Source organism: Eublepharis macularius, chromosome 7 (assembly GCF_028583425.1).
Source record: "Eublepharis macularius isolate TG4126 chromosome 7, MPM_Emac_v1.0, whole genome shotgun sequence".
In the NCBI taxonomy this organism is placed as follows: domain Eukaryota; kingdom Metazoa; phylum Chordata; class Lepidosauria; order Squamata; family Eublepharidae; genus Eublepharis; species Eublepharis macularius.
The window spans coordinates 34,559,782-34,631,870 of NC_072796.1; the positions used below are offsets into that span (position 1 = coordinate 34,559,782).

At 42.7% G+C, this 72,089-nt stretch overlaps 2 protein-coding genes across 2 annotated transcripts; both read left to right on the top strand.

The window, feature by feature from the left end:
- Positions 1–3,562: 3,562 nt before the first annotated feature.
- On the top strand, positions 3,563–27,669 carry SERPINB5 (serpin family B member 5). Its single transcript, XM_054985053.1, has 7 exons — positions 3,563–3,653; positions 11,644–11,821; positions 14,544–14,681; positions 19,236–19,353; positions 22,910–23,052; positions 23,682–23,849; positions 25,453–27,669. The coding sequence occupies exons 2-7, from the start codon at positions 11,654–11,656 to the stop codon at positions 25,843–25,845; spliced, it is 1,128 nt and encodes a 375-aa protein (XP_054841028.1). The 5' UTR covers positions 3,563–3,653; positions 11,644–11,653; the 3' UTR covers positions 25,846–27,669.
- A 3,907-nt stretch (positions 27,670–31,576) lies between these two features.
- LOC129333347 (leukocyte elastase inhibitor-like) lies at positions 31,577–55,205 on the top strand. The gene is made up of 8 exons (XM_054984929.1): positions 31,577–31,636; positions 36,568–36,749; positions 41,982–42,071; positions 42,592–42,711; positions 44,500–44,617; positions 46,723–46,865; positions 51,449–51,604; positions 54,741–55,205. The coding sequence occupies exons 2-8, from the start codon at positions 36,570–36,572 to the stop codon at positions 55,143–55,145; spliced, it is 1,212 nt and encodes a 403-aa protein (XP_054840904.1). The 5' UTR covers positions 31,577–31,636; positions 36,568–36,569; the 3' UTR covers positions 55,146–55,205.
- The last annotated feature ends 16,884 nt before the right edge of the window (positions 55,206–72,089 follow it).

The window sequence follows — 72,089 nt, forward strand, 5'->3', positions numbered from 1 at the left end:
TGGTCTACAGTCTCTGTGTCTTACCAAACTATCTGTCTGAACTATTACGTATGACACTGCCATATAATCTGAGTAGAAAGCCCTCCTGAATAATTCAATTTTGCATAGTTTGCAGAAAGCCAGGAGTCTGAGAGCATTCCTGACCTCCTCAGGCAGGCCATTCCACAAGGTGGGGACTACCACAGAGAAAGCGCATGTACAGGCAGGTGTTGATCTAGCCCAACTGCATTGAGGAATGCCAGATGAAACAAAAACGTCTTTTCATGCTGGCAGAAGACAGTGACCAAAGATTGCAAGTTGAACTGCTCCTGGTGGCAGCCCCTGACACCCCCCCCCCCCACTGACACTCAGTAGGGTGCAGGGAGAAAAATGCTAGGGAAATCACTCTCATTTCAATGGAATGACATCCCTTCAAGCAAGACCTCAGAATTGACATCATCTCATTGGGAGAATGCTCTTGGAGTCCACTGAAGAGTATAACTTTGCTTAGGATTATGCTTTACTACTACTACTACTACTACTACTACTACTACTACTACTACTACTACTACTACTACTACTGCTACTACAATGATGGAGTAGTGTTTTCTGCTCAGGTTCCAATATGTCTTGGACCAGGGCTTTTTTTCTCGGAAAAGAGGTGGCGGAACTCAGTGGGTTGCCAGCACAGGGGGCAAATCCTGGCGGGAGGTGGTGCATCTGGTACCACATGTGCACGCGCAAAGTGCACACCACGCTTCAGGGACCGCGCAATGACATCACTTTGTGTCAGCTGGAACAAGTGGGGAGTTTTTTAAAGTTTAAATCGTCCTCAGCGAAAATGCTCCGCACATGGGGTGGAGGGCGATCTAAACTCCCCTCTGTCTGGAAATCAGGGGACGGGGCCACCAGCCATGTGACCATTTTCAAGAGGTGCCGGAACTCCGTTCCACCGCGTTCCTGCTGAAAAAAAGCCTTGTCTTGGACTATAACGGTTCTTAAGGCACATTCACACGTGTGTTCTCCACTTGATTGCTTGAGTCACGATGACTCAAATTGTATGAATTGTAAAAATGGATTGTTTCAGTTGACACTGGCTAACAGGAAAGCTGCTTCTGTAGTGAGTAACCCATAATATCTCATTCACAGTGAGCACTTGATCTATAGCCAACAGGTGGAGAATATTTGTGAGTGAGCCAGTCTGCAGCCATTGCCATTTGTGGAACATTGGCACTCATTTTTCTTTTCTTTTTTTGTGGGGGTTGGTGGTGGTCCTGGTACAACAGTTGTCCAAAGATTTGCTGCATGTAACACACAAGGCAGTTAGACAATCCTGTACATGTAGACAGCTTACATATTTCAGCAAAAAGAGTCTCCAAAGCCACAAGCATGGTAAAGAAGAACACTATATTTATTTTAGTAGAAAATAGCAAGAATCAGTAGGGTACCCTACCACAAATTTTGTTAGTTTTATAGGTGCTGCTGAACTCGTGCTCTTTTCTACTGCTATCGACAGACTAACATGGCTACCCATCTTGATCTATGTTTATTTTATTCTTGAGGCAGTTCCAAAAACATCAGCAGAATCCAGTAAACCTGCCAGCATTCATAAAAATCCAAAACGGTAGCATTAAACATTAAAATTAAACTAAAAACCAGCAGGAATAATCATATAGTTTTAAAAGCAAAAGCCAGTAGTACTAAAAGAAACTTCTGCTGTTCCCATTTAAGTGGAGCAGATTTAAAATACTGTGATGATTTTGCTTAAGCAAGTATTGGGAGATACAAATGATCGGAATACAACGTGTTAGGGCAAACCTTTCTCAGGTTCTTCTGAGGGAGTGGCGGGATATTACTTGGCCTCAAAGCTGAGAAAGCAAAGAGATTATAGAGCTTCATTTTATGTGCAATGTCAGATCCTCCCTCTACCTGTTCTTTATATGCATTTTTAGTCTAGCATTGGGATAATCACTGTTAGAAAAATCATAATTTCATTTGCTTTGATACAATTTTCTGCAATCCTGTGGATTTTGTAACTGTTTTCTCACAAGCTGTAAAATGGATCAGCCCAAAGCAAGCCCCTCCCCTGCCTGTGACATGTTCCTGGACACTGAAAATCCATTTAGGTTAAGAACTTCAGTTGATTCACAGCACATTTCAATAAACTCTTAATCCAAGATAATAAAATCTCTAAACATTCATCAATTTATGATTGCTTACATGATCATGGAATTATTTCCAAGTATGGTTGCCAGTCTCCAGGTGAAGGCTGGAGATCCCCCAGAATTATAAATGATTTCCAGAGATTTATTTCCCTAGAAAGAATAGCTTCTTTTGAGGGTGGACGCTATGGTATTATTCCTCACTAAGGTCCCGTCTAGACATGGGCACGAACTGCATTACGAACCAAAAAACCCCATGAACCGCCTGATCATCTGTTTGTGAACCGGCGGTTTGTGAGCATCCATGGCCAATGAACCAGCGTTCGTTGGAAGCCCGATTCGTTGAGTTCGCCTATGGTTCGTGAAGCCAGACAGTCAGGTACCATCAATCAATTCCCTTGGAAATGGAGCTGGGGGAATGCCTGAACTCTCTCTGCACTCCTTCTGTCACCCTGGAAACCCGAATGGAAGCCCAGCTTACCTTGATTGGCAGGTCTTCCTTCCAACCATGGAGCTGCAAATTGGTTACAATTGGTTACATGGGAGAAGACACCCGGGGGGAGGGAGGGGGAAGGGGGGTGTTCTGTAGCCATGAGCACTCCAATCTCATCCCTGCAAACCCTGATAGGCAGTTCTGACAGCCAACCCCTTGTACACTGGGCCAACGTCAACTGGTGGCTCTAATTGTATCGAATGGGAGTTTCCTGGGGGCCTCAGATTGGAGAGGGTATAACTCCAAGATCCCTATTGCAGTCTTGACCAAGCTTGGGTGCTGGCTGGAGGAGAGCCTGCTAAACACTCCCTGGGAATATGGGCTCTCTAAGTCCAACGGGGGCCGTTTTGATGCCTACGAACCATGAACCTCGAACCGGTTCATCAGTGGGAAAAGTTCGTTGCGGTTTGCTGGTTCGGGTTTGTCGTCGGCACTGAACCACGAACTGCTGGTTCATTAAATTTTTTTGGTTTGTGCCCATGTCTAGTCCCATCTGTCCTCAAAACCTGCCTCTCCAAGCTCCACCCCCAATCTCCCAATCCATAGTTGACAATTCTATTTCCAAGGCTGAACCAGATTGAAAGGGTAACAATTTACTGTGGTATTCCTTTTCTTTCCTTCTGGACAGTTTCGCTTCTATTCAGGGCAACACCAACTTCTCTGTCAATAATACTAATTTGGGGTCTGCACACATGTGGGCTGGCGTCCCCATGGCTCCTACCTGACTTGGCTAAATTCACCTGAGAAGGAATTATGAGATGGCTGATTCCTGCTACAGCATGTTACAGCTCTGTGGAGCTTTATAGACAGCAAGTTCAGCTCAAATCACTTTTTCTATCACGTATAAATTGCCAGGAGGGATGACTAAGTGTGTGTGAGAGAGAAACCAGAAAAGAGGGAGTGGCATTCGGATTCAGGTGAGCTCGTGCATTCTTTCTTTGTCAAGTGACACCAGTTCCCTTAGCTGTGTCTGTTTCATCTTTTTCTCCGTTCAGTTACTGGAGTTACCTCACAGAAAGGTAAGTGCTTAATATATATATATATGTATGTATATTAAAATATATCTAGCAGTTTTATAGCCTTCCATGTATACTAGGTTCCAAGGAAGAAGAAAGAAGCAAAGGGTTGTAGGAGAAACTAAGCACGTGTAAAATATGGGAAGCATTTCTTCTTTCGGTCCCACACAGAGCTAATGGCTTTTCTTAAATTTCCGCAGTCCTTGGCCCCTTTCTGAGGACATTTTGCTAACTATAAATATCTTACAGCTTAATAAGTCTACTAAAACCTAGGAACTAGTGCTTTATGGTTGATTTTTCTGGAGATTTCTAAATAAATAATTTTAAAAGCTCACCTTCACAAATCACAAATTGACTTAGCAAACTGACAGATTTGCGTGAACCTTCTCTACATGAGTATATTTTATGATATAGACCATGAGGTTATTCAGAAAGACTCTTTTCGTGGTGAAATTTTCCATATGGGTGTGTAACCTCAACTTGGCATTCTTTATACTGTTAATGAAATGATGACTAATACTTGCTCTGCAGAACTAGGAGGGTGGTAAATCTAACATTCACTTTCAGCATGGCTAGGATGATGACTGTTCAATGTTCTTTTTAAAATGTCACTAAAGAATTGAAATTCAATGGGACTGGTGCTGGTCAGAACTCGTCAAATAGCTATCTAATGTTGCTATTCAATCCAAAGGTTACTGATAAATGGAGGGAAGGATCCCAAGGTCCTTATCACGAGGGCTTTTTTTCAGCTGGAATGCGGTGGAACGGAGTTCCGGAACCTCTTGAAAATGGTCACATGGCTGGTGGCCCTGCCCTCTGATCTGGAGCAGTGTGGAGGGCGATCTAAACTCCCCTCTGTCTGGAGATCTGAGGCGGGGCCACCAGCAAGGTGACCATTTTTGCCAAAGGCGATTTAAACTTTTTAAAACTTCCCCCTTCTTCCAGCTGACCCAAAGTGACATCATTGGTCCTGGAAGTGTGCGAGCACTTTGCATGCACGCATATGTGGTACCAGGGGCACCACCTCCTGCCAAGAGTTGCCCCCTGTGCTGGCAACCCACTGATTTCCACCACCTCTTTTCCTAGAAAAAAAGCCCTGCTTATCACAACGGTACCACCTACAAATTTCTTCCCTGCCCTACTAACATTTTCCTAAAGAGATTCTTCTGACACAGAGATAGGAAAATGGAGCCTGGGATAATAAGGTCCCTTGTGAATAAATATCATTGAACTTGAAAGGCAGGCGGAGAACAATAATTATTTTCCGCTTCAACTTTTAATCCACTTTTCAAACTCATATTGTTTTTAATTTAGGTTTAAATGAATTCATAATATATAAAGCCAAAGCGAAAAGCTTAGAAAACAAAGGATATTTCTTCACCCTACCTGACTTCGATGGTTTGCCTTTTTTATTACATGTTAATTTGCCAGCAAGGAGTGATCTGGAAATTATCCAGATCAGCTTCATCTTATTGGGCATATAGAACCATGTGTTTGTAGAACACTCTGTAAATTAGGCCTTGGTACTCCTATTCTGTGGAGTTCTGGATCAGGTTCAAGGTTTTGGTATTAACCTATAAAGCCCTAAATGGACTGGGACCAGCATACCTGAGGGACTGTCTTTTCCCATATACTCCCTGGAGGGTGCTGAGATCAGCCAGTAAGCACCTACTGGTAGTCCCTGGCCCCAGGGAGGCTCGATTGGCCTCAACCAGGGCCAGGGCTTTTTTGGTCCTGACCCCGACCTCATGGAACTCTCTGTCTGAGGACACCTGGGCCTGTCACGATCTTGTCTCCTTCAGGCGGGCCTGTAAGACGGAGATGTTCCGCCAGGTGTATGGTTGAGGCCATCAGGGTTTCCACCAAATGAGCCTCTCTCCCGGTCTCCTTTATGTCTGTAGGGGGTATTGACCATCTACCTCCCATATATGAGTGACCACGCAGATGTTATATGGTTTTTATACGGTGAGCAGGTGTTTTATTAGAAAGCTGTGTTAATTTATTGTGATTTTATCTTGTATATTTTATCTTATGTTGTAACCCGCCCTGAGCCTGCAAGTGGGGAGGGCAGGATATAACAACAACAACAACAACAACAACAACAACATTCCAGTGTCAGCAATCACAGCACTGCTGTTCTTCCCTCTACTGCTGGAGTAGTCCCAGACTATGCATCAGAAATTTAATGCTTTTAAATGTTTTTAATGTATTATTTAATGCTTTTAAATGTTTTTAATGATTGGGTGATGTTTGTATTTGTTATCCGCCCTGAGCCTACGAAAGTGGGGAGGGCGGAATATAAATATAATAAATTAAATTCATGGTGTGATTCCTCCTCATGACTGTTAACTTTTGAAAAACTTGTTTATCACTGGCTTGGGGAAGAACCACATCATGTATGATGATCTTGCACAGCTGGAATAATGTGAGTTGTACTGGTGTTCTAGAATGTTGTACTATAGAACTTCTGACAGAGTCAGGCAACCATCAACCAGGCAAGAGTGATTAAGTGGTTGGGTTGAGAATCTGTACTCTGCTGGTTCAAATCCCACCACTGCCATGAGCTCAGCAGATGGCCTTGCGCAAGCCGCTCCTCTTAGCCCCAGCTCTCCCTCTGTTTTGTGGGGATAACAACAACAACACCGATTTTGTTCACCGCTCTGAGTGGAGCACTAATCTGTCTAGAAGAGCAGTATTTAAGCACTGTTGTTGTTGTTTTTATCCTTTCTTTTTGAGACACTCGGTGCTAAAGAACCTCTTTTTCAGTCAATTCATAGCTTGTGGACTAACCTGTAAATAGCTCTCTGCTCCATATTTATATTTTTATTGTCAAAGACTTTAAAAACTCAAACTGTTACCTGAAAATTATTGGGAGTGGTGGAACTCTTCTTCATCTGTTCACCCAATGTAGCTCCTGGAGGCTTTGTTTTATGAAGCCATTGAACATTGTTCACACCACAAACTATCAACATTTGGCAGAACAGAAGTTTAAGAGTGAAACATGATTCTGTCAATCAAAGAGCAATGAACTGAAAATGGGTTTCAGTTTTTGAACAGTACAGAACATTGGATATTCCATAGTGGGGAAGGCATACTCATGTCTAAGGGGTATGGACCACCCACTGGTTTCATTGAAATTTCACAATAAACCATGGTTTGTTTAAATCATGGCTTGTACAACCATCTCTGATTATCTGGCAGATGTAAGTGCTAAATATTGTTCTGTAAACCATACTTTGTCTGCTTCTTGCCTCTCTCCATTCACCCTGCATGGAGGCAGGGGTGGTGCTACTAGTAACAAAATGTAGCTTGAGCTTTTTGACTACTCAACGAACTACCATGGGTTGGATCCAACCAGTGTTTCTGCTATTGAAAAAACAAGGAGGGAATCTCCCTTGGTCTCAAATAAGCTATGCTGAAGATCATGAGACCTGCATAGACAAAAGCCATGTGCAACAGGTGCTGTTGCTGTAATAAAGAGGGGAATTCTGTTTGACTTAGTGGAATAATTTGCTGGATCCAACCTGTTCAGTACTGTAGTGATCAAACTGGATATAAACACTAGTTCCAAACCCTGGGCTGGTAATGAACAAATCTCCATTTGTTGTACCATTGGTGCTATGTCAAAACTAACTAGAAGTCGATCAGACGAAAACTTAACATCATGCCTGGAAGCAGTCTTGGAGCTTTAAGCTTTATATGGACATATACTCTTTTCTTCTATTTCAAATCTCTTATTTTTAAATCCTCTGAAGGACTTTGTAGTGGGTCTGTAAAGAAATTCTACCACAGACTACCTATACCAACTTTCAGGGGAGGTTGTAGGCATAGGTGTAGAATCAAAGATGTACAGCAATGCCTTTGCACAGCTAAGTTTATAATGTGTACTGCTAATCATGGCCTGGCCCACCCACCATCCTGTGCCACGTTTTGTTGTTGTTGTTGAGATCAGGGCTGGCCCTGCAGAGGCTGATGGATTTCCCAAATCGAACTGGCAGCCAAGGGCTGAGCATTATTCTAGTGCCTCTCTCTATACTTGTTCTCAGAGCCAAGCTACAAGTGACGCCTGACACAGGTTGGACACTTGTCAGCTTCCCTCATATTTTGATGGGAAATGTAGGCATCCTGGTCTTGCAGCTGTAATGGAGAGCCAAGCTATAAAACCAGGATGCCTACATTTCCCATCAAAACTTGAGGGAAGCTGACAAGTGTCCAACCTGTGTCAGGCGTCACTTGTAGCTTGGCTCTCAGGCTCTGCATCCAAATGCTGCCCTGAGCTTCAAAGCCATCTCCACTGGCAGCCAGTAAGTGTGGACACTGAGTCTTCCTCTTAAGAATTTACATGTTCTACCCCCCCCCCCCCCAATTTGTTTGTTTTTCACCCACAGTGCAACAGAAAGTTTTCTGGTATACTACCAATTTAAGCAATAACTCTACAGTCAAGATTTTAGTTTTTTCTGTGTACAAGTGAGATATTGAGAGGTGATCCCTATATAGAAATTGTGGTACATTAGATGTACACAGATTTCTCTTTTTACCTAAGACTCATCAGGTATTAAATGGCTGAGAAACCACAAGTAGCGAACTCTATATTACAATGTGGAAGGACTGATATTAAAAATTGTGAGCTCCAGGCAGAAAGCACTGCATTCCATAATCCATGTTTTGTTCCATCCAAACTTTTAGATAAATTTGCATGCTGTCCTATTGGATTGAAATTTTAACTGAAGTGGGAATATTAAAACATCAGGCAAACGTATAGTTCTGGAAGATTTTTGATCTAGCCATACTAGATAGGGTGGGAGGTGGTGAAGAGGATGGGGGAGCACAGAAATATGGAAATGGCATTGCACAAAGCTGCAATGTCATTTCTGTATGAAAACTGGAACTGGTACTCTAGAAATCCAGTTGTAGATCACTGAGATTCCTAGGGTGTCACTGTGATGTGCTGAGGACACTTCCAGTTTTTGACCAGAAATGATGTAACAATGCATATGGTGTCAGCTCCCCCTCCCTTTTCTTCCTGCTGCTGAATTTACTGAAAGCAGGTAATGGGTTGCAGTGGGCAATTGCCTGCTGCCAACTGATAATTGGTAACACTAAAAAAAAAAAAAACGTAATGAAGATTTCTTCAGAGAGACCCAAATAAGATAATTTAATGAGGATAATATCTCAATCTATACATTTGTAAGGATATGTGTGTGTGGAGGGGAAACTAGTGAACTGTACTTCAAAGATGCCGCTTTGCCTTAAGTGATGGTTTAGATGCTGACTGAAGAAGCAGAAAGAATGTGCCAAAGAAAAAACAAGATGCCAAGAGCGTGTAGTGCAGTTTGCTTAACTTGCATCTCAGTTTTCTCTTTACTCCACCCTGCTGAAGGTTTCCCAATGACTAATGGCTTAGCAATTGCAATTTTGTAATATTGCTTCATTGGATATCAATATTACAATTAGGGTTCCTTCTACTGCTGGGTGTTCCATTCCCACGGCAGAAGCTCTGTCTCTCCTTGCATGGCAGTTGTTGTGACTTTCTTTGCTGGGGAAGGAAGGGGGGGGTGAAAACCTGGACAAAATGGCTACGTGTACAATTGAAACCAAGCGGACTTTTTAAAAACCCTAGTTTAAAATTCTAGGGAACATTATACGGTTGACTGGGATAAAAAATAGGAAACCAGTTTGAGGACACTGGAATGGCTTTGTAGAGTAAGTTGAGGACTGGGATGAAGGTCCAGGAGACAGGCAAATTATGAAACAGGGAGTTCTGAGATAATGGACTCAAAGGGAAAGTAGAGATGGACGATGGACCGAAGAATAGGAACTTGAAGGATCAGTGAGTGAAGAAGGAGGCTTCAATAAATAGGTATAGGACACAAAAACTGAGGAAAAGAGGGGCTTATGGGAGCTTATGAAAAATAGCAGCATTTAGGGTTTGAATAGAAGAACTATGGAGGCTGACCTCCATATTGTTGTTGTGAGAGTAATGTCGAGGAGAAACATTGCCAACCTTAAGTGGAACCTGAGTTTCCTAGAATTACAATTGATCTCCAGACTATTGAATCAGTTCCCTTGGAGGAAATGGCAGACTCTATGGTATCACAACAGTGCTGAGCTCCCGCCCCTCCCCAAACACTACCCTCCCCATCTCCAGCAATTTTCCAAGCTGCAGTTGGCAACCCAGGGGGAGGGCCATGCATGCTACTCTGATCTCTTTAGAGGAAGGGGGACATAAATTTTAGCTGACAGATTTAACATTTGTATTTCAAATTGCTTCATACATTATCGAGTTGTAAGCACTTCCAATCCAGCTAGGTAGGAGGTTATTATTATCTCATAAGAACATATGGGAGCTGTGATGGAATGGCTTGCCCGAGGCTACTTGCCTGTTCATCCAAGATGCAAGAATCAAACTGGGGTCTTCTTGCTTTGAATCCCTGTTTTTTTACAGTGCCATTCTAAGCAGAGTTTTTTCCTTCTAAATCAATTCAAATCAGTGGGCTTAGGACAGGGTTGTGAGGTCTCCTGCTATGATTTTGTTACTGTTGCACAGCTGGGCTGCAGGAGAAAAAAGAGGAGAAATGAGGAATGATTGGCAGCGCCCTGGTGTGATGACATCACTTCCAGCATAATCACAAGTGATGTCCCTGCATCACCGGCAACGCTTTAGCATTGATTCAAAACTCTGTTTAAACCATAGAGTTTTGGCTGGATGCTAGACCATCTCTGGCAATGCAGTGACATCACTTCTGGACACGCTGAAAAAGGTGTAATTACATTGCCAATGACATCATTAAATTGCTGGCGAGCTTCCCCTACATAAGTGAGTCTCCTTCTGTTTGCCAGTTTCATGCTGGCAACCTTAGCATGTGTTTGTGTTATGTGCCATCAAGTCGCCTCTGACCTATGGCAACCTTAATGAAGGAAAGACCTCCAAAATGGCCTATCATTAACAGACTTGCTCAGATCTTGCAAACTGGAGGACATGGCTTCTTTTATTGAGTCAAGCCATCTCATTTTAGGTCTTCCTCTTTTCCTACTGCTTTCCACCTTTCCTAGCATTTTTTACTTTTCCAGAGAATCTTGTTTTCTCATGATGTGACCAAAGTACAATAGCCTTAGTTTTGTCATTGTAGCTTCTAGGGAGAATTCCGGCTTGATTTGATCTAGTACCCACTTATTTGTCTTTTTGGCTGTCCATGGTATCTGTAAAAAATCTCCTCCAGCACCACATTTCAAATGAATCAATTTCTTCCTGTCAGCATTCTTCACCCTAGCATAGGAAGGTGTAACTCTGCTTATGGTTGTCTTGTTAGTCCCTTAGGGTTGCCAGCATAACACTGGTAACTGATGGGAGGGAGAGAAGGTGAGATCTTGGCATAATTATGTTGCCTGTGATGCACTGTCATCACTCCCTGTACACCCAGAAGTGACATCAGTGAGTATTAAGGGTTGTTCTAGCATTTGAGCAAAACTCTATAGTTTAACTTTGAGGCTACATAGTTGGGCAGTAGCACAGGGGCATTGGAAAATGTGGCATATGCCAACCTAGTGCAAGGACTGGGGATGGCCACTCTTCTGGCCTCCTCATGCGTGGTTCTCTTCATGAAGGGGCAGGAAGTGGAAGGGGGCATATGTGAATTGTCATGCTTACTTCATTAGCTCAGAGGATACAGAGCAACGAGGAGATATTACTCTCTTGCTTCTGAGTTCAGCCTCACGAGAGGCAGGGAGAAGGGTGGTGTGCAAGGGGGCCCTCAACTTCACTGGAATTGAGCACCATGGGAAGAAACATCCAGAAAGCCCTCCCACCCTAGCAGTCATAGGCCCGCTTGGCAAGGTTCTCTTCTAGGGAGGGAGGGCTTTCTGGATGTTTCTTCCCATGGTGCTCAATTCCAGTGAAGTTAATTTGTTCATGCACCTTCAGTTGTAATTGACTGTGGTATGTAGGACTGACTAGTTATTTGGTTGACTGATGCACTTTTCTGCTCTGTGCCAGAATTAACACAATGGAATCCATCCAGGTTGCAAATACTACTTTTGCAGTCGACATATTAAGAAAACTGAGTGAAAAGGATAAAACAGCCAATATTGTTTTTGCTCCTCTTTGTACTTCGACTTCTCTGGCTCTCGCATATAAAGCTGCTAAAGGGGACACGGCGACCCAAATGAAACAGGTAAGTGTTTGATTTTAATATGGATGATGCAACTATAAAAAACTATATGTCCAGGGCTTTTTTTCAGCAGGAACGTGGTGGAATGGAGTTCCGGCACCTCTTGAAAATGGTCACATGGCCGGTGGCCCTGCCCCCGATCTCCAGACAGATGGGAGTTTAGATTGCCCTACGTGCCACTCATCGGAGATCAGGGGGAGATCAGGGGGTGGGGCTACTGGCCATGTGACCATTTTCTCTGAGGACAACCCACTGAGTTCCGACACCTCTTTTCCCAGAAAAAAGCCCTGTATATGTCTATCATTTTTGTAGCTTTGATCCTGGCTTAAATGAATTGTCCTTGTTACATATATTAAATGATATTTTTTCATGTATATATTTAAATGTTAAGCAGGCAATGGTCAAATCTTCACCCAGTTTAGCACTAGATGTACTCAAGCATATGCCAGGAAACTACTGGATGGAATATAATTTAAAAAGTCACTTGGTATATGGTTGTGCCCAAAATTTGCCTGTGAAAATTGGGTGGCAAAGGGGAGGAATTTGGAGGCATTGAATTTTTTCTGAAAAATCCCTTATGCTGGCACAAGCCTGGCAACTGGTGGGAGACTTACTGGGGGCTCACTGGTAATCCACTGCATCACTTCCTGGAAGTGATTTCCGTATGTTGCTGGGGCCACTGTAGCATTTGGGCAAAACCTCTATGGTTTAACCCAATGAGAAACAGCCCCTTGTACAATTCTTAAGTTTCTTCTTAATAGCTTCTCATGCTGAAATACTAAAAGCCAATGTTATAATTATTAAAAAGAGTGGACTAATATACCGAATTTTTCCGGAGGTAAAATGCACCTACTATACTTAGGAAAAATTTTTATTCAGTATGATCAAATACTTTTAAATGTATTTTATGCATTTATTTAAGTATCACCACTAGAGGCAGGCATGAGCCGGGAAAATGGTGGTTCATTGTGGTTTGTCATGTTTCATGAACCATGAACTGCCATGAACTTGCCCAGTTCACTAACCAGTTCGTTTGGTTCGTTGGTTCATCACTTCTGGGGCTGCAAAGGTCTGTAGAAAGCCCACTCCCCTGTTGCCTAGGTAACAGATTGATTGGCGCTAGGCTGCCTGCAGTGACAAATCAAAAACGAACCATCCGAACGGCTCTAAAAATCATGGCGGTTCATTGTAGTTCGTCAGAAATGAACTCTGACAAACTGCTGGTTCAGGAACCAAAAAAAAACCCCCCAAAACAAAAACCCGGCCCGCTTCGTGATGAACTTTGGTTCATATTTTGGTTCATGCCCATCTCTAACACTACTTTTCCACTATAACAGACAGCTTAAAAAAAAGAATAAAACAGCACAAAGTACCCAAAAGAAAACATGTTAAAATAAATAAAAGATGGCATGGAAAATGAGAAGCAGAAACAAAGCTCAAAACCAGCCATAGATGAAAAAACGAAATTCATATTAAACTCTCAGGAAAAAAAGATAGATTAACAGAACAATACTAAACAGAGTCACTCCATTCTAAGTGCACTGAAGTCAAGGTGCTTAAAAGAGTGTTTAGGGTTGTACTGATAGCCTGTCATCTAGTAGAGCTAATACAAGGTATATATTCTTGAGGAGGACATTTCACAGACTGGGTGCTGCCTTAGAGAGATACCTGAGCCATAAGAATCATGAGGTGACATGAAGAACTTGATTGCTGGCAAAAGAAAAAGTCATTAAAAAAAATCTCACTACTAACGATTGTATATTTTGCTATGAGTATTCACAGGGTGGAAAGCTAATTTCCCCACTTCTTCTCTCCCTTTTGCTTTTCCTCTTTGTCTCCCACTGGCATTGCCTACAGCCTGTCTCCTTTCCTTCTCTCCCATACACTTACTTACCACTTTACCCTCATCTTCAGCTCTCCCTTCCCCTGGCAGCCCCTCTCTTTTCCTTCTCTCGGTCTTGCATATATATCTGCTTACCTACCTTTTTTTGTTTCTCCCCTTGGCAGCCTCTGTCCCTTCTTACTCATTTACCCGCCCACCTTTTCGGTTCTCCTCTTCCATTTTCAGCTTTCCCTTTTAACCTTATTTCCTCTCTTCTTCCCTTTCCTTTGTTGGAGTCCATTAGCACCTTAATGACCAACAAAATTTCCCAGGCTATAAGCTTTTGTGAGTCAAAGCTCACTTCATCAGATAGTGATACAGAAGCATGCTTTGACTCACAAAAGCTTATATCCTGGAAAATCGTGTTTGGCCTACGGTGCTACTGGACTTGAATTTTGTTTTACTGCTACAGACTAACAGGGCTACATGTCAGAAACTAAGTTCTCTTCCTTGGATCTTTTACTTTTTTAGTCTGTCTCTCTCCCCTTCCCCCTTCCCTGTGCTGAAAATCTCAGCAACATTATTTGGGGATTGTCTGGAATTCTATCTTAAAGAAGCAGACATTGCACCTTTGATTCCAGTTTCTTTTCAAAATACTTTCCATTTTAACTATTCATATTTTTCTACAAACCCAGGACATCCTCCGGGCTTGTAGAAAAATACTGCTTATCTGTACATGGCCTTATTATGTGGAGTTTTTGATCCACATTTTGAGTCCATTGTACAGAATTAGATGTAATGATAATATGTTCTGTTTTATTTGGTGTTATTGTGTTGGAAAAGCTGTACTTTCAGAAATCTATGCTGAAAACAGTGGTTAATCTAAAATGTATCACTCAACAGGGCCTTCATCTAGAAGATGTTAAAGACGTTCCTTTTGGTTTCCAAACACTAACAGCAGATACTTCCAAACTTAGTTCTTTTTATTCATTGAAAATGGTCAAACGGCTCTATGTAGAAAAGTCCTTAAACCCTACTACGGTAAGCCACTAAGAAGGAATTATACTTTTGCATAGGCCAGCCTGTTGACAGTGGTAATCTAAACTGCATTGTGAATGGAATTTTTTCATTTATTGTTGTTACTTATAATACTGTGTCTGCATTTGGTATTAAATTACAATATACTTCTCTTTTTACAATTCAGTGCAAAAGTGGCATCTTGTGTTGATTACAGATTTTCTATCAACATTCACTTTCCATCCTTATCTGAAAGCAAGTAGTATGTTGTTATTATTATACATTTCTCCCTGAATCTGATTTAAGCACCATGACGGTACATAATGTAGAGCAGGTATAGTGGCTAAGAGCTGTACAGTCTAGGAGGTGTACCGTTTGAGAACTATCAAAAAGAGTCCAGTAGCACCTTTAAGACTAACCAATTTTATTGTACCATAAGCTTTCAAGAATCAAGTTCTCTGTATCATGCATCTGACGAAGAGAACTTGATTCTCGAAAGCTTATGCTACAATAAAATTGGTTAGTCTTAAAGGTGCTACTGGACTCTTTTTGATTTTGCTACCACAGACTAACACGACTAATTCCTCTGCATCTACGTTTGAGAACTGTATTTGCCATTAACTCACTAGTTGACCTCAGGCAAGCTGCTCTTTATCAACCTCTGTCAGGAATTCATTAACTGACCTTAGGCAAGCTGCTCTTTCTCAACCTCCGCCTTGAACTCACTAGGTGGCCTCAAACAAGCTGCTATGTCTTGGCCTTTGTCATCAGCTCACCAGGTGGCCTCAGACAAAATACTTCTTCTCAGCCAACACACTAGGGGACTTCTCTCTCAATGTTAAGCTCTCACTTGCAGTAATATACTGGACTATCTTCCAGGGCTGTTGTAAAAATCACAGTGCAAAAATGTACATTAAGAGCTTAGAACATTGATGTAGCCAGGGCTTTTTTCCAGCTGGAACGCGGTGGAACAGAGTTCTGGAACCTCTTGAAAATGGTCACATGGCTGGTGGCCCCGCCCCCTGATCTCCAGACAGAGGGGAGTTTAGATTGCCCTATGCGCAACTCAGCGGCATGGAGGGCAATCTAAACTCCACTCTGTCTGGAGATCAGGGGGCGGGGCCACCGGCCATGTGACCATTTTCTCCGAGGGCAACCCACTGACTTCCGCCACCTCTTTTCCCAGAAAAAAAGCCCTGGATGTGGCTATTTAAATGCTCAGAATCATACGAGACTTTTTCAGATGTTACATTCAGAGATCTTGAACTGTGAGCATTGAGAGGAAACATGTGCCACTCAAAATCCCCCTGATAGACATTGTCACCATTTCATGTGACATAGATATCATGATTATTTTTATTCATTTATTTATGTCATTCATAGCCCACCTTTCTCATTGAGATGCAAGGCAGGTTACACAGTGTAAGTCAATGCAATCAACAGGATGGGACATCCAATAAGCAATGTAATAGGATTAGGATTGCAGAAATCTGAAACCAAGCAGAAATCTGAAACAAAGTGTAAGTATTAACATGACATGTTAAATGATGCAGAAATTATATAGGAGGATAATACATACAGCAACAGATAGTATGCACTGTACACTGCAGTACAGTCCACACATTCTCTTTCTCTTTGTTAAAGCATCCTTCTGAACATTCTGTTATAATATAGCCCAATTACCTGTGTAAAAAATGCCTTCTAGTTTTGCATAGTTTGCAAAATGCCAAGAGACCAGGAGCCTTCCTGACCTCATCAGGCAGGCTTTTCCATAAGATGGGGGCTACATCAGTGAATGCACATGTACAGCCAGTTGTTGATCTTGCCTATTTGCATCAGTATACATTTGTAGCATCTGCTGAAGCAGACAATACATACAGTGACTGTTGATGATTCCGCACACATTGGATAATGCATTTCTAATCCTCTTTATAGATCATTTGGGATGGATTTTTTTGTGTGTGGAACAAAAAATCCACCTTAAACGATTGATAAAGTGCATTGAAAGTGCATTATCCAACGTGTGCGGAATCAGCCTGTTTCAGTCTAAATGGCAACTGCATGTTATCAGGAAGATACATTGCCCCCAGCACACAAAGTTGGATATCCTCAAATGTCTGTCGTCAATTAGATCTGAACTCTGATTGAAGAATAATTGCCACTTTCCTCAAACTTTAGCACCCTCATCAATAGGAGGACTATATATGGTGTGAGAGTTTGTTTTGTGGGTTTACTTCAAGAATTTATTATCGACTGGTATAAAGCTCTTGAAGTTCTCATGGTTGCATCCATGAGAAAGTTCCTTTGCTGATAGAAAAGTGTTTTATGAATTACACAGCCCAACACAAAATTGAGTTAAGTACTTGATTTTAATTGAGGATTCATTTATGGAAATTGGCTGGATTTAAGGCTCAATCAGACAATTTTCAGTAGAAATTAATGCAGAGGGCTGGCATGTTAACTGCTTTCCCTACTGTTGGAAACAGAGTGGGCAAATGTTTAGATCTAAACAGTCATCATAAATTGAAATACGTCAATAACCACTTTGTGGATCACAAACATTTTACTGATAATGTATAATCAAAAGAATTCATAGTTGTATTTATAATTTAATACATGTGATAATATAGATCATGTGGTGGAGAGTACCCTCAAGTCATAGCTGATTTATGGTGACCACTGGTGGGGTTTTTATGGCAAGAGACTAACAGAGGTGGTTTGCCATCACCTGCCTCTGCAACTCTGGTCTTTGCTGGAGGTCTCCCATCCAATTACTAACCAAGACCAACCCTGCTTAGCTTCTAAGGTCTGATGAGAGCAGGCTCACCTTGGCTATTCAGGTCAGAGCAATATAGATCATATTCACCTGGAAAACACACAAAATTATATTTCAGCCTCTTCATTTCAATTCTATATGAATGTTTGTGTTTTTATAAAGGTTTTATGAACAGTGTTCAAAGTAACATCTTTACTTAAATACTACAAAACAAAGCCTGGCCCTATTGAACATTAATCAGAGTGTACTCTGATTAATTGTATATTATATTTAATTTAAATCAGTAATCAGATTGGCGTAAAACAATACATGAAAATTGATAAATGAATATTCCTGCTGAAATGGTTTAAAGATGAAGATTATTAATCTCATTCAGTGTGCAGCAGCCAACCAAATTTTCCAAGAAGGCCTACAGAGAACATACAGGATAAAGCTTCATGTTATTATTGTTCTTTCCAGTGCTAATATTCAGAAAGTTACAACTTGGGCTGCCCAAAGAAGGAAATTTTCATTCTCCTGACATGCCACAATTCAGGTCCATAGTATTGCATTTGGTTTAGCAGATCACAAGTTTGAAGGTTTAGAGGCCACAACAATTGTATATTTCCAAATTTAAAGTTTTTGACCCAGCTGGTATCATTATGCCATTTTCTCCTAACATGGAAGGATTATGAATTTGGGACTGTTCTCTGGGCTGGAAGGGTTTTTTTTTTAACTCATGACAAGAGAATATGTAAAATTAACTTCAAAGGATATTGTGCAATGACATATTTGATGGTTTGATACTATACACAGCATATTAAAGCCTCCCAAATTTGGGACCTACTAAGCAGGCTGTAATTCACCCACCATATACTGGGTCCCACTAGAGATGCTCTGTTTTTTGTAGTCCCTGGCAGGCTGCAAACACAAGAGATGTATCAAGCTCCTGGTTGTCCCATATATGGCTGGTGGGCTGTTTTTCTTGGTGGTCATAACATAAGTTGTGCAGGTAGGCCCAGGGTTTTTTTTCAGCAGGAACATGGTGGAACGGAGTTCTGGCACCTCTTGAAAATGGTCACATGGATGGTGGCCCCGCCCTCTGATCTCAGACAGAGGGGAGTTGATTGCCCTGCATGCAGCATTTGGCGAAAATGTGATAATTTTTGCCAAGGGTGATTTAAACTTTTAAAAACTCCCCCCTTGTTCCAGCTTACCCAAAGTGACATCATTGTGTGGTCTTGAGTTCCATTGCTGAGTTCCACCACCTCTTTTCCCAGAAAAAAAGGCCTGGGTAGGCCTGCCATTAGCTGGTTCACAAGTGATCAGCAAGAGGAGCTTTGCCACTTGTTTGCTAAGTTGCAATGCAGTAAAAGGAGCTAGGTTGGGAGGACTTCTATATCTGATTTAATGTTCCCATTGGAATAAACATTATTCAAGACGCACTTGAATAAAGATGAACATTGCATTGTCGGCTCCTTGTGAAATAGAATCACACAAGCATTTTGCCTCTGCTTAAAAAATGTTTTTAAAGATATCCAAGAGGGATCCATAAAAAGCCCAACATTATTTGTCTTGATGGAACCAAAGTCCCCATGATTGAAAAAAAGTTCAATTTATGGTCAAAGAAAAATTGCTATATAAATTTAGTTTTTTAAAAATGAAATCAATTCCATTAAGGGTGAAATGTATTTGGTCTCTAAGGTGCTATTGGACCTGAATCTTGCTCTTCTACTGTGGAAACACAGCTATCCACCTGAAGCTGTAAGTCTGAAATGTATAGGGCTGCAGCAAGACTGAATGTTTCTCTATCTCTTTTCCAGGAATTTATGAGTTCTATCAAAAGACCCTTCCCATCAGAACTGGAGCTAGTGGATTTTAAAGACAAATCAGAGGACACCAGGGTACAAATCAACAAATCTGTTTCCGACCTAACTGATGGCAAGTGCATCAAGTGACCTGCTTAATGTTCTTGAAAAGAGAAGTGAATTCTTCCCTAATCATATTTAAATTTTCGTGTATTTTGTATTTTGAAAAACTGTATCTTGCTCATCCAAAAAGTTAAGAGTAGCTAACATCACATCAAGATTCCCAAATAAAATAATATATGAAATTCTCCCAAACTCTTCAAATCTCCACTCAACCGTGAAACCAGCAAGGTGATCTCGAGCAGGTCACACTCTCAGACTACCCCATCTACCTCAAAAAGTAGTTGTGAGGATAAAATGAGAGGAGGGAAGAATGATGGATGCTGCCCTAAGTGCCTTAAAAGGAGGGCGGGATAAAAATGGACTAAATAAATAAATTATGTCCAGATCAACATAACCCAAAGAACATTTAAAAACAGCAATATCTTACAAGTCTTTCAAAGACCAATGGGATTATCAGGGATATGGAGAGAATTGACCAGAGGCATTGTAGCACCTCAAGTAAAATATTAAAATAGTCCTCTGTCTTGAATCCCTGAGAACATTTTTTTACCAACCTTTTTGGTCTTGTGATGATTCGTTAAGTCCAAATGATGCCGTGTACACATCCACAGAAAAAGTGTGCCGCATCAGAAAAAAAATACACCCAATCACAAATATACCAAAAATAGACAATCTCTTAAAATATCTCAAGCAATACTACTAACAAGAAAGGGAAATACATGAGATTACACTGCAGTGTATCCTTACTAGAGAGTGTAAACAACTGTGACCTTAGCAGTTGTGATCTTGCACTGAACTAGACTGAAAAACTGATTATTCTTGGCTTTGAACCTCAACAGAAACATAAAATAATAAGAAAAATTGAAATACATTCCAAGCTGCTATTTGTCTTTAAAATCTGGGAAGATCTCCTCTTAGTTACAGCTCGTCTAGTGAGAGATTCTGTGTAACTTTAAGGGAGTAGACTTGTCAGCACTTGTATGCTAGCTTTAATTCACAAATGATATGATGGTGTTCAATGCCTCCATGTGGTAGGAATATAAGAAGTACACAGGACATTATTTCTGTGAAAGTAACGAGATACTTCATTCGGGAGCCATGTGTGCTTATTTAGACAAAAAACTGATGTGGAAACTGATGTTTGTGTTTTTGACGTGATGACTGCTTGTATGAACCAGAAATGAAAGAAGTATCATTACAAACCAATGATCTCTGTAGGTTTTTATATAGGTTTACCGGTCCTAGTGACCATAAAAATTGTCTGATCTAACGAGGAATATGTTCTTTTAAAAACCCTCTTTGTTAGCAGGATAGCTTAGTTGGTGCAACTAAGTGTGTGAGATTAAAAAATTACATGGAGCATGCTTTATTTCGGTAAGGAAAAAGAGAGTCCTTTTAATATAGGAACACCTCTTAAGATAGGAAAGAGAAGAGACAGAGTCTAGTTTGTCTATCTAAGCTACAATGCCAGTGGATGCAGGAAGCATGCACTGCCTGCATGGCTGCAAAATGGAGAAGAAGGTGCTAGCAAGTGAAGGAGAAGGAGGAAGTCAGTCCGTGAGAGTAACAATCTACATGTCACAGAGATAGCTCCAGTAGGAAGGTGAGATGCACACTAGAGATGGGCACAAACAGAAAAAAAACCCCGAACATGATGTTCGTTGTTCGTTGCCATCCATGAACAGGGTCTCATGAACAACCATGAACATGACCCTGTTCATGACCCTGTTTGTGGTTGGCGGTTCATAGGGGCCAGCAGGCTCTCCTCCAGCCATCATCCAAGTTTGGTCAAGATCCCTACTGCGCCACTCCCAGAAACCTGACCTGAGCAGGCACCAGGAAAGGTACCAATAATAAATAATATCTTGGCCCCAGAGCCTGGCAGCAGCCCTGGAACTTGAAGGGGTAGATCCATATCCCACCACACACAAAGAAAATTCAAGTTCCAATGCACTCTATCAAAATGCCAACGGCAACTCTCTCCCTCTCCACTGTTTGCAAAGACTAGCCAGAACTGGGAGCCCCCCTCCCTCATGGTCTTTGCTCCCTTGTTGTAACCAATTTGGAGCTCCACACTTGGAAGGAAGACCTGCCTATCAAGCTAAATCGGGCTTAGATTGGGGTTTCCAGGGCAACGGCAGGAGTTCAGACAGAGTTCAGTCAATCCCTGCCTACGTTGCCAAGGGAATTGATTGCAGGTGCCAGGCTGTCTGGCTTGATGAACAGCAACGAATGAGGCTTGCAACGACTACCTGTTTGTTTAGAATGGGGCCTCACAAACAGCTTGTTCTCGAACAGCAGATTGGGCTGTTCGTGGCTTTTTTTTGTTCATATTGCTGTTTGTGCTCATCTCTAATGCACATGCCCTGACCTCTCTATCTCTCTGTCTCTATTGCATGTCCCCCTCTACTACCTGAGACAAAAGATGATGTAAAGTCTGTCACTTCTTACATTCTTTAAATTTTTTCTTGAGAAGTCAAACATCTTTAGAAAAACATTATTATTCATTTTTCTTTAGCACAATTTTTGGGCTGCTTTTCCATTTTTGAAAAAAATGCTCAAGGCAGTTTAAAATAATTTTAAAAAACACAAAGCAGTAAAAACACCCACATGTAAAAACCCTCAAAAAAAGCAAAGCCATGGTGGGGAGTTAACTAAAAGATATTCTGGAATTTTAAAAGGTCTCCACCCACCCCGCCCATCTCTGCATGTTGAGGCTGGGCATGGAGTTCCAAAGAGCTGAGGCAGCTGCTAAGGTGGCCTTGGTACAGATTCCCAGTTGATGACCTTCAGCCATGAGAGTTCTGGCAACAGAACCTCCTCAACGGACCTCAGAGCACGAGCATGTAAATACGAGTGGAGGCAGTCCTTCAGGTACTCTGCACTTAAGGCCTGCAGAACTTCTAAGGTCATGACCAGCACTTCTGAACAAACAGTGTAGATGACACAACACAGGTGTAATATGCACATCACCACACTGCAGTAGGTCCCAGTTCACCACTTCATTCTAAAGGACATTTCAGAGTATCTACACAGCCACCTTGTCTCCTCAGAAACTAGTCTTTGTGGCTTCATCACTGAACCTGGTTGCCTGAATCCATTTGTTATGTGGACCTATGCCATTATCTTATACCAGGCCAGATCATTGTCTGTTTAGCCCAGTACTGTTTGCTCTCAATGTCAGTAGTTCTTCAAGGTCTCAGGCAGAAGTTTACACTTAAGAGTTTATTGCTGCCACCAAGGAGTGTTTCAGCAAGGGCTGCTCACCTCTGCCCTCCACAGCCTGGGGTCCAGGCTCAGACTTGTTGTGTCTGAGATAGTCGTATCTAAAGATTTTTATTAGAGTTTTTTTACATAGGAGTTGTTGATGGGCTATAACTTACGGTAAGCCACTTTGTGTCTTGCTTCTTCGGAGAAAGGCAGGATAGAAGCCTTTAAACATACATAAATACAAATAAATAATTGCATACCTGAACTGAAATTCTCTAGAAGAGTTCAACATTTCTTTTATATATTGTAATTGGGGATGATCTTTCAATGAAATTATCTTTCCATTGGGTCTGCAGGTAAAATGGAGAACATTTTGGTTGAGGGGACTGTCAATGACCAGACTAAGATTCTCCTGATAAATACAGCCTATTTCACCACAAATTGGATGAAGAAGTTTCCTGAGGAGCAAATTAAGGAATGCCCTTTCAGAATAAATAAGGTATGAAAGAACACAAGCCCTCCCATGACAAACAATGGAATTTGCAAATGTTTGCTTATCAGAATAGAATTTTAATATATGGAGCTAAAGTTACACCATATATTGATAATCAAAATATAAGGTCTTCACCAATTGTTGCTCCCACTGTATTTCTCAAAACGCTATTTACATTTATTTACTTGTTTAGAGATTTCTCCCCAGTGGGAACCCACAACAGCTTACAACATCAATATGCACTCCTGTTTATATCCTCACAACAAACCTGTGAGGTGGGATATACTGAAGGAGAGCGAATGTCTGAAGGTCAGTGGACATTCATCTCTGGGTGTCTCAGATCCTAGTCTAACAGTGCAATCCTAAGAAGAGTTAATCCAGTCTAAGCCTATTAAAATCAATTGACTTAGACTGGAGTAAATCTCTTTAGGATTGTGCTGTAACTAATTACTGCATCATGCTGGCTCATCTATTTCTTGCAACATACATATGCAAAGACATAACAGTTTAGCTGGTAGCCAATTTTCCCAGGAAACTCTTTTGGCCTCCCTTCCCTCTTACACGTTTCTAAAGTATGAAAGTAATGTATGCTGATTGTGGAATCATTAATTAAGAAAACTCTTTGTTCTTAACAGACTGAAACCAAACCTGTGCAGATGATGAACTTGGAAGCTACATTTTGCCTTGGTTACATAAATGATTTAAAAACCAAGATTTTGGAACTGCCTTGTCATAACAAACACATGAGTATGCTAATCTTACTACCTAAAGAGATTGAGGATGAAACTACTGGCTTGGAGCAGGTAGGAAACAATATTTATTAATTAATGTATTCATTGCTTTAACATGCAATGAGAGAAAAAATGAAAATAGCTATTAAAAATTAAATAAACATACAGTACAAAGAAAGGAGAGATTAGTCCAGAATAATTATTTTCAGCTAAAAGCTGAAAATCCTCAGTAGAAATATAATAATGAGTCACTATATTTTTCCTGGTGGACAGCCCAGGAGACCCTGATCTCGTCAGATCTCAGAAACTAAGCAGGGTTGGCCTTGGTTAGTAATTGGATGGGAGACCTCCATTGAAGGCCCGGGTTGCAGAGGCAGACAATGGCAAACCACTTCTGTTAGTCTCTTGCCATGAAAACTCCACCAGAATTCGCCATAAATCAACTATGACTTGAGGGCCAGATTTCATTTCAATTCCAAAGCACAGGAGCCACAAATGGAAAGGCTCTGGAAAGGCTCTGGGAAATGGAAGACACCACCAATAATGCCTGTTGGTCAGATCTTAGTGAGCATGTGGGTTGAAATGGTCAGAGGTACATTTCAGGTTTGTGGGCCCAGAATATTAAAGTTCAGAACAGGCACCATGAATTGAATGTATAAGGAAATTGGTAACCAGTACAGCTGATGCAAGGATATGGACATTCTGCTTATTTAGAAGATGTCTTTGATACAAAGAACAGTAAATTCTGCATCTTGATGCTTGATATACTTTATAATACTGTGTTTAGAAGTAAGTACATTTATTCATATCTCTTTGGCTGTTTGGATCTGGAAGTTCTGTTCATAAAAGTCCTGGGCAGGGGTCATATCCTTTGAAGTTCTATACAAGCAAAATGCATGGGCTCATGTCACAACAAGTGGCTTTTTATCAGGTGACAGTAGCCATCATAAAATGCAATTTAGTAGTGGTTCACAACAACTTTGCATGGAGCTGTATGGTAGATGAACAGAGAGGGTGTGATAGCACTACCATCAATTAGTAGGGTTGCCAAGCCAAGCCGGGTAACTGGTGGGAGAACTGGGGACAGGGACAAGGGGGCATATATGTGATGTCAGAGATGGCACTGACATTGCTTCATCTTTTCCAGGTACAACCCAGAAGTGACAAGGGGTATCTCTAGAAATCACTAGAAATTCTATGGTACTGTAGATTTTTCTGTTGATTCCTAGAGCCTCCCTACTACCCTTTTCAAGTTTTAACATTGACGTTGCTATTTTTTATTTTATTTTTCTCCTGCCGCCACTCAGAGTGGTGGCAGGCAATGTGACTTGCCAACCGGACTCCTAACGAACCTATCAATCAGGCCTGCCCAACTTGGGATCAATGCAGTCACCAGGTATGAATTGTGGCTTGCCAGTTCCACTGTTTGCAGTCCCAGCGGGCAGCAAAAACAGAAACCTTACTGGGTCCCTGGTGGGCCACAATCAACTCTTAAAATTCTAACAATGCCCGTAGGCTCAACAAGGTTGGTACTTCTGTTGTACACATCATAGCTAAGGATACTTATAAGATTAGGGTATTAGATAAATGCACTGGACTTAATTGTCCAAAAAATGAATAGGTCTTGCCTAGTGTAGGGATATTCAAATTAACTTGTTTTGCCTTACATTTTCAGCTCGAGAAGGTGCTCACTCCTGAAAAGGTGCTACAATGGACCAACCCCAGTGTGATGGCCAATACAAAAGTGAATGTGTTTCTTCCCAAATTCAATATTGAAAGGGAGTACGATTTTAAGCCCGTTTTAAAAAGCCTTGGCATGACCCACCTGTTTGATGAGGGTGCATCTGATTTCTCTGAAATGTCAGAGACCAAAGGGGTCATTTTGTCCCAGGTCCTCCACAGAGTCTCACTGGAAGTAGGTGAAGAAGGGGCAGACTCCCGAGACGTGCCAGGATACCGGATCCTACAACACAAAGATGAATTCAAAGCCGACCATCCATTTTTCTTCTTCTTTAGACACAACAAAACCCGCAGTATTATTTTTGCTGGCAGATTCTGTTCTCCTTAAACAGAACATGAGAAAAGCCAGGTTTATAAATATCTATATATCAATTACTACCCTTTTCCTATAAACCTTTGAAACCCAAGTATCAGATTTTGAAAAATAACCAAAGAAGTTTCCTAGTTCAAGTAGGATATATGATTTCATATGAAACTCTTATTCAGACGAGATAGTCAAAGCAGATCTGTGTACTTTTTACAGGCAGCATGAAAACTGTGTTTTGTATTTTGACTTTAAAATAATGTATTTAGTAGTTTCTTCCTCATCCAAGGTAATTGTTAGAATGGGGATGCTTAAAATGATTGCACTGGATCTAAAAAATCTAAGTAGCTAAAGCCAGTTTGGAGTAGTGGTTAAGAGCAGCGGGACTCTTTACTCTTTAGAGAGAACCGGGTTTGATTCCCCACTCCTCCACTTGAAGCCAGCTGGGTGACCTTGGGCCAGTCACAGCTCTACAGAGCTCTCTCAGCCCCACCCACCTCACAAGGTGATTGTTGCGGGGATAATAATGACATACTTTGAAAACCGCTCTGAGTGGGCATTAAGTTGTTCTGAAGGGTGGTATATAAATTGAATGTTATTATTATTGTGCTTATAACAACAGTATGTTACTGGAACTGTTACGGGAAGTGTACACATCTTACATTGTTAGGATCAAATAAAGGAGGAGATCACAGTTATCTGACATCTTGTAAAGGTAATCTGTGAGCTGAATACATGGGGAGAGAGGAGAGGGTTTAATTTTTGCTTCTACATGGTTTTGCCTAGCAGAACTGCCCCCTAGCTAGGGTTTCCAGTTCCCCACTAGCAATAGGCAGGGGGCGGGGGGAGACTTACTGGCCTGTTCCATGCTCACTGGTGACATAATGACATCATTTCTGGAAATGACGCCATCATGCTGCTGGCCTGCTGGAACCAGTCTGGTTTGGGGGCAAAAACTCTTATGGTTTTTACCCCCCAAACTATGGCATGATGACATCATTCCTGGCTCATGAGAAGTGAGCGCATCTGCTGACATCATCATTACATCACTGGCAAACATGTAAACCTACTTGTGTGTTCCCGCTTTCCCCTTTAGTTTCCCTCTGCTGGCCAGGTGAGCTGTTGCAGGGGTTGGTGGGTTGGGGGTGGAGCGATGGCATGCCTGCTCCTTGCCTTTACTCCTATTAGCTTTGGAAGAAGAAAGACATCTGTCTTGCTTGCTCCCCCCCCCTCAAGACTAATAGGTATGCGTCAGTGATTTCAGTCAACAGGCTGGGTATTAAAGTCTCTCCTTTTCCCATGTGGCTTCAGTCCTAATTTTGATGCTCAAACCATGCGTAAGGACTGGAAATAAGGTGCTACCTATGGTCCTTCTGATACATGCAGTTGCCATTTTGTATGAAAGGGCAACACACGTATTTTCTGGCTTCAGTACTCACGATTAGATACCCAGATTTTTGAGGGATGTGTTCCTGTGTACTGAAGCAAGATACTTGCATTGCTGGATTCACACACAATGGCAGCTTCACATACTGGGAGGATTGCGGGTAGTGCAATTTTCCTTTACACATTATTTGAGGGCTATGATTTTAATGACTGTATACGGCTACTGAGAAGATCCAGTCGTACCTCTCATAGTATCCCATCTGTTTTGACCCCTTACATGCTGTTGTCAATAGTGGGAAAGACTTTCAAAAACGGAAAGCTAGTAATTAATGTGGAATTGATCCATATTCAAGTTAAATATGGTAGCATTTTACAGAGTTTTCTTTTTCGTTTACTGTCTCCCTGCTGCTTGTGTGCTATTTAGATTACCTAAAGGCATTCCTAATAAAGCATTGCAAAAACTGTGTGTCTTCTTTTATTTCCAGTGTTGAAACATGGTTGTGAATGAAAAACATCTGCCTGTTCAGAGTGAGAGAAGGCACTCCCTCAGCTTTGGGTTTGTGACATCACACAGCTGAATCTGATTGGCCACAGGACATAATCAGGAAGTTTATTCAGAATGAGCATGATCTTTATTAAAGGAGCAGTGAACAGGAGTGCCTAGGCACACAAAGGAGCATGTTTTGGGGAGTCCATGACCCGACTTGAGTAAAAAATGTTAACCCCTGAACATTTGGCAGAACCCTTAATAAGCCCCTTTGCCTAAAAAGGGGGCGAGTGACTGTTAGACCAGTGATCCAGAGGAGTTAGCCGTGTTAGTCTGTAGTTGCAAAATAGTAAAGAGTAGAGATGGGCACGAATCGAATTACGACCCCAAAAAACGCACAAACCAGGCTGGTTTGTGGTTCATGAACCAGTGGTTCGTGGAAGCTCGTTTCCACAAACTTCCATGAACTGGTCTACTGGTTCGTTTGGGCCATAAAGGGGCAGTTTAAATGGCCATTTCCCCAGGGAAATGGCCATATAAACTTTTCCTGCGGCTTGCAAGTGGCAGGTCCTTTTAAACTATCAGCTGGAAGGCGGCAGGGGGGATCCCCCCTTGCTGCCTGCCAGCTGATAGTTTAAAGGGACCTGCCACTTGCAAGCCGCAGGGCCCTTTAAACTGCCCCAGCCCCGGCCCCAGCCCCACACTTGCCCTGCGGGCCCATGGCATCCTCCCCCTCCTCCCATGAGGGGTGGGACGGCCGTTTTTGGCCTCTTCTGCCACTGTGTGGGCTCACAGGGTGCTGGAAGAGGTCGAAAATGGCCTTCCCGCCCCTCAAATGGCCACAGCGGCGGCCATTTGAGGGGCAGGAACTCCATAATATGGACCTGTTCTTTCAAGGGAAGTGCAACCCCATCCAGTAGGGTTGCCAGGTCCCTTTACCTTCCTGGTGGGATGGAGGGGCCTGTCATTGCTCTGGCAGTGGGAATGCTCAGTGGGAATGTTCATGCACTCCCACAGCCAGATTGATGACATCACTTCAGGAAGTGTCATTGTTGTGCCCTGCTGGGCTATGCCTCGCCTGCTGCGTACTTGCCAGAGTTGGCAGGCAACTGGGAAACCTACCATCTGGACTGGGTGACACTTTAAATCCCATGTCAGACTTTCCACAAACCAATAGAACCTTCATCTTGTCAAGATTAAGATTCAGTTTATTAGCCTGAATCCACTCCAAAACTGCTTCCAAGCACCAATTCAGGGTTTCTCCAGACCTTCCTGGAATCAACTCAAAGTGCAAGAGATGTATATGTTAAGAACTGGCTTTATATAAAGACAACATGAGGTCTCAACTAACTATTGGAGACCAATAGATGAGGTTAAAGGTATAACTAGAGAGCAACAGCTACTTACAAACAACCAGGCCTGGAGTATACTGCTAATTGCAGCCACCAAATTAGAAATGCTAGTCCAGATAGAGAACAGAAAATATCTTTTAAAGGTACATTACCCGTTACAGAACTGTTCCATACACCACAGTACAGGCTCTAATTGTAACATTCATATTATATCCAAGAACAGACTTTTAATTCCTCCTGTGAATCTTGCCCCTCTATTGAAATTTGATTGACCTCACTGAAGTCTGAAATAATATTCTGGCAGGCTGGCTGGGTCTCTCCACTGGTACTGAACTCTAAAAGTGTAACGGCAACTTTAGCCTAAGTGCTGCAGTTTGAATCAAGTGACGTCTGACATCTACGCACTCTGGTAGAACCATAGAATTGTTTCTATAATTTGAGCACTGCCTCCTACAGTTTGTTTGTTTGTTTATTTAATTACCTGTTTCCAGGATTACAGCATCCTTTCTCACCAGGAAAGAGCTCACCACCTAAACTCGTTCAGTCCTGTGTAGTATCATCCTAGGGAAGTCACAAGGCAATCCTGGGAGGAGCAGGAAATATTCTTGGTGATTCAATCAATACCAGATAAGATGAAACAAAGAGGACCAAAGGGTCTGCCTGTGAAAGGATGTGTTGTCAGGGCCAAGCTGCACATTAAGAAAGAGAATTCATGATCAGATCTCTCAACATTTTCTCCATCCTCTATTCCCATCATGAGATCTGGCAGCTTTGCTATGGAAATAAAAATTAATCGAACAGTGTGAAAAATTCCATTTACTGGTTATCTGAGCCATCAAGAGAATAGTTCATGAATGAATGTCTCTATAGGAATCATCTTCCATACCACCCATAACTAAATAGAATAAACCAAAGCACTTTTCAGAAATATTCACACACACATCTATCTATATAGATTGCATCTAATTGTAACTTATTCATGAATACTGCCACAGTTATCCCTGGAAATACTTGTTGATAATCTGAGGATGCCTTAAATGGTTTTACAAGATGACCTTCAGTACTGGAGGCAAAAAAGGAGCAAATTTCAAAATTTTAATGAAATTTTGGAAGGCAAAGCGTATTGTAAAGCTAGCATTATGCAGTCCATAGTGTGTTGGCTGGAGTCCTAGTTTCAGTTCCCTTCTCAGATGTGAAGCTCAGGGCCAGATTACATGACACATTTGGCCACAAGTAGGGTCATGTGGGTTTGTTGGGCCAAATCATGTGTTTGCAAAGCAGACTTGGTTGCCCTGGAGTCTCCTGGCAGATGAGAGGAGCTTACTTCTCCAAGTGTTACTTGCCACAACTATGATACCAAGTAGGGTTGCCAGGTTCTCTCAACCTTCCGGCAGGGGATTGGCTCCTGGCACTTACCTGTGGTGCAAGCGGGGGAAGTGATGTCATCATACGGCCCCTAGAGTGTGCCCATGCTCCGCAGGGGCTCAGATTGGGGCTGCTGCAGAGCGCAGGAGCGCTCCTGCCCTCCACAGAGGCCCAAAAAACACCCGTTTTGGCCCAAATTGGGCTCATTTCAGGCCTGTTTTGGCATGGATCGGGCCCATTTTGAGCCACTGTGGAGCCTGCACTCCACAGCGGCCCAAAGTGAGCCAGATCCACACCAAAATGGGCCCGAAACGAGTCAGATTTGGGCCAAAACAGGAATGTTTTGGGCCGCTGTGGAGGGCAGGAGCACTCCCGTGTTCCGCAGTGGCCCCGATCCGGGTGAAAACAGGCCAGATCCAGGCAGCTGCTGCGCATGGGAGCATGCAGCGCCGCAGGGGAGCATGCACGAAAGGTGCGCCCCCCCGCTGGCCAGGTAAGTGGGGGAGGGGTGTGGGTGTGGGGGCAGGGGATCCCCTGCTACCGCCAGGAGTCTGGCATCCCTAGCACCAAGGCAGGAAAGGATCCAGCTTTACCATTTTCCCAAGCTTAAATTGCTCTGGGTGGCATTATTTGCCCTGTTGCTTGCCAGGCAAAAGTCTTCCCCCAAGGAGCTCTAACCCAACATGCAGAGTTTGCCTCTCATGGTGTGTGAGAGGGGCTTAAGTGAGTTACTAGCTGCTACTTTTACCTATCCCCAGGGCTGTTGAGATGATAATATCATCTGGAGGTCCTTGGAGAAAAGATGCAACGTTAAGTCCAGCAAAGCAAACTAGCAAACCCACACCCAACATATTACATCCTAAAACACACTCGATAAAGAAAATTAAATTATTGTTCTCGAGCTCTGTATTATTTCTCATATATAGCATTTTCAGTTCTGGCTTGGTAGGGGGAAAGTTATTTTTCCAAAGATGTAGAATTTCTAATAAAAACTCTGTTAAGGTAAAACTTGTCCAAATCATCAGGGTTTAATTTTTGGGAAATCAGAACTATGTCAAAAAAAATCCAGTTGGTGTAGCAATTGAAGTACGTGAGGTCATCAATTCCGTGGAAGTGGGAGTATTAATTAGCAGGTGTGGCAGCATCATTTAAGTTCCAGCTTCCCCAGAAAGTTGCAGAGTGAGCACCGAGCCAAGCTGATCACTTCAGCTCTGAAGACAAGGAGGTAAATATGATTTGTTTAAATATAAGATCATCAACGTGATGCTTAAGTATTAAATTAATATGTCAATTTTCAAAACAAACTTTTTAAAAAACACTGTGTGGTGGCAAATGAGATGTCAAGGTACAATCCAAGTTTGATTCTATAATATTGGCATCAAAGTAGTTATATATGGGAGGTGCTTGACTGGAGCCCCACTTAAGTACCAAGAAAGAGCTGTGTTAAAATATGCATGAGATACTTTGCTAAGAGGAATTCCGGTGGCAAAAGAAATCCTGATGAACAAAACCAATGAGGAAAAAAAATCCATTGGCCACAACTTAGGTCAACTTGTGGTTCAGACGTGTATTTTTTTCTCCATATACTAATCAAGACTTAGAAAAATAGAGTAATATATGAGTAATAAATGAGTAATATAGAGTAATAAATGACATTTTAATTTCCTTGTTGGCAGCAAAATCTATAGACTAGAAACATATAAAGATGATTCCTTTAGACCAACAGGTTCTATTCCAAAGGTTCAGGACACAGCCAATGAATTTATGCTCTATCTGGCTAGATTCGACGATAAGTCCAGCAAAGCAAACTAGCAAACTAGAATAATCGTTGTCTCCATTATTAAATCTTTATTTCAATTTCAGGAAAACTGCCACTTTACAATCAGGATTTCTAGTACTGTTTTGAGAATAACAGTTATCAAAGAAAATCAACTGTGGTTAATTTTGTGCTGCAAATCCATTTTGAGGAACTCCAACAGATATGTTTTAACCTGTCTTTATCTTTTCATCACTATGCAAGTCTAGTTGTACCTGAGCCTCACCTAGCAGCCATCTCACCATCCTTCTCTTTTTATTTACTTGACATTAATCTAAAATAAAATGAGAATGGGAGAACCATGTACACTTCTCTAGGGTCCTTGGAGGAAGAGGGTGGGATAAAAATAAAAAGAGGGTGGGATAAATCCATCAATTGACAGATTTATATTGCTTCTTCTGAATACTGTAGCCCTTTTGCACTCTGTTTGCATTTTATATTCTTTATTCACCTAATTCAATTGTATATCACTTGTATAATCCAATTATACATCATTTCAATATGAAAAGGTATTATACAGGAATATTTTCAGAAATATGTTGTTTACAGGATTTGTTCGCATTAAAATGTAGGCTTGGAAGATCCCCTGAATGAAACAAAGCTGTTTCCATTTGGGTGTGTTTTTCCAAGCATATTTGCAGGCAGCCACTTGTCTTTTGGAGATAGGCAGGAGAACTTATCAGTGTCCAGGGCTGCATAATTGCTGAGGCATTAAGTGTCTCTCTGATTCAAAAGGTGATTGCAAAATGTCATTTGAGAAATATGATTTATAGCACTGAAAGTATTGCAGTGTGAACTGTCATGTGTCAGCATGGATTCACTGAGGTGAGACAGCAAGCTCTGGACGAACTGCTATCTTCATCACAAATCTGCCTCCATATTCCATCTGGTTGTTATGAAGCTGTTATAGAAGTTCTCTGAAGGCTGAACTGAACGATACTGCATCCTGGAGTCCACCTCCTGAGTAACACCCCTGGATCCATTTTGGGTTGGAAAAATGGTTTGTGGGGGTAAGCAGGAGCTCCTCCCCACAAGCTATGGTGGACTCAGCCAGAATCTGCCCCCCCCCAACAATGTTAAAAGAAGTGCCCTGGTGGGAACTCACTCCTACAAAATGGTGGTGAGTCCTTAGGGCAGACTCAGGGATACCATGTAGTTCAGCCCTCAGAGTTGATACCTGAGGGTGCTTGTATTCCTGTTCCTTTTTCCTTTTGTGTTGAGTATATTAAATTTGGAATAGTAAACTACTTCAAATGCACTCTCAGAAAGGCAGAATATGAATAAAATAAAATAGAACAAGTGGGGGAGGGGGAATCTTACCCCCTACTAGTCAATGGGCGAATCCACACGCCCTTGGAGCGTCCCGGCGTTGCACTAAACGTTCGCTAAACACCTGGAAGTATAGCATCTTTCTAGCACGATTTCTGAATCGCACTAGAAAGACGCTATACTTCCGGGTGTTTAGCAAACATTTAGCGCAATGCCCAGATGTGCCAAGGGCATGTGGATTTGCCCTCTGCTTCCTCTCAATACCTCCACCACCTTCTCTTTCTTCTTCTCCCCTTTCATTACCTCATGTACCTCTCCTCCTGCTTGCCCCTACTCTTTTCCTTGTACTTGTAGATCAGGATTCTCAGGGTAGTACCTGAAGGTCCTCCGGCTCTCAGGTTCATACAGCAGAGATGGGTGTGCTCAAAACATTTATTGACAAGAAGATACAGGGATGGGAGTAATGGGCTTAAGGATGAGCGAGTTCATTCAGTCTATAGTTCTAGCTAACAGTCGGGATTAAGGGGGGGATTTCACACCATGAGACTAAACCAACTCACATGAATATCAGGTGGAGAGCAGACTGTTCCACTGAAATGTATACAATAAATATACGCCAGGTGCTGCAGCTACTCCTCTCCACCAACTCTCTTTTGCTGCCAGTCCTTCCTTTTTTAAAAAAGGTTCCCAATTATATAGGGTTGTTAGGTAAACCCATGTTGACCATGATCTCATGATGATATCTCAGTCATTTTTAAAAAGTTGCCTGCACAAGTCCATGCATTTCTTCTCTAATTTTTTGGGGTGGCTTATATGCTCCCATTTTTTACTTTTTGGATTTTTCTGCAACCCTGGGTGTTCTCCTGGGTTGATAGAAACATCTTCCATGTCCACTCTGGCCCCATTATGTTGATTGTTTAATCCACGCTCTGGGGCCACGTTCAGAATTAATTATATAAAGTTTGCTAGATGCTATCTGTGGCCCTCGTAATGTAATAGAATGTCGTCTTTAAATTAAGGTATTAGTTTATAGGCCAGAGCAAATATTGTTATTAGGTAAGGTGGCAAAGCTTATGTTTTGCTGAGATGTATTATGTTTATGTATTATGTTTTCATGTGATAAACCATTCAGATTAGTAGTTTAAGCATTTTATGTTGTGATCAAGATGGCCAAAGCCAATTTTTCCTACCTTTTCTAATTTGAACTATAACTCATAATGATCAATTCCAGATTTTAAAGCATCGTTGGAAAGCTAATAAATCACCCTATTAATAACTAATGTTAATAATGCCTCTGTCCATTACTGTTTGGGGGATATAAGCCATAAATCAAAGAAAAAGTAATTTCCCCATATTTTAATAAGTTTTATGGCATATGACACTTAATCTAATCCATATAGTCACCTAAAGTACATTAGACAATTGTAGCTTATTCTTTAGCCTTTTCAATGAGCCACAGCATAAAGGAATTCATTTGATATGCCACAGTTAGGTACAAATCCACACTACGTGATTTTTATCCAGTCTAATTGGATAATTAGTCCACGGGCCAGCTAGATGTCAGTATCAGGTAAGGTAGCAAAACTTCTTTGTGTTTTTTCCCAAAATGTGTTGTATATGTCTATGTATTATATTTTGATGTGATAACCCATTCTGGTGGGTTGCTTAAGCTTTTTATAGGGTCATCAAGCTGGTTAAAGCCGATTTTTCATACCTTTTCTAATTTGAGCTACAACTTGTGAACCAACTGACCATTTTCACATTTTAAAAAGGCGGACTATAACTTTTGCCGCCTTGTATTGTCGAAGGCTTTCACGGCTGGGGAACGATGGTTGTTGTGGGTTTTCCAGGCTGTCTTTTAAGACCACGGCAATACAGCCCGGAAAACCCACAACAACCACTTTTGCCGCCTTACCTGACAGCAAGGTGCCTGAATATTTAACTTGGTAGCTTGTGAGCTGCTGGTACCTCCCTGGCTGCTGCAGAGCATCTCCAGGAAGACACAGGAAAATCTTTTCTTTCATAGGCTCCCCCGTTCCCCATGCTGCTTAGCAGATATTTTAATTTGTTATGCTCTTCCTTGTTCACGTTCTGAATCTACAGCAGAAAAATACTTGGTAACATGCTTGGGGGCAGGAGGGGGGAGTCGCTCGGAATATTTTTTTATTACCAGAAGTGCCTCTCACTGCTTTTTTAACACTCACTGAAAGATGGATCTAAATGGCAAGAGCTATTTTTGTAGGCAAGAATAACCCTAGGATGGCACTGTACATGTGCAAAGCTCTTAGTTTTATGTATGGCGTAAGAACTTTTAATTAGTTTGCTGGGACAATGAAAAAGGTACCTTGGCCTATTGAATTATCGGTACTTGTGATCTACCAAGATAAACTCAGTTTACAGCCATGTATGGCAGCTGACCAGGAGCTCAACAAATCTCCTTTGGGTTGCAAAAACCAGGATGTTGGCCAGATTTGGATTTTTTGAAGTGTGTGAGATTTCCATCACAATCTTCGGGAAACTTACTCCTGTTTAAGTCTACTGATTTAAATAGGCTTAAAATGAATTAACTGCATAGGATTGTACCCTTAGGTTCTATTGATCTAAGAGATCACTTCTATGTGAGAGAGCTAGGAGCAAGCCTGACTGGACAAACATTTTCTGCTCATGAGGAAACCCAACACTGCACAAATGAGGCAGATTGTCTGTATCAAAACCATATTCATGAAGGCTGTAGCCTTGCATGCTTTTTTGGGGGGGGGAAAGCTCTGTTGGATTTAATGGAATGTACTTCTGAGCAAACATGCACAAGATTGGGCTGCATGTCTCTGACTTCCCAATGTTAGCAATTATATGCCGTGTGTGTTTGTGTGTGTGTTTTCGAAGCTAAGCAGGGTCAGCCCTGAGTAGTACTCAGATAGGAGACCACCAAGGAAGTCCAAGGTTGATACACAGGCAATGGCAAATCTCTTCTAAATGTCTATTGCCTTAAAAATGCTACGAGGTCACCATAAGTTGGCTGCAACTTGACGGCAGAATATATATATAAATTTATATTCTGTTTTTGCTTCTAGTTATGGATTTTACCAAGGAGTCACTTTCTAAAGCAATTACTGCATTTGGCCTTGATCTTTACAATGAGCTGAACAGAAGTGATACTCCTGAAAACATCTTCTACTCTCCTTTGAGTATCTCATGTGCCCTGAGCATGGTGTTCTTGGGTACTAGGGGGAACACCAAAACCCAAATGGGACAGGTAAGCACCAAAGAAAATATACTATTGCACACTTTCTGAGTCCAGTCACTAACAATCTCATGTAAAGCAGTGGTGAGAATAAGGACATTTCAACCTTTTTGTGAGCAGCTGCAGAGCCATGACTGGAGTGAGGCCATTGGAGACATCCAGGGCTTTTTTTCAGCTGGAACACGGTGGAACGGAATTCCGGCACCTCTTGAAAATGGTCACATGGCTGGTGGCCCCGCCCCTGATCTCCAGACAGAGGAGAGTTTAGATCACCCTCTGCGCACGATGTGGAGGGCGATCTAAACTCCCCTCTGTCTGGAGATCAGGGGGTGGGCCACCAGCCATGTGACCATTTTTGCTGATGGCGATTTAAATTTTAAAAAACTCCTCCCCTTGTTCCAGCTGACCCAAAGCGATGTCATTGCGTGGTCCCGTAAGCATGCGTGCGCATGTGGTACCAGGGGCATCACCTCCCGCCAGGAGTTGCCCCCTGTGCTGGCAGCCCACTGAGGGCCAAGCTACACATGACGAATGACACTTGAATGGCAAGTGTATTTCTCCCTGTTCACTTGCCCTCCACTCAATCCACTTGCCGTTCAAGTGTCATTCGTCATGTGTAGCTTGGCCCTCTGTTCCACCACCTCTTTTCCCAGAAAAAAAGACCTGGAGGCACCATGCAACATAGAGTAGAGATTCTCCCCACTGATATTCCCACCCCCCAAATTAGACTATTAAAGCTTGTGATATAGTTTCCATTTAACAAAGAGAGCTGATTTTTACAATAGGAACATTTCTGGTTTTAAAAAGTGGTTGTATTCCAAATTCCACAATCACTGATATTTTTCATTCATTCCTTTGACTGTCACCAGCAGCCTCTCCTTGTAAGGAAGGTTTGCTACAGAATCCAGCTGGTGGGAAAGAGAGTTACTTTGCCCCAGCCATTTGACTCCCCGCCAGGGCTCCATGAGAGTTCTGTCTTTAAGTGGCAGAGTATAGGAACTAGCTAAAGACTCCTCAGGGGTAAGGATCAATTGATAGTTGTCACAATCTGGAGGTTGTGTATTACCCAAGAGCAATGGTTCTTTCCCTCTATGTGGTATGCAAAGCAAAAAACTCACTTTGTAAAGTAAGATAGATTTAAGTAGTTGTCTGCAGAAGTAAATTATATCTACATAAGAGTTAATGCAAGAGAATAATATGCTAGCATCCCTTCCCTTCAGCTGTTGAGAATCCCTCCAAAACAGATGGGACCTCTCTAGGGTTGCCAGCCTCCAGGTGGGGTCTGGAGATCTCCCGGAATTACAACTGATCTCCAGACAGCAGAGATCAGTTTCCCCTGGAAAAAATGGCTGCTTTGGAGGTTGGCTTATATGGCATTATACCATTCTGAGGCCCTTCTCCTCCCCAACCCCCCCTCTCCAGGGTCCCCCCCCCAATCTCCAGGAATTTCCCAACCTGGGCCTGGCAACCCTAGACCTCTCCCCTGGTCAAACTGCACAGCACTGCTTCATGATACCGGTCTGGGCTGAGGTTTGAATCTCTGAGCTGTTTCCTAAGTTTTTACACATTTAACAACAGGGATTTGTCATACTGGCCTTAGCAAGCGTGAAACATTTCAGACTCTCCCAGGGTACCTAACTGGAACTGCAAACATCCAATGTGGATAAGGATGCCGTGCTTCCTCGCACTTCCAAATGGGAAGAACCTGGTTTAACATAGAAAAACAAGGATTTATAACAAGGGCAGAGAGAGAGAAGGCAGAAAAAAGAAATTCCAGGCCTGGCAGAAAAAGCTGCATGTTGGGAGGGGAACAAAACAGAGAAAAATGTTGTACACCATCCTAACTCAACAAGATTACAATTGTCTTCTGCAAATGCCACTATAGGTGGCTGAGACAAGGTTCACACACTAGGCAGTCACAAACTGAGTAATAGGATCCAGTTGAAACAGCAAGGCTCCCAAATTAGAAAAAGGTTTAAATAACCTGAAAGGGAAGCTGTCCCACCCATACTGAGGCTTATTCCTGACACTCATACTAGCTATGAACTTGCTAGTAACTAATTATGCCAGAAAAGGAGTCAGACCATCAGCCAACACAAGCCTGGTGCTTCTACCAGTCTTGTTGTGCGGGGAGAGACCCTCAGTGCCTGGTAGTCTTAGTCCTAGTGCAGCAAAGGTGAGGGGTGGCCACCCTAGGATCTAGAGAGCTGGCCTCAACTCATAGTGAAAGGGATCTAGAAGCCAAGGATGTAGAATCCAGGGGCTCAGGGTGTGGGGGGACAGGTATGGCACCATGTTGAAGTCCCCAGAGGCCCTGGTTTACCTCAGGGATGTTTCGCAGCTCCTCCTGTTCCTCTTCAGATCAGGAGCCCATTCCTGAGTCTTGGTCCAGCTGAGGAGAGTCTTGACAATGACAGGAAATAAGCTCTGACAGGGGGAGGAGGAAGCTGCAGAAAGCGGCTAGGGAGAGAAAATTAACAGCACTTGAAGTATTCTTTTCCCTTTCTCCACCAGACCATGCTGCATTTTAAATAACACCGACTTATAAGAATTAAGAAATATGTGAGTTGAGTTATGCCACCAGCATTCTTGATACAACACATCTAGGGTAAAAATACATCCTGTCTTTGAAAATTAAAACCCAGTCATTTTAGTATTGGAGATTCTGATGATACAAATACGTCAAGATGATGAAATTCGTGGAATAAAAATAAAGGACTATTCATACAAGGTCAGAGCATTTGCGGATGACATAATGTTAATTGTAGAGGACCCATTGGAGAACATGCCAAGAGTGATAGATAAGATCAAGGAGTTTGGAGACTTGGCAGGTTTCTTCATTAACAAAAAGAAGTCAAAGATATGCAAAAATATGACTAAGCAGAAACAACAATTGTTAATGGAAACAACGGATTGTGAAGTAACAAGTAAAGTGAAATATTTGGGAGTCGAATTAACTGCAAAGAACATAGATCTATTCAAAAACAATTATGAAAAACTATGGACTCAGATAGAGAGAGACTTGATTAAATGGAATAGATTGAATTTGTCATGGTTGGGCAGGATTGCAGCAGTTAAGATGAATGTGTTACCAAGAGTAATGTTTTTGCTACAGACAATACCAATCATCAGAGACTCCAAACAATTTGAAAAATGGCAGAGGAAAATATCAGATTTTGTTTGGGCAGGCAAGAAGCCTCGAGTGAAAGTGAAAGTTTTACAAGATGCAAAGGAAAGAGGCGGAATGCAACTGCCCAATCTGAGACTTTATCATGATGCAATCTGCCTAGTTTGGTTGAAAGAATGGATGACATTAAAGAACAAGAAACTATTAGCCCTAGAGGGATATAAAAAAATATTTGGATGGCACGCATATTTATGGCATGACAAAGTAAAGGTCAACTCGATGTTCCTGCATCACTTTGTTCGGAGAAGTCTATACATAATCTGGAAGAAGTACAGAATTTATCTACAAGAAGGAACCCCTTTGTGGGTGGTTCCATATGAGGTGATAGACCCGAGAGCTGTTGATAATGAACAACAATGTTTAACGTATAAAGAAATAACTAAAACTGAAGCATCCAAACTTAGAATAAAGACACAAGAGGAACTATCACCTAACTACGATTGGTTCCAGTATAGACAGATCAGAGACTTATATAATTCGGACTCTGTAAAGGGAGGTATACGAATAGAGAATTCGGAACTAGAGCAGACCCTTCTTAAAGAAGATAAGAAAAGAATATCCAAGGTATACCAAGTACTGTTGAAGTGGTATACCGAGGATGAGATAGTTAAAACACAAATGGTGAAATGGGCTATAAACTTTAATAAAGAAATAACAATGGAGGCATGGGAATACTTGTGGAAAACTACAATGAAGACAACGACATGTATTAATATCAAAGAGAACATTTATAAAATGATCTATCGTTGGTACATGACACCAAAGAAGATTGCGCTAGGGAATTTGAATACTTCTAATAAATGCTGGAAATGTAAGAAGCATGAGGGCTCCCTCTATCATATGTGGTGGTCGTGTGAGGTAGCCAGGCAGTACTGGGGGGAAATAATAAGAGAAATGAGTGAAATTTTACAATTTCAAATTAATAAGAACCCAGAACTCCTGCTACTGAACTTGGGAATGGAGGGAATTCCAGCCCAACACAGGACGTTGATATTTTATATGACAGCAGCAGCTAGACTTTTGTATGCGCAAAAATGGAAAGTACAAGAAGTGCCAACTATTGAAGATTGGACTTACAAATTGCTGTATATGGCTGAAATGGACAAGATGACAAGAAAATTGAGAGATCTGGACTCAGGGCAGTTCAACACAGACTGGGAGAAGCTGAAACAATACCTGGAGAAGAAATGGGAGGTGGGAGGAAAACTGTGGCAGTTTGAGAACTACTGAAGTATTGAAGTAGAGGGGGGAGACTTTACCGGGGGGAGAAGAGATAAATGTGAATTAATAAGCAGTCAGATTAATAGATTGACATATATATAGATATATATAGGTTAACAAACAGAACATAGAGAAAATAATTAATTATAAGGACTAAATATAAGGAGCGATTAACTAACAATATTTTCTTTTTTTTCTGACAAGTTTTGTACCAAACTGAATGTCTGAAGATATAGATGGGTCAAATTGATTGACTACGTGAGGAGAGATATATAGAACTATTATAAAAAGATAGAATGAGTAATATATATAGAGAATAAGTCAAATTGTTTGATATAAACGAATGTATGATCTATATGGTTTATGATATATAGAAATACCTGAAATTGAAAAATTGGGATAAATTGTTTATCTAAGATGGAAACAAAGGCTTACAGTTTGGGCATATAATGTTAAAAATAGTTAAGGATGTACTGCTTAGAATAATGGAGAATATATATTTGTTTTAGATAGAGGAAGCTAATAAAAGTAAGGGAAAGGGGACAAAGGGTTGGAAAGCTGTTGGAAGTCAACAAAAAGGGGGGGGAAGGGAGGGGGTTAGAGATGAAAAAATTGGGGAAAATTGAATGTAAATGTGGAAATAATGGATTCTAACCCAATAAAAATTTTTCAAAAAAAAAAAAAAGAAAATTAAAACCCAGTACTGCTAACAAAAGCTAAAATATGGGCAGCCTTGGCAGGAATAAACCTTTTATCTTTTGTAAACAATGCCTCACATAGGGGGTTCCTCCTTTCTAGTAATGTTTTAAGCTGCTTACAATTGCTCTCCGGTACAGGTGCTCCACTTTGATAAAACTGCTTCTGAGAAAAGACTGCCTGCGGTTGTGTCTGAACACCAGAGGGAAAGTGACCTTCACTGTCTCGTGGTATGTACAAAATTAGGATTAAGTTTTTTGTGCCATTTGCTACATACGATGTGGTTGGAGTTGTTTTCATGCAGGATAGCTTTATCGGTTGGTTTTTACTTATATGTGTGTTATGGAAATAGCAGTCACATGTAGCAATCTGTGAGACCCCCTAGAACGAGGCCTCACTTGAGCATTGTTGTCCCCACAGAAAACTCCAACTGGTTGGCCACATGGCACTCCCAGTGTTTGGAAGAACTTTGACATTCTAGAGACAGTGACATGGAAACATTAATATTATAAATTAGCTGTAGAATGCCTGTCTGGAAATATGATGTTGATAAAGTGCCTCTTCATTCTTACTTTCTGGGGCTTAAAATAACACTTATTACCATAAGTAGGGCCAGATTATTGGCTACAGATGTCTGTTGTCATTGGCATGGAGCAAACTGAGCCCTGCAATGTAGTACACAGTCAAATATTTTAACATCCAGGGAGACATTAACGTATTTTACATTTCCCCCCTTTATATGATGATTAGGAAGGAGGGATCAACTTGCAGTTCAAGAACATCCTTTCTCAACTGAATAACCTCAGAGATGGTTACCTGCTGACCCTGGCAAACAATTTGTTTGCACAAAAAGGATATGATTTTTTTCAGGTAAGTGCTCTCTCATTCCACAGATAGAACCCTTATTGTGGACTCTGCAAACATAAATTTCCTATATCTAGACACTGACTTTTTATCTTGACATGCTTGAGCCAACACCTAAGAATCTGTGACCCAATTCATACGCTAGAGCCAACAGGGCTGTTCTCTTGTCCACTTCCATGGGCAAACGATGCAGCTAAAGAAAATACTATATATCTGTCTCCTGTCCTGTTTAATGCTCACAAGAAATCACCTATATGTATGGAGTGACTAAATATGCAGATGGCGCCCAGCCAGTTTGGTGTAGTGGTTAAGAGCGGCAGAACTCTAATCTGGAGAACCGGGTTTGATTTCCCACTCCTCCACTTGAAAGCCAGATGGGTGACCTTATGTCAGTAACAGCTCTTCCAGAGATTTCTCAGCCCCACCCACCTCACAGGGTGATTGTTGTGGGGATAATAATAACATACTTTGTAAACTGCTGTGAGTGGGCATTAAGTTGTCCTGAAGGGCGGTATATAAATCAAATGTTAATATGTCATTATTAGCTCTACTCCTACTTTTCAACTGAGTAAGATAAGACTACAGAGATCCCAAATCTGGAGGTAGTACTGGGGTGAATGAATGCCAACAAATATTGTTAGCTGATAATATGGACAAGTGAGATTTGCAGAATTAGTGTTAATGTGTGTTGTCTGTACATGTGTAGGCTAGTTGTGTGTTCTGTGTGAATAAGCCCAGTGGTTTCCTAACTGGAACTAGAGTCACAAGCATGGAAAAGATACAGAGAAAGCCAGAAGATATACCCCCTGGAGTTCTCCTGGAACCTACCTCCAGACTACAGTGAACAGTTCTCCTAGAGAACACATCTGCTTTTGAGATGGACTTTATAGCATTACACCCTTCTGAGGTCCCTCCCATCCCCAAACTCCATTGTCCTCAGGCTCCACCTCCAAATCTGCAGGAATTTCCCAATGGGAAAAGGGGCCCACCTAATGAGATATTGGTGCGACCCTGCCATCTGGCCAATGTCACATCAAGTCAGATGTTGGGTCTATCAGAACCAACAGTCAGCGAACAGTGGCGGTAAGGTGGGACAATCTGCTTCCAGAAGTAGCAGTGATCAGCTCTAGTGTTATTTAGTGTTTAGTGCCATCTTACACATACAATTACTGCAAGAAGAAGAGGCGTAGGCAGGGCTTTTTTCAGCTGGAATGCAGTGGAACGAAGTTTCAGAACCTCTTGAAAGTGGTCACATGGCAGGTGGCCCCGCCCCCTGATCTCCAGACAGAGTTTAGATTGCCCTCTGTGCTGCTGGAGCAGTGCAGAGGGCAATCTAAACTTTCCTCTGTCTGGAGATCAGGGGGCGGGGCCACCCGCTATGTGACCATTTTCGCCGAGGGTGATTTAAACTTTTACAAACTCCCCCCTTGTTCCAGCTTACCCAAAGTGACGTAATTGGCCCTGGGAGCATGTGTGTACTTTGTGCGCACACATGTGGTACCAGGGGCACCATTTCCCACCAAGAGTTGCCCCCTGTGCTGGCAACCCACTGAGTTCCACCACCTCTTTTCCCAAAAAAGAAGCCCTGGACATAGGATATCCCTAAATCACAAGTGTTGCTCTGCAGAAAGGGTTGACTGAACCATCTTCTTTAGCAAGACTGATTTCAGCAAGACGCTAGGAAAAGGGGCCAACCCACTGAGATATTGGTGCATATACTTCATGGTCTAAAAATGCCTCAAGTAGGAAATACACCATGATACTTTTCATTTATGATTTCTTTTTGCTCTACAGGAGTATCTGAAGGGTGTTAAGGAGATCTACGGCACAACACTGCAAACTGTTGATTTCTATAATTCAACAGAGGATGCCAGGCAGACAATTAATGCTGTGATTGACAAGCAGACTCAAGGTGAGCAAGCTCAGGGAAGGTAGGCATTGGGCCAGCGTAAAATTGGAGGCTTGTAGGGAAACTTGGATGATTGATTAGCTCATTTTTTCTTGATGGGACTTCTGTGCCTGTAAGAGATGATTGACATGTTGCATGTGAAGTTTTGATTGATACACAGTTTCGGTTATGGAGAAATCATCCCAGGCAGTTTTTCTCTTCTGTGATTATGAGCTTTAAGTCCAAAGTCAGGATGGTAATACCCAAGAGTTTTACAAAACATTTAACATACATATAAGATTGTTAACTCATTTACTATCTTGATAGATACCCCTTCCCTGGCAGCTTATTTCCTCTCAGTCCACACAGGGCCTTCCCTATAACCTTTCTATCCTCTAGCAACATAATTCAAGATATGTAAGAAAAATTTTAAGAGCAGCATAGACTAGAAATGTCCCTCTATGAAAGGAGGCTGCCGTTCTAAACAGTTACCTTTTCAGATGCGCAACAAGGCAGCAGGCACTAGATTCAAATGCACACTGACAGAGGTGAAGGAATGAAAGATGTTGTCAGAAAGCAGTGACAGGTAAAGCAAATGTTTGCTGCAATTTCAGGAATTCCGGTAGAATATTCAGCCAGCTCATAAGACTGCCTAATTTCTTGATCTTTCTGGAATTTCTCCACTTCCAAAAATACCTCAGTGGTCAACTTGTTTTCCATAGCATACAGCAGGGGTCTCATTGTGGTGCCCACGAGTATCATGGTGCACACCAACACTTTTCCTGGTGCCTGCCAAGGTGTTTTTTTTTAAAGTGGGTAGGGCCAAGTGGAGGTTTTGCTTCTGATTGGCCAGCAGATTTTTTTAAAAATGTGGCTTTGGTAGTAGCTGCCATCACAGCACAAGGATCTTCTCTGTGTGACTGAGAGTTAACTGTTTGTATGCAAGAAAATATTTTTAAACAACATGTTTGTTTAAAAGGCATCCTGTTAAACAAATCCTTTGTCTGAATTGCTGAAGGAGTTCATGACTTAACTCCTTGACATTTTGTGGTTGGCTCTGCCTCCTGCAGCAGCCATTTTGTAGTTGCACCCACCAACATGTATCAACATTCCAAAGGTGTCCACAGGCTCAGAAAGGTTAGAGGCCCAAGGCAGATGGAAATAACCCATACTGGAGCTTTTAGTAATGCGTCAAGGTCAGCCAAGTTTTGCTGAGTTTTTTCCTCCCAATGCATTGCTTGCTACCTTAATTGTAGGGACACAGAAGGGAAGAGAGGAATGGGCCACATTTTTTGCTGGCTGTGTAGTTATTAAAAGCTGGGAAATGTTGCCAATGGTGAAATTATAGGCTTCCTATCATTTGCGGTTATATTTTGGTCTAAAGTCTCACCCATCCTAACACAGAATTGCATTATAATCCCTACTGGAACTAATTTCACTGAAAGTACTGACTTCTTTAAATGGAAAAATTCCTCTGTCTTTAACCATTGCATCACAAGCAGATACTTTACCTGTTCTTCCCTCTACTTTATCTCAGCCCATACAACTAGGACAGCTAGCTGTAAAAGGGAAAACAAGCTGGGTTAGAAGACAGAAAGTTGGATCCTGTTGATTATATCTGCTAGCTGAAGACACCTGTCAATGGAAAGAGACTACCTGCCTCCCCTTCCACTGCCACCCACTGAGATCCCTGAAACATTGCTCCAGGGGGACAGGGAACACTTAGAAACAGCCTGAGGGCCAATTTCAGAGGTCTGCAGAGCTCCACAAACATTGCCCCTCCATCCACTAGCAGAAATGATCAGCAGGACTCATGTGTAGGTGCCAAATAACACATTTGTGTCAAATTATGCAAATCATGCATAATTTCCTTTCTTAGAGCCTACCTTGTCCTTTGGAACTCATCACTCATTTATACATGACTTGGCTGTCTTGTCTACTCAACTTTGATTTTCTGATCCCCAAGTAAGGCTTAAGATAGGCAGTGTAGATGGTGCCGTTTTAATTTCTATTGAAAATATACAACAAAATGTCTTTTAAAAAGAGACAATACTCAAAGCATGTGCAAAAAATAATTAAAATAATTTTTAAAAATGTTCCACAGTATTTCTACTTTCTTTTTCTCAAAGGGAAAATCAAGGAACTTTTTGCCCCAGGAATTATTGAACCACAAACCGTCTTGGTGCTGACCAACGCCATCTATTTTAAAGCTACCTGGGAACACCAGTTTGATCCAAAGTTTACAAAGGAAAGCGATTTTTGGCTGAATAAGGTACTGCAGCACAACTGTACACATATTTTTAGGAACATGATGATTTTCAAGGTAGTTATAGTTAGAGATGGGCATGAACCGAAATACAAACTAAAATTAAGCACGAACCAGGCCGGTTTGTGAACCACAGTTCGTCAGATCCCAAAATCAGGCACAAACCAGCCTAAAAGTTTGTGGCAGTTCATCAGATCCCATTTCTGATGAACCGCCATGAACTTTTAGGCTGGTTCGTTTGGTTCATTTTTTGGTTCGTCACTGCAGACAGCCTGGTGCCAATCAATCAGTTTCCTAGGCAACAGAGGGATGGACTTCCTGCAGACCTTCTGCTGACCTGGAAGTGAACTTTTGCTGGCTTGGAAGTGAACTTCTGCTGACCCGGAAGTGATGATTTTCTGACCTGTATGTGACATTTTCACGAACCAAATGAACTGGTTCGCGAACCAGGGGCAGGTTCATGAAAGTTCGTGGTTCGTGAAATTGGACGAACCACAAACCACATGGTTTGGTTTTTTTCTGGATCGTGCCCATCTCTAGTTATAGTACATTACAAATGGCATGACTTGATAGTGTCAGTTTCTGGGCTAGAGTAATAATGGGTAACATCAATTTACATCTTTAAATTGCTGGACTTTGGCTCTGCCTTTGCAGATAGAAATATCTGATGTATTTTCTACTTGCTTTACTTATGTCAATGATGGGTAATAAGAAGCAAAGCACCTGGGGAACTGAACTGTAAATTCCAGCGGGACTGGGACTAGAACTAGATGAAGTTCTAGGGCAGATCAGAAAGGTCAGTCAAAAGACTGCTGTCAGGTATAGTTGCCAACCCCAAGATGGGAAATTCTAGGAGATTTAGGGGTAGAACCTGAGAGGACAGGATTTGGGGAGGGAAGGGACCTCAGTGAGGTATAACACCACCCTCCAAAGCAGCATTTTCTCTTGGGGGAAATGATCTCTGTAGTCTGGAGATCATTTGTAATTTTAGGAGATCTCAAAGCCCTACCTGAAGATTGGCAACCCTAAGTTTTACTTAAGGCTCTAAATAGGCTGGATCTAGTAAAGATTCTGGTAGGCCTCATCCTCCTTTCTTTGTTTTATGCTGTTTGTCCTGAATAAAGTTATTCTTTATTTACCCAAGAAGACCCTCTGTATTCCTGAGTGAGTGTATTTTACAGCAGCAATCTTAAGTGCATGCCTTATATAGAAATTTCCCACAAATATCACTACAAGCAGAATAGAGATTATCTTTAGACTCTTCCAGACTCTGCTTTTAGATTTATTCCATACCTAAAAAGAGGATAAATTGCTTGTGACAAAGATGGTGTTTACGAAGGATTAACATGGTGTTATATGTGGTTACATAACAAAGCAAAGTTAAGTTTACAACATTCCTCTCTGAAGACTGGGGATCCCTGGAAGTCACTCCAGGGGCCAATTGCTGGTTGTAGACTTTGCAGTTTCCTGTCAGTCAGTGAGATGTAGGGTTGCCATCCTCCAGGTGGTCACTGGAGATCTCCCAGAATTACAACTGATCCCCATGTGACAGAGATCAATTCACTTGGAGAAAAGGGCTGCTTTGGAGGATGGACTCTATGGTATTATACCATTCAGAGGCCCCTCCCCTCCCCAAACCCCACCCTCTCCAGGCTCCACCCCCAAATCTCCAGGAATTTCCCAGCCTGGATCTGGCAACCCTAGTGAGATGAAAAGACGTTTAGGCTTGTCTAGCCTTTTAAAGTCGCTGCAGCCTATTTGCAAGCAGGTACCAGCATTTGTCTGTGGGATGATTTTCCACCAGCAGGCTGTTTACTGCCTTTGGCACTAGGGTTGGAATCATAGGCTGGGAATTGGCGGTCCAGGCCTTAGGCCTTGGATAGAGTGTGGTTCTGTGGAGATTCACTATCTCCTCATACAAATGTCTTCCACTACAGAGAAACAAGCAACATGTTTCAAAAAATAGGGGAATCCAAGGTACGCAAGAGCTGCTGAAGCCTGTGTAGAGCTCATGCCAAGTATTCAAAACACATTCTAATCTTTTTTTTTTTAATAAATTTTTTATTTTTCAAACTACAAAACACTACACAACACTGCACAAGACTATCACAAGGAAAAGGAAAAGGAAAGGGACAAAAGGGAAGGAAAAAGAAAAAGGGGGGGGATAACCTACAAACACTAAACACTAAACACTACACTTCAATGTTTTCCCTTCATACTGTCATAATACAAAAATAGCTCCATAGGATAATGATGGAGTGGTTAATCATACAGAGAATAAGCATTTCAAATTCTGATTAAACTTTCCTCCCCCTTCTAGGTCCCGGACGCAATTCTCTCTGTGCAACCGCTGTTGTAGTGCTCTCCTCCCCCCCCTCAGGCTTCTCCTTTTCTTCGTTCTCGGTGCAGCAGAATTCCGGATTTTTATCCTCAAAATCCTTTAGTTGATCTTTTGATAGTATCTTATAGGCCTGATCTTTATATCTAAACCATATTCCTTCCGGGAATAACCATTTGTACTTTATTCCATGGTCCCTCAGAAGAGCTGCAAACTTTTTATACTTAAAACGTCTTTTCCGGACTAGAAATGGAACGTCCTTCAAAATCTTGACTTTCAAACCCATAAAGTCCAAATCCGCATTGTATGAGTTATATAGGATGGTGTCCCGAATCTTTTTAAATGAAAAATCAATAATGATCTCACGAGGCAACTGTCGCTTTGTTGCATATTTTGAAGAAGCCCGACGGACCTCCAAAATGGCGCTTTTAACCTCTTCTTCTTCTTTTTTTTTTTTGGAAAAAATTTTTATTGGGTTAGAGTCCGTTATTTTTACATTACATTCAATTTTCCCCAAATTTTTCATTTCTAACCCCCTCCCTTTCCCCCCCTTTTGCTGACTTCCAACAGCTTTCCCACCCTTTGTCCCTTTTCCCTTACTTCTATTAAATTCCTCTATCTAAAGCAAATATACATTCTCCATTATACTAAGCAGTACATCCTTAACTACTTTTCTTGTTATATACCCAAACTGTAAGTCTTTGTTTCCATCTTGGATAAACAATTTATCCCATTTTCCAGTTTTAAATATTTCTATATATCATAAACCTATATATCATAAACCATAAAAATCTTACATTTAAATCAAACAATTTGACTTGTTCTCTATAAATTACTCATTGTATCTTTTTATGGTAATTCTATATAGCTCATCACATAGTCAATCAATTTGACTCTTTTGTACATTCAGTTTGGTGCATTATACAAATCTTATAAGAAAGAAAATATTGTTGGTTACTCAATCCTTATATTTAAACCTTATCATTAATTATTTTCTATCTATCTATTAACCTGTATATATCTATATATATATCAATCTGTTAATCTAACTGCTTATAAATTCACATTTATCTCTTCCCTTTTAACCTCTTCTTTAGTCGTCCTCGCGGGTATCGCCAATATTTCCGCGACCGCATCCCACAGATCCTCATTTTCCTCCTCTTTCACGTTTTGGAGACGCAAAATTGTCTGCGTTCGTTCCATCTGTAGCCCGATCAGCTGGTTCTCAACCAACTTCAGCTCCTTTTTTGTAGCCTTCACAAGTGACGCACTTTCCAGAGCAGACTTCTCTGCCCCCCCGCTACTTCCTTAATGGTTTTCACTTCGCTCTCAATTAAGCCCACCCTTTGATCAGTTTCGTTAAGCTTGTCAACAAAGGGTTTTATAGCTTCCACCACCACCCTGCGCACCAACTCTTCGAGCGACTCTCCCTTCAAGGTAGCCGAAATTGACTTACCGAGAGCGGGACTTTGCTTCTTTGCTGCCATTTTGGGGGGGGGGGGCGCCAACAAAATTCTGGAACTCACCGAAGGGGAAGAGCGAGTCTTCTTCAGATCAACCTCTCCTTCACAAACGCTTGTAGAACAGAAGGGATTCGCTTGTTTACAGGCTTCCGCCCGTTTCTTTTATTTGCCGTTTCTCGTTGCCCGGCGGCACTCGAGGCGCCGCGCACGTCTGCCGGCCTCCATAGGGACAAACGGGCAATTCCCCCCCGCATTGATTTCGGGGAGTTCTTCCCGCAGCGTCCCGGACCCTGGCTCCCTCCCTGGGAGTCCTGGGGGCTAATCCTTGCAGATCAGCCGCCCGGTCAGGGTGCCCGGTTGTTTCCTCCCGGACCAGCCGAGAGGAGCGTCCGGCATGGCTGAGAAAACGAAACCGAATCCCAAAACACATTCTAATCTTGATGATCCGGAAGCAATCCTATGAGGCAGGCTAGTGTAGCATCACCCAGCAAATGAAAAGCTGAGGTAAAATTTGAGTCATTTGCAATTCTAGAGAGACCCAGCCGAACGGCCTCCCCCCAAACTGTACCCCCTCCCCAGGCACCACCCCTAAAATCTCCAGAGTAGGGCTGGCAACCCTTCTGCGATACCAGCTACAAACTGGCATGTGCCATGTTACCTGACAGTGGTTCTGCAGCTATACCTTTTGTTTACAAAGGGAATGAATTTTGCCTGCGTATGAATTCACACAGCACAAGTTCATGTACACTTATTCTTTGTATTTCTTTCTGCATTGTCTTTGAAAACAGAATGAGAGCAAATCTGTGCACATGATGCATCAGAGAGGCAAATTTAAGTTGGGCCACGTGGCAGAAATGAACGCACAGATTCTTTGTCTCCCATATTTTCGCCAAGTCTTGTCCATGATCATCCTACTACCAAATGACATCAGCGATCTGAAGAAGGTAATGTTAATCCATCAGGAAATAAATCACAGAAATGTAACGTATTTTTTCAGACCAACCAAAGGTCACCAAGTAATGTGTGATTTGAGTTTTGCACTGTTCTTCCTGTGGCTTTTCTTTTGAACCTTTTAAAGGGGAAAAGATGTTTCTGAGGAAGCGAAGGCATTTAACTTGCAGGCTGTTTCAGTCTTAATGTGGCAATAAAGAACACAGGGAAGGCTTATGTCTTATAAAAAGAATTAATTACTTAATTAATTGAAGAGGTTTACGTGCTGCCTCATCAGAGTCCTGCTCAAGGTAGCTTTAAAATAATAAGTTAACAATATAAAAACAAAGGCATTAAACAAGCCTAGGGGTATAAGCAGTGTAAAACTCTTCTCAGACCAGACGCAAACCATTAAGAAAGCTGGAAGGGCAAAACACCAAATTAACTGCCTGTTTAAAAAGACACCTTTTGGCCTTGTGCCTAAAAGACAGTAAAGTAGGCACCAGAATTCAGAGAGGCAGCCTGGAACAGCTGTATTTTTGAAATATAAAAGCAATTTAAATTAATTCACTCAAGTGGTTTGATTTACATTCATTTTGGGTTGCCAACCTGCATGTGTAGCCTTTAGATGATAGAGATCAGTTCCCTTGGAGGCAATGGCAGCTTCGGAGGGCAGATTCTATTGCATCACGTCTCTGCTGAGCTCTCTTGCCTCCCCAGGCTCTGCGTCTCAAGGCACCACCCCCAAATCTTCAGAAATTTCCTGAGAGATGGTAACCCTAAATTAGTTTAGCATGAAAAGAAAGCAGGCAAAGATGGCTTATTAAGAAATATATTTGAATTTAGACTGACTTGGAAAAGGCCCAGAGTTAATAGAAACAAGTCTCCACCTTTTGGTGAACATTTTTAGGGTTCCAGTTGCCCCGTTTTCATGCTGGAAATGTTTTCCCAAGAAAAACTAATTTGAACTAAATTTCTGCCAACCACATTTTCTATATGAATTAAAATGCATTTTATCTGATCTATGGACAGATAGGAAAAACCAAATTCTTTTTGGTTTCATTGCAAATGAATTGCTTCTTAAGGTTGAAATCCTGCATGCCATTAGCCCTCTCCCATTTCAACACCTTACTCATTATGTGATGGATGCAAGCATTAAATGCTGTGCATGCTTACATACACTAGAGGGTGCTGCTGTTTTATTTAATAAATCAGTGAGCCAAACAAGTCCCAATAGGATGACCAGTCCCTGTTCTACATTATAGACACAAAGGTAAAGGTAGTCCCCAGTGCAAGCACCAAGTCATTACTGACCCATGGGGGGATGTCGCATCACGTTTTCTTGGCAGACTTTTTACGAGGTGGTTTGCCATTGCCTTCCCCAGTCATCTATACTACATTGTAGGCATAATTTTGTGTTAATGACATAAAGATGACATGCAGATTATTGAACAAATGTGACTTGTCTGTGCTCTCATGTTCATTGATACTGGCCTTTTACTTCTGGTTTACCGGTAAGCTCAATTCTTCTTTTAAAAGAAGCAAGCTTCTAGTCCTTAGGGAGGCATTAGAAATAGGCTCAGAACCACAGAGAATGTTCCTACAGCTCTAGGAGCACTTCTCCAACAGCCATTTTGTGTTAAGGATCTAGTAGTCATTCCCAGCCAAGGTTGCCAACCTCCAGGTGGGGACTGTAGATCTCCCAGAATTATAACTGATTGGGGTGAGATGAGGATAATGTGGAGGCAGAGAGAATGACATAAGATTCTTTGGGTCTCCGTTGTGGAGAAAGGCAGTATATAGAGGAAGTGAATTAATAAATATTGGTGAAGATGAGGGGGGGGGCAGATAAAAGATAAGTTGTTTAGTTTAAGGGGAGAAGGATGTAGGGAAAGGTGAGCATATGGAGGATGCCAGGAGGAGGGAAAGAGGAAATTGTGTGGGGAAGGGGATACAGGGAAAAGTGAAGCACCCCTCTCTGCAAATCCTTGCAGGTTTCCCACCACACAACTGGGCCATAAGGGAGAGGCCGACAAAGGCAGAAGGGAAAAGGTGAAGACAGAAGGGCAGACCAAGGAGGGAGGGAAGAAGAGAAGGAAGCAGGAAAAGGGAGAGAGGGGGAAATGAGAGGCCCTCCAGAAGTCCTTGCAGGTCCTCCACTTGTAAAGATTTATTTTCTATGTATTCCATTTGCTAAGCTTGGAGGCAAGCAAAGTGTTATGAGAAGCAGAGAAGCCATTCCGCATGCCTCCTGGACACCCTAATCAGCACCCATTCCAGCTCCTGAGATTTTACTTGGTTTTGCCCTCACATCTTTGAACCTATTTTTGTTGCTTCCTCAGTGACTTGGACCTTTCTTTAAAAAAAAACACCCCCCTCCCAAAGATGTTCAGGATCCCAAATCCCATACTTACTCCCAAGGCCTGCAGTTTTGAAATCTGGAAGTGGATGTAGATATAGGGTTAATCATTCACCTCCCAACGTGAAAGGTAGAAAAGAGAAAAAATTAGGACAAACAATATCTGTATATATGTGGTGGAAAGTAGGGAAAATAGATGACTTATGGCGGCCCCTGCTGGGGGTTTTGAGGCAAGAAACTAACAGAAGAGGTTTGCCATTCCCTGCTTCTGCATAGCAACTGTGGTCTTTTTTTGGAGGACTCCCATCCAATTACAAACACAGGCTGACCCTGCTTAGTTTCCAAGATCTGAGAAAGTCAGGCTTTCCTGGGCTATCCAAGTCAGGGCACATCTATAATAACTAACTGTAAGCAGCAACGTGTTTTGCTGCTATGAACTTACTTATAGTAACTAACTATAAGTTAGTTATTATAAGTAAGTTCACAGCAGCAAAACACTTTGTATAGTGGATGGCACTAGAGGAATTAGCAATACAATGAATAGGAAAAAAGAAACAAAATAATTATCATGGGAATTAATTATCATGGAAACACAAGGTATATAGAGATGGGCATCCTTTGAAGTGAGGGACAGAGTTCCGACGAGAAGTGTTATGTAGCAACGGGAAAGCACAGACATTACAAAGGCACAAAAGACATCCGTTTTTTTAAAAAAAGATTATCCATTTCTTCCGAGTTTGCCTGATGTGACCTTTTCCACCACTAATTGTGAATTATTTATGATCACTCAGGTTGAACAAGCTATGAGCAGGGAGAATTTAGCCCGCTGGACTGCCTCTGAAAACATGGAGGAGCGTTACGTGGAGATGTATATACCCCGGTTCAAGCTCGAACAGACCTTTAACCTCAAATCAGCTTTGCAAAATCTGGGGATGGTCGATGTGTTTGACAGAAGCAAAGCTGATCTCACCGGTATGTCCCCCTCACGCCAACTCTTCTTGTCCAAAGTGATTCACAAAGCCTATGTGGAAGTGAATGAAGTGGGCACCGAAGCAGCAGCTGCCACAGGCGCCGTGGTTTCCAACAGATCTTTAGTAGATTGTGAACAATTTGTGGCAGATCACCCATTCCTCTTCTATATCCAGCACAATCCTACCAACACCACCCTTTTCCTCGGCAAATTCTGCTCTCCTTAAACGTCATGAGGCTTTTATTATCTTAAACTTATTTTTTAAAAAATGAGTCTGATTCCATTAGATGTTTGGATTGTCTTTCTTTTTGCAACAAGAACCCTTTGTATAATTTCTATTTTCTTTCTTTATTTTAAATATTTACACCCTACTGTATCTTCTCAGAAAGCAGCCAAAGTTACAAAGAGACAAAAACATCACCAGTGTCCAGCAGCAACCAACAAGTTACAGACAATGCACAATGAAAAACAATATGCAATAAAAACAGAGTTAAAAACCATCACACACAGTTCAAAAATGCAGCTTGGGGGTGGAGGAGCAAGTGCAGCTCTTGAGCGCTCTCAGTCTCCTCTGTTCCACTTCCCTGCGTCCAACAAACCCAGGTATAATGTTGGCACACTGGCAATACAAGCAGCGCAACTATCTTGGAAGAGGGCAACGGAGCTTATATGCTCTTTTTGTCAAGGGAGCCTGAAACTGCCTTCAGAAAAGGGGTGCATATGTGTTTTGAACATTTAATCATTCTCCCATGTTGAGATATGGCAGTGGCGGGGTGGGGTGGGGTTGGGGGAGCTCGCCTGAATCTTCTTGCATCAGGGTAAGGCAGAAAGTGAGAGGTGAAGGATATCAACATGGCCCCCCATCTCACCACTGTCAATTATCCAGCTCAGGCAAGCTCCATCGCTGTCTCTGGAAATTAACTTTAAAAAGAGGATGATTGCAAGAGGGAAGGGGGTTGCATGTGAAATCTGAGTAAGTGCACTGCTGATCGAGACAGAGAATGTGATGCTTGTTAGGATGACTGGGCAGTTCACTGGTGGAGGGGAGGTGGAGGCAGGGAGGTGGAGCCTGAGCTTTGCTCTCCTTGGCAAGGGCCTGTGCTTTTGTGTACTCGGGCAGCAGATTGGTTGCTAGGTAGAAGCACAGAAGGGGAAAGGGAGGAAGCAAGGAGGCAAAGTCTGAGCCTAAACCCTCACTCCTTGGCAAGAGCCTGTGCTTGCCCTCTCCTCCTACCAGACACTGAGGCACCAGTCATCCATGCGACATATCGGCAGCAGTAGAAGTGATTAGGTAGTGCTGTCGGCCACCCTCCTAAATTATTGCACACCCAGGCACAGCAGCTGGTGCTACTGCTCATCTTGCTTGCCTCTGCTGCTCCTCCTTCCCACCACATGAAGTGTTCTCGGACAGTCCAAGAAAATACCAGACTGTCTGGATGAAAACTGGACACCTGGGAACACAACTCCTCATGCAGGGGAATGGGGTAGAATTAATTACACACCTGACAACAGAGAAGCCAATGAGAGCAGAGCTCCAAGAGGAGCAGTGTGGGTTGAGGAGCAGAAGTCAGTTACAGTTTAGGCAGTGGAGTTTCATCAGCTGAAGACTGGAAACTGGTAGTGTGAGAGGAGAGGTTGTTGAAACATGACAGTGGGTTAAGGACAAGGTTGCAGACTTGGAATGGTCCTAGATTTCACACCTTCAGTGTAATGATCTATTCAGGGTACTCATGCTGTTTGGAAGGATCTTTAACACAGCTAAACACAGTCTCCACACTTAGGTGGGGGTTGAAAGTGATATCACTGGCACTAGCCAGTTGGTGCATTCAGTACTTGATCTAAACACATGAAATAATCAGATTTGTTGAAGCAAGAATCACTGTTTAAATTTGTTTTTCTGAACCGAGTGTCAATATACATTTTCTACAACATAATATGTCAATATCTGGATGTTTCAGTGATGGCTATGAAGCCCTGTAATAAATTACAGGGTCTAGAGAGTCCCATTGAAGAGAAAAATTGGATATAAATAAAGCATAAATAGGCGTACATCAAAAAATCTCCATATAAATTAGAGATGAGACTGAATTTTGATTGGTTTTATTTCAATATCCCATTTCATTTGTTCCTTGTGAGGAATGAACATGAGCCTTGAACCAGTTTCTTTTTCCTCACACTAAATTTTACTTTCAAATGAACACGTTTTTCTACACAAGTACTTGTTCTCCAACATTATTTTTTACATTGTTTACATATGAATGACATACAGCCCTGGTGCCAGAGTTACTGGCGCCTGAGGCAATCCTCGCGTGCGCATCCCCGCGCAGTGAAGCTGGGGCCATTCGCTGGCAGGTGGCTGGGGCGGCACGAGGAGGTCGCCGTGCTCCACCCACCGCCCTGGCCTTCTGCCATCCCTGGCCCGCAGTTGCTGTGCCCGCACGAGGGCATGTGGCGGCAGCAGCGCAGGGCAGGCTGGTGGCGGTGCTGCGTGCGCCTCTGCCCCCAGCACCCCCTCCAGCGCCCCCTCCAGCCCCGCAGCGCCCGCGGCCCCTGCCTCACAGCCTCAATGGTGGCACCGGCCCTGATGACATATAGATGAGGTATTCATGGAAATGGCATCCAAATGTTGTAAAAGGAACAGGGAATAACCAACAAGGTGGAGGTGAATCAAAACTGATGACGACGGACAGTGACAACACACAGAACTAAAACAAACAAACAGCCCCCACCCCCGAAAACTACAAAATGGACATGTGGGTTGATCCCCAATATAGAGTGCAATATAGATGTCACCACAAGAGGAAGCGCTGACTACACATAACATTTTAGTCTAGTACAATTATGGAACATAAATTTCATGCTTTAAAGTAACCCAACTCATGACCTATATATCGTGGACATACCAGAGATACCCCATCACAGCTCCAAAGAAACACCAAAGGCAGGAGGTTTACTGAGCCATATTGGGCCATTTTACGTGGCTTGTGGTCAATGTTCCATTTGATGGGTCACAATTTGCAAAGGCTTGTTTTCGGTTTCAGTTTCGTTTCTACCAGCAGTACTCTTGCCGGTCATGAGAAGTTCCACTGCCAGGCACAATATAGTGCAAGATTTCATAGATGCACTTACAGAAGATTGCATTTTTTCAATGGATTTATTAGGTATGGAGTGGCTGATACAGGAGACGAGGGCTCGTGATGTATCCTGTGCTGTAGCGCAATCTGTTCATGAAAATCTCTTTTGTTAATTTCTAACACCTATGATCGTTTTTCTTGTTGCACTGCTGTGTAACTAGATATGTTTTAATTCATCACAAGGGCATTGACTGCAAGGCACTAAGGGGCGAGGTCAGCAACTATGAAATGATGCAAATTTTCAACAGTATCGAAATGGGCTGAATCAGCCAATCTCTGGCTGTAGCTCAAGGTGAAAATCTCACTACATGGATGCCTGAGAGCAGTGGCGTAGCGTGGGTTGCCAGCTCCCGGGGCAAGGCAAATATTGCGCCCCCTAACCCGTGGACCGTTAGCACTCCCTGAGTCCCTTCCACCAGTCTAGTATTGAGCTCCTTACCCCGCCCCCCAAGCACATGTACTGTATTTTAAGAAAATAGTGCCGTAATTAAAGTAAAATGAATTTAATGCAAGTATACTCAAATTTATTTAAAATCGCCTGGTTTTAATGTGCGATTTTTTCAATAACAGTACTGAAATCTACAATGAAACCTCTCTCAATTGACAGTATTGCTAGGCTACTCATCCTTTCTTGGCTCATTGTAGATCTCTGATACATTTTGATTAATTTAAGTTTTGAGAAACGTCTTTCACAACTGGCAATTGAAACAGTGATAGTTAAAAAGATTCTTAATGTCACAACAATGTTAATCAAACTGTCTTGCAGCTTCCATTTGTACCTCACTTCCAGGATAGCTCAAGGAATCAGCAGAAACTTTTTGAGGTTTCTTTCTAAGCAGTCACACACAGTTCCACATTAAATTATCAATGTTGATTTTCAAAAGAGTGTGCATACAGAGTGCAAACAGGATTTTCCAACCTCACTGCTGAAGCCCAGAAAAACTACTCTTGAGGGTAAGAGACCCAGTGGAGGTACACAGTGCAGTACTGGGGGGGATCCTAACTCTTGGGGGAAATTACGTGCACACACACGTGCACGCACACGTGCACACGTACACACACCTTTGTATACTGGGCTACGTGAGAAGGGTGGAGCTTTGTCAGGCCCTTCTCGGCTGCTCTGCCCTTCAGCGCCTCAGTGCGCCTCGTGCTCGGGCAGAGAGTGGACGTGTTTCCTTCTCTCCCGGCACGAGGGGCCTTCTGAGGGCAAGCGGTTTCCCCGGTCGGCTTGCAGCCTCTGCGGAGACGGAGTGAGCGCTCACGGCTCGTTCACCCAGGCCCTGGGGAGTTGGAGTGGAGAATTTGTGCTCTTTCTCCGAGGCTCAGTGGGGATCGCTTGAGAGGCTGCTGCAGGGCGGCTTGGAGTGCACGTATTCGGCTGCTTACCTTTTCTTATTGGCTTTTTGCATGCTTGGTGGGGGTGGCCCACGGGCAGGGTAGCAGGATTGGCCCTGTTGGCGGGCCTTAGCCCGGCAGGCGGCTGGGTGTCCTCCTCTCCTCCATGGGTGGTGGGGTGCTTTTCCCCGGTTGTGAACACCCCTTCCTGCACATCACCCGCTCCCTGCTTTCCCTGCCCTGTTGGGCCTTTGTCGGGGTGAGTAGGGTTGGCTGTCCTCTCCCCCCCCCCCCCGGCTGCCTGTTTGGCCTTCCTGGCCTGCTTGGCGGCGCCATAGCTGGGGACAGTCTGCCTGTTGGTAGGCATTGCAGGCTTCAGTTTGGGGGATCCCCCCTTTTTTAGCATATTGGGTTATAAGGCCTCTTGAGCTTTCAGGTTTTAGGGTTCTCCCCCATCTTCTTTTGCTATCGGCTTGGGAGGCAGAACATTTTCACAGGGGTCCATAGATTGCTTCCCTCTTAGGGTGGCCATTTTGTGGAGCTTTACCTGGAGGCCATTTTGTTTTCTTCATTGGGATAGCACTACTAGTAATAATAATAATAGTAATAGTAATAATAGTTATAGTTATAATTACAGTTGTAATAACAGTAATAATAAATAGTGTGGGGTGCTGTTTACGTCATTTGGTGAGCTGTTGCAGCATAGTGGTTGAGCGGGTTTTTTTGCTGCGTATCAGCACTTGCTGGTTCGACTCCCACTACTGCCATTTGCTCAGTAGGTTGCCTTGGGTAAGCCACCCTTCTCTGCCCTTGCCTGGGAATTTAACATGCCTCCCAAAAAAGGCACAGGCCAGGCTAAGGGCAATCAGCCCGCGAAGCGGCCTGCATCCAGATGGTTTGTGGTTGCCTTATCGTCCTCTGAGGAGGATGAGGCAGTACTGAGGCAGCAGGGCCTGCTAGACCGATTAACAGCATTGGAGCAGGCTCGCGGAGTTGGTAACGTCGATGCAGGGGCCAAGGGTAGGAGGCCAGCTAGGGTGTCATCGAAGGCATTCTGCACGAATGACATTTTGTCCCGCATTTCTGCTCTCGAGGGTTTGTCTGGTCACAGAGGTTGGCCGGCGCATCGGCTGCCAGAGCACCCACCAGTCAAGCACCAGAGGCCTCGTTGGACATTGCGGGCCCGGCAGAGGGACGCGATGGTGGTTCTGGGGAGCCTGAACAGGTAGTTCTAGCAGTTCAGCCTCCAGAGCTGGATGGTAAGTTTGCTTGGCCTCAGCAGGGTACTGGGTGGCCTTGGGGGGAAACTTGCAAGTTCCGCCATGCCTGCCCTATTTGTGTGGGCCCCCACACCTTTACGGCATGCAAGCGGGTAGGGCTGGGCAAGAAACGTGGGCCTGATGGAGCTGGGTTTTCTCAGCAGCTGGCGGGTAACGGGTCTTTGGCACAATGAGGGGGTAAGAGTGCAGTTTGTTAATTGTTGTGTTTTTCCCCCAGGGGCAGCTGGAGTTCCGTTTTGCCTATTGAGGCTTGGATGGCGGAATCTTTGGTTTTGTTGCAGGTTCTGTGCCTTTGGCTCTTGCTGTGGTTGCGTATGCTCCAAGGCTTCCCCACCGGGTGTGGCCAGGAAGCTTGAAGATTGTTTTGTTTTGGGCCCACGGCTTGTCCCGTGGGTGCATTGAGATCCAAGGCCTCCCTGCCGGGTGTGTGCAAGAGGCTTGGGCTTGTTTTGTTTTGGGCCCTGGCCGGTTTGCCTGGGTGCAGATGTTACCTGCCTGTTGGGTGGGATGCTGTAGTGGTTGGGGCCCAAGGCTTCCCCACCAGGTGTGTGCATGAAGCTTGGGCCCCAGTTTGCATTTTCCTAGGCTCCCACTCATGTTGTGCATGGAGATTGGAATTGGTTGATGGGCCGAGTGGAGGTCCTAGACTCTGCTTATGGTTTGGGTGATGGGGATTGCCCTCCCCAACCATCTGCAAAGTTGGGCCATGTTGCTGACCTCTGCTGAGGGGACAGAAGTAACAATGTTTGGAGGAGATGCAGCAAGGGCTTGGGTGGCTTTATGCCACCTGTGGGGCTCTATGGCCTAAGCAGAGGCTTGGCCTTAGCAGTGGCAAGTTAGGAGTTGGTTAAATTGAGCGGGCCAGCGACCACCCTTGGCATATCCCCATTGGTGGGGATCAGGGTCTGTCAGGAGTGGCTGGCTGATGTATGGCCCAGTCGCGAGGTCAGATGCTCTGGTGGGGAACCCTTGGACAAGCCGGTGCCCCCTGCAGCTGTACAGCCCGATGGGGAAGCTTTAAGGGGGTGAACCACTTTGCTAGGCCGGCCGGGCCCCAGCCATACCATGGATGGCTTGCACCTGGGGCTGTTGAGGGTCGTCCATACAGGTCAGGGCCTGACCTGTACCACTAGTTACACCCTTTCCATGTTGATAAATATGTTGTTATAAATTAATAAAGCGGCCCTTTAATCCCAACACTGGTGTCTGCTTCTTCATTCCAACTGGGGGGGGGGGGCAAATGGATTTCTGATGAAAGAGCTGAAATCAATTATCAGAATTCCTGGTACAGCTAGCTTTGCTTCTGATATTAAAGCATCCAAATGAAGTTTTTTTTAAAATGATATAACATGATCTTGCTCTGAATTAACTTTTTTCCTTTCACCTGCTTGTAGGAACAAGAGGGAAAGTGTATGTTCTCTTGTTTGAGCACATCTGAAATACTGGCAGCAAAGTTTACTGTCCAAGATTGGGACACAATAGACTGACTTGCAACCCTCACCTGCTGTTGCATGTGGCAACTGGTTATTTAAAATAGATTTGTCGTTATAGTCTTGGACAGATTTGAAAGACTGTCTGTGGCAGCTTCTGCATTAAGTGTGTCTTCATTTTCGATACAATCTTTACTACTAATTATAATGATGTTGTTTACAAGGGCAAATTACATCTCTGGTTATCTTCCTAGGGGACATTTGCTATACCCAGATTTCCCCCACCCCCACTCTCACCCCAGCAAGTTCAGAACTACAAAGTGGCATGCACTGTGATCCAGATTAAAGATTGGAGCCTGACCAAGAGTGATTCTACACACGTTGGATAATGCACTTCCAATCCTCTTTATAGATCATTTGGAACGGATTTTTTTGTGTGCGGAACATAACATGCATTGAAAGTGCATTATCCAACGTGTGCAGAATCAGCTCATAAGTTTACTTTAGAGGGAGGTCATTTTATCAGTGGAACATAACTTCCCTGTCTCTTCTCACCAACTGCAGCCCACTAATCTCATGTGGGGGAGGGGAATGAAAATTGCCCCCCCCCCCAGCTAGCAGAAATTGTCAGGAACCAAAGTCTTTCCCTGCCCCATACTTTCTTCAAGCAAGTAGCATAATAATGTAAGCAGTGTCATGTGCTGCTACTCTTGGGCTTCCCTCCACCAGTGTATTTGGTGCAGAATGGCAGGGTGTTGACTAGAGTGGGCTGCAGGGAAGGTATCACTCCGGTCCTGGCCCATCTACACAGGCTCCCAATTTATTCCCGGGCACAATTCAAGTTGCTGGTGTTGACCTTCAAATCCTTGTATAGTTTGGGACCAACATACCTGAAGGACCGCTTACTCCCTTATGAACTTATCCGACCACTGTGGTCAGAGGTCCTCATCGGGTGCCCCCACTTTCTAAGATGGCATCCCTGGATAGAACCTTCTTGGTTGTGACACCAAAACTCTGAAACTCTTTTCTCGGGGATACTGTTGCTGCTAAGTGAAGACTTTTTTTGTTTCATTTGGTGCTGCTTCAGTGGTCCCTCCTTTGTGCCCAATATTTTAATAGTAAATTGTCATTTTTATGTCTTTAGCTCTGTTTAACTGTTTTAATAATGTGTTGCTGTTACTGTTTTAATCATTTTAAAATGAGATTTTATGATGTATGTTTTAATTTGTTGGCCACCTTGGTGGCCCTTATGAGGGCAGAAAGGCAGGATATAAGTTTTGTTGAATAAATGAAATAAAAATGCAACTGGGTCTTCTTTCTGCACAGGCCATGAGCCAGCTCAGGTTGATTTCAGTGAAAACGATGTAAGCATGTGTTTAACTCTCCCACTAATATCAACAAAAAACAAAGAAGTAAGAAGTTAGTGAATGCTGGATAGCAGTTTGGTTCAGACTTTATTTTATTTTATTTTAACCAAGGTTAGTTTGTGAAGCCAGGATTTGGCTCACAGATGATCAGTCAACAAGTTTGCTGGCTGTTTTGCCTTTGTTCTCCCCCCTATTTGCACTGCAGAGAAGGCAATGCAGGTAAACAAAACCAGGATCTTCACATTTGTACACCAGTATACCACACAGAGACCACAGTTAAGATTAAGCTGTGGCAATTGTGCCATTTTCTAACCATGGTTCCAGATCCTGGTTTGACGTACCCAAGCTAACTATAGTTAATGGAAAGGCCCACTTTCAATACCGCTATATTACAGGCTTAAGTGCCATCTGAACTGAGTCAGAGAAAGACACTGTGTGGTATGCTGCTTTTTTGGCTTAAGGAAAGTGAATAAAATTATTTCCATTTGAAAACTCTCTCTCTCTGTGTGAGGGGGGGGGCATACTTCCCCTTAAGTAATAGGCAGTTGTAAGTTTTCCATGGGTTCTTAAGTCTCAGATCAAACCTTCAAAAGGGGTTCTTACTCTATTTAATGCTCAATTTAGTATATTTCCAAGATCTGAACTGAGCAGGATTATTGGACTGAGTTGTATCACGGAGTGAATGAGAGAGGGTATAGATTATTCCTTATATTGTTTTTCAGGTTCCTTATATTGTTTTTCAGGAAAAAAAATAACAGTCCAAGGTAGACAGCAGTGGAACTCACTTTTGACCAGACTCAAGCCTACAGTTTAAAGACTGCAATCCTAAACACAGTTATCCACATTCCTATTCAGATCAATTCAATAGGGCTTATTCCTAGGAAAGAGTTTTTAGGATTGCAGTGTTAGTCTGTCTATACAGTAATACTTCTAGAGATTTCTGAGTAATAAACGGCCAAATATTATTTTGAGTCAACTCCAAGCGGATATGATGCTTCTGTGAAATTTATGAAGCAATCTTGGCAAACTAGATTTTCAAAATATTGAATGGACAAGTTTGTGAAGTTCTTTCAGTCATTAGGTAGGTCAGGAGGGTTTTTAAAAAAAAATTCTGTCGACACCTTTTTACAACAGCAGCAACAACATTCAATTTAAATACTGCCCTTCAGGACAACTTAACACCCACTCAGATTAGTTTACAAAGTATGTAAGATAAAACTATCAAATGTGCCTCTTTGCTGGGCATTTCTGTTTCTGCAGATGTGACTCAGCATCTGTCTAATGAACAAAGAGGTCCTGGCAGAGATGAGAATGATGACAGGCACCTAACTCTGCAGACTGGTTTGTCCTGCCTCAGGCGAGACATTGCTATAAATAACTCTTCTAGTTTCCATTTCTAGTTATTGTTGTGCCAGCAAGGCACAGACAAGATGGATACTGTTCTAATCTCCACTAATGATAAATTGTGGCAAATGGAACAATTAGCATACACTGACTTACAAGATGACTTAGAGATACCCAAAGTGTAAATCCTCATACAGGAACAGGCCAATTTCTTTCTATTCCTTCATTGTGTTCTTTCTTGGAGAGATTGTTTTTTTTTAAAAGCACGATGCTGCTATTGACACAAACATTTTTTTGGATTCTGATTCAGTTACTTTTGTTCATCTGCTTAGATTCTTTAATAACATAATGGCACATATTCGGATTAGTTAATCAATTCAGTAGGAATTCCCATTGGTTTCAAGGAGAAACACATTTCCATTTGTAACCTTCCTCCCACTCAAATGGTATGAAATTCCCAGAATTTGTACACCTTACCCATGGGATCCTCCCTCTTAAATTTCAGGCAGAGAAGAAGAAGAGTTTTCTTTCTACAAGTAACCAAAGGAACTACATATGTCCAGCTGTAATTCCCTCCAATCAAATTAGAATGAAATTTGCAAAGGATTCTTCCTGCCAAATTGTACAGACCAAGGGCCAAACTGGATGTGATGGTGTCCTCATGGTTGCCATGGAGATGCTGCCACGACAGTTTTGTGTAGTGATTAAGAGTGACAGAACTCTAATCTGGAGAACTGGGTTTGATTTCCCACTCCTCCACTTGAAGCCAGCTGGGTGACCTTGGCTTGGTAACAGCTCTTCCAGAGCTCTCTCAGCTCCACGCACCTCTCAGGGTGATTGTTGTTGTGGGGAATAATAATAACATACTTTGTAAACCTCTTTGAGTGGGTGTTGTCCTGAAGGGCAGTATATAAATCAAATGTTATTAATATTATTATTTTAAAGGTATTTAAAAATGCTGTGAGGGCCTGATTCTGAGCATCCCCACAGTGCTGCGCTCATTTCCCCCATGCCCTTTCAAGTGCCAAAACAGCTGCTAGGAGTGTGTGTGGCCTTTTTGGCACCTTTGCTAAGTCACAGATGGGGAGACAAGAGCTTCTCAGCATGCTGTTCTGTTGGCCCAATCAGGTACCGAGATGGACATGAACCGAAATATGACCCCCAAAACCCACGAAACAGGCTGGTTCGGGGTTCCCAAACCAGGGTTCGTGGAAGCTCCTTTTCCAGAACTTCCACTAACTTTATACTGGTTCATTGGGTCGTATTTACAGGGGGAGTTTAAATGGCCATTTCCCCAGGAAAATGGCCATTTAAACTGCCCCTTTAAGGGACTTGCAAGGGCAGGTCCCTTTAAACTATCCCAAAACAAGAAAGGGCGCCCCGCGTAGTAACAGAATGTCAATAGTAAACCTACAGCGGATCGGTCTAAGGACCCACAATATTACAAGCGTACCACTCAGCACCAACAGTTTTAACAATTTATACAGGTTTATAGTATATTAAAGTGCCAAGTGCTGAATTGAGGATTGAGAGGAGGGAAGTGAATTGCGGTTTCGGATGTTTTCTGTCTGTTGACGCTCTAGATAAAGACCTGAAACAGGAGTTAAGCTGCCCTGTCGAGCGTTGGGTGGTGACTTTTCGTGGCAAGTCCAGCAGCTTCACTACGTTCTCCCATCAGTGAAGGGGTCTCCAGTACGTCGGACGGAGACTGCACCGGGAGTAGCAAGAAGGAATAATTACTTATACTTTAGACTTTCTTGTCTGCTGGACGTCCGCCTTGTTTGTATTGATTATATTCTTCAGCACTTGGCACTTTAATATACTATAAACCTGTATAAATTGTTAAAACTGTTGGTGCTGAGTGGTACGTTTGTAATATTGTTGGTCCTTAGACCGATCCCCTTTAAACTATCAGCTGGCAGGCGGCAGGGGGGATGGAGGAGGCCGAAAACGGCCTTGCCGCGCATGGTGTGGCCATTTGAGGGGCAGCAAGGCCATTTTTGGCCTTCTCTGTCCCTCTGCAGGCCTGCGCAGGGGTGGAGGAGGATGAAAATGGCCTTGCTGCCCCTTGTGGGAGGAGAGGGAGGACCCTGCACCACAGGGGAAGGTAAGTATGGGGCTGGGGCAGGGGTTGGGGCTGGGGATTGGGGAGTGGGGGTGGGAGGGCTGGGGTTAGGGTAGTTTAAAGGGCCCTGCCATTGGATCCCCCCCTGCCGCCTGCCAGCTGATAGTTTAAAGGGACCTGCTGCTTGCAAAGCAGGAAAGGGCCCTTTAAACTGTTAAATGCTTTCCCCCTGCTGCTGCTAAGCATCTGGAAAGGGGAATTTAAACCCCACAAACCATGAGCGTAACTGGCCCCAGTTCTGTGCCAGTTCATGGGTTTTGCTCCGTTAAAATCCACAAACCACGAATCTCATAGTTCGTTTTTTTTTGGTCCGTGCCCATGTCTAATGAGGTACAGACCCTCATGGAATTTTAAAGTCACTTTAAAATGGCTGTGGCACCCCCATGGAGACCATGAGGACACCCTTGATAGACTGAGCCTTGGAGTCCCTGTCTGACAAGCTATTAAAGTTCTTCTTGACAGCCTGCATATATAGATGCGATTCCCTGCCCCCCCCTTATCATTGTCATGGTCTAGGTCCCAAATGCATACAGGACCACCCCTCTTTCAATATGTGGCAAATTTGCTCATCCGAGAGCCAGTTTGGTGTAGTGGTTAAGAGCGCGGGACTCTAATCTGGAGAACTGGGTTTGATTCCCCACTCCTCCAGTTGAAGCCAGCTGGGTGACCCTGGGCCAGTCACAGCTTCTAGGGGCTCTTTCAGCCTCACCCACCTCACGAGGTGATTGTTGTTGTGGGGATAATGGTAACATACTTTGTAAACTGCTCTGAGTGGGTGTTAAGTCATCTTGAAGGGTGGTATATAAATCGATTGTTGTTATTATTTTATTATCTAAGCACAGTCTTCTGGCAGTGTCTCCCTGCAAAAGGGGTAAGAGCAACAGCTGCTCTTCCTTAGCTTTTTCAGTTGTGGCTCTTACCTGGTGGGATGGTTTGAAGAGTACAGGAAGGTTCCCACCTTATTCTATTTTGCAGAATGTGTAAAATAGAACTGTTCAGGAGGTCCATTTCCCAAGAGGAATAGGGTTGTTAATTCCTGTGAGATTTTACATAGCTTCATTGCTATGCTTACTGTGTATACCACACTGTTGTACTGTTCCTTTAACTCTGTAATCCAGTTTTGTCTCACTGTTGTGTGTACTTGACTGTTTTATTGTGTGCATTATAACTTTTTGTGCTCTCTAATTTGTAATCCAGTTTTATTACATGGTTTGCATGTATTATGCTGCTCCCTCCCTCTACCTTGCTTTTAATTTGCATAATCTACTTCGAGTTGCATCAAGAAAGATAGACTGTACATGAATTAATTAATCATATAAATAATCATTCTATTGCTGGGATCCTGACACAGGTAGGGGGTCCTAGTCCTACTGCATTTATGCTGTCTGTTATGCTTATGTCTTATGCTGTCTGATAGAATTTTATTTATATTTTGTAATCTGCCTTGAATCTCAGTGAGAAAGGTGCATTATAAAATAAAGCAAATAAATAATAAGAATTGCCCGTTTGTACTGAATGACATTCCTTCCCAAGCCAATAAGTTAACAAAATGCCTATAGAAAAACACTGTGCACAGAAATGCCAAGCAGCAGGGACAGCACTTGCGGTGTGAACAAGGGCTAGGCATTCTGGTTGGATGGTGGGCCTGTCAAGAACAAGTGTCCTGACTCATTCTTTCCCCTGGGTGCCCCACCCCTTAGAAAGTAGAGTGCTGTCACAGACATTGCAAACAGCCAGATTGTTTCAATTAGGTACTCTTTTAGTGCTGATGAATTGTACTGAAGTTAGATTTAGATTAGCTACTTTTGGAATGCACACCCACAGCTGCCATACATACATACATACAATACTTCCACCACAGGATTTTGAAGAAATTTATAGAAATTTATAGCTATTGTGTGGCCCTGAGGACTATAATGTACATCTAGTACATGTTAATCCCACTTTCCTCCAAAGACTGCTGGACTGCATACGTGGCTCTCTTTTTATTCTTACAGCAATCCTGTAAACTAGGTTAAGTCACAGACTAGGGTTGCCAGTTCCCCTTACTTTTACAGTGTGTGTGTGTGTTGGGGGGGGGGAATCCAGAACTCACTTTCCTTGGTTTGTTTGCACGCACACAAAGTGCACACATGCTCCCTGGGTGGTGTGATGATATCCCAAGAGTGGTGTCATTCGCCACCCCAGGAGTGCAGCCGAGAAGCTTGTTCCCCTGTCTCCCCTTCACTGGCCAGGTGAGTGGTGGCGGGGGGGGGGGGGGAGGTGGGAGCGAGGGATCCCCTGTCCCCACCAGGAGATCGTTACAGGCAATCAGTCTTTAAGATGCAATTTGACCTGGTTCTTGTTATTCTACCACAGACTAACATGGCTACCCACCTGAAACTATCTGCACTTTTAAGTTAACCTCATATATCAAGCCTTCAGATGTCATGTTTCTCAAGATAAACTTTTACCTTGTTATATTGTTGAAGGCTTTCACGGCCAGAGAACGATGGTTGTTGTGGATTTTCCGGGCGTATCGCTGTGGTCTTGGCACTGTAGTTCCTGACGTCAGGAATTAAAATGCCAAGACCATGGTGATATAGCTCGGAAAATCCACAACAACCATTTTACCTTGTTGCTGTCCTATGCTTAGCTGACTATGGTTAAAGCTGGGCTGAAGAGCTATCGCCACAAGAAGCACATTTTAGAAAGGAGCTGGTAAGCCCTGTTAGTTGGTTAAAGTATCAGGACATGTTAAGACTGAATTTGAGACAGAATTATGTACAAATAATGAAAATGTTATTGCCAAAATGTACAAATGTCTGTTGAAATTTGAATTCGAAGAAGAGCAAGTCAAAGAATGTATGATTAAATGGGCTCAAAAATTTGGTCATGATATTTTAATGGAACAATGGGAAAATATGTGATTAAAAGGGTTAAAATTTACATTAAGTTCCTGCCTGAAGGACAATTTCTATAAGATGATATATTGATGGTATATGACTCCTAACAAATTGGCTAAGCATAAAGGTGTCCTGAATTTATGCTGGAAATGTCCTCAGCATGAAGGATTGTTTTTCATATGTGGTGGACTTGTAAGAAAGCAAAAACCTTTTGGAAACAAGTACATCGATCAATTCAGAAGGTGTTAAAGATTAAAGTTCAACTGAAGCCAGAGACTTTTTTATTGGGAATGATGGGCAGCTAGTTACTCCCTTTTTATATATAACTAGCTTGATACCCGTGCTTGAAAACTGGTGGCTGCTTTGCATATCTAGAATGACCAGTGCAGCATTTGAGAAACAGGAAGTAAGAGGGAGAAGGAAGAAACACAAAAACTGCTGTTTCAGAATTTTACTCACATGCAATCTTTCCATGTATATGCGTTACACCTACAATGGAGTATATTTATGTATAGCATACATTTATCTGTATATCTATGTGCATACATAAACATTAAGCATAGAAATTGCTATAGCTACTCCCTCTATCAGACTTCTGTTTTCTAATTTATGGAATGGGAAATAAAATCTTCCTTCAATTCTTCTTTCTTCCTAGTCTTCTTATGATTATCTTGGGTCTTGAGGGAGCTGAGAAACTCCTGCTGAGAAACCCCGGCAAAACACCCTCTTTTGCTATGCCATGGCATCCCAGAGGAGCAATTCTGACATGGAGCCTAATGATCTAACAATGGTTCTCCACCTTCTGGGTGGTTTGCTACAAAGTGGTTTGTCCTAGTGTTGCTACAGAGGTACTTTATTTCTTTATCTATATATATAAAGACAAGTGTCCAGACTGACTCGTCAATGCCCAGCCCAAACCCCTGGACCGAGAAATGTGAAATTTGGGGAGAACATTCATTTTGTGATGTAGAGGCTCATTAAGAAGGGACTTTAAGAAAGTCACACCCTAAGGGGGTAAAAAGGGGTAAAATGTGTTTTCCCATAGGGATACAGCTTCCCTGTGTGGCTGGCAGGGTGCTCTCCCCCACCCCCCCATCAACTGCCACTCTTCCCTTAGGTCATTTGCATATATGTGGCCTGATTGGTCATCTCCCCAACATTCTAAAGAGTATACAGTTGCTGTTGGGAGTTATTGAATGTGTCCTGAGATAAAAATATACCTCCCAGTCTTGCCCTCTAGGGTTGCCAATCTCCCTGTGGAGCCTGGCTTTTCTGTGTGGTGGGCAGGCTGATGCTGTCAGGAGTTTCCTGACAAGCAGCTGAGTGCAGCCTGCTGGGGTTTAAATTTCCCTCTCCATGCTGCTGCTCCTCACAGAGGCAGAGGAACCAGGGATCATATCGCCAACCTCAGGTGGATTATGAAGAAATCAAAAGAATATCACAAAGACCTCTATATTTGCTTTATTGACTATGCCAAAGCCTTCGATTGTGTCGACCGTAGCAAGCTCTGGCTTGCATTGAAGCAGATTGGAGTACCAGCCCATATAATCAGACTGATCAGATCACTGTACACTGACCAAGAAGCAACAGTACGAACTAGATATGGAGACACAGATTGGTTTAAGATCAGAAAAGGCACCAGACAAGGCTGTGTTCTCTCCCCATTCCTCTTCAACTTATACGGAGAAGTAATCATGAGGAAGCTCAACCTGGATGAGATGAACATTGGGGTAAAGGTCGGTGGCAGAACAATCAGCAACCTGCGATATGCAGATGACGCTACACTGCTAGCAGAGAAGGCTAAAGAACTGAAGACTCTGATCATGAAACTAAAGACAACAAGTGAAGTAATGGGGCTTCAGCTGAACATCAAAAAAACAAAGATCATGACCAACACTAATAAACGAATCCATATCAAGATAAACAATTATGAGATCGACGTGGTTGACAACTTTGTCTTCCTAGGTTCACAAATCAATAACAGTGGTGACTGGACACCTGAAGTAAAGCAGCGAATCACACTTGGACACTCAGCAATGGTCAGCATGGATTCAATCTGGAAATGCAAAGATGTCACAATAAGCACCAAGCGCCGACTGGTCACAGCCATTGTGTTTCCTATAACAACCTACGGATGTGAGACATGGACCTTAACAAAAATGGACAGGAGAAAAATTGACTCATTCGAACTGTGGTGTTGGAGGCGACTCCTGAGGATCCCTTGGACAGCAAAAGTAACAAACCAAGCTGTCTTGGAACGCATAAAACCT

Excerpts from the sequence above, each read along its gene's own strand:
- SERPINB5 (XM_054985053.1), top strand. The coding sequence starts at position 11,654 with ATGGAATCCATCCAGGTTGCAAATACTACTTTTGCAGTCGACATATTA. Across the intron at positions 14,682-19,235 it reads AGTCCTTAAACCCTACTACG|GAATTTATGAGTTCTATCAA; the intron begins GTAAGCCACTAA and ends TCTCTTTTCCAG. Across the intron at positions 23,053-23,681 it reads GCCCTTTCAGAATAAATAAG|ACTGAAACCAAACCTGTGCA; the intron begins GTATGAAAGAAC and ends TGTTCTTAACAG.
- LOC129333347 (XM_054984929.1), top strand. The coding sequence starts at position 36,570 with ATGGATTTTACCAAGGAGTCACTTTCTAAAGCAATTACTGCATTTGGC. Across the intron at positions 36,750-41,981 it reads CCAAAACCCAAATGGGACAG|GTGCTCCACTTTGATAAAAC; the intron begins GTAAGCACCAAA and ends TCTCCGGTACAG. Across the intron at positions 42,072-42,591 it reads GTGACCTTCACTGTCTCGTG|GAAGGAGGGATCAACTTGCA; the intron begins GTATGTACAAAA and ends TATGATGATTAG.